The 72089-nt window shown below is 33.8% G+C and overlaps 1 protein-coding gene and 1 pseudogene across 1 annotated transcript; both read left to right on the forward strand.

Moving 5' to 3' along the window:
* The first annotated feature begins 6395 nt into the window (after positions 1–6395).
* On the forward strand, positions 6396–7263 carry LOC126946884 (transcription factor Spi-C-like; annotated as a pseudogene).
* A 27941-nt stretch (positions 7264–35204) lies between these two features.
* Positions 35205–35962, forward strand: LOC126946885 (60S ribosomal protein L7-like). Its single transcript, XM_050777601.1, has one exon. It carries the CDS (start codon positions 35336–35338, stop codon positions 35960–35962), a length of 627 nt encoding a protein of 208 aa, XP_050633558.1. The 5' UTR covers positions 35205–35335.
* The last annotated feature ends 36127 nt before the right edge of the window (positions 35963–72089 follow it).

A 72089-nucleotide genomic window follows, 5' to 3' on the forward strand; every position in this document is an offset into this window, starting at 1 on the left:
CTTGGTCTCGCACTGATAGGATTAGCAACACGGACACACTGTGGAGTGGTTTTAAGGCGTGAAAAGTTTAATAGGTAAGAACAAAGGAAGAAAGAAGAGAACAGCTCTCCTGTACAGAGACAAGGGAGGGGAGTTTGGATCAAAGAGAAAACCTCCTGTATGGTGGAAAAGTGGTCAGTTATATGAGAGGCTGGAGGAGGTGATGTTTGATTTGCCGAGGGCCCAGGGGATTGGTTTGACCAGGTGTGTCACTTACATAGCCCGTGAAAAACCTGGCCCTCCCAATTTAGTCCTTTAATATGCAAATACAGGCCACCTTGATGTTTTGAACACATTAGGTTATTTGGAGGTGGCCATCACACTTGGCACAGGTGGTGACAAGGAGAAGATGATGGTAATCACCATATTGAGTGAACCTAGTTTCTAATGGCCGGCATTTGCATATCAAAGCTTGCCGGCTGGTCCTTTAAGCCACCTTTTCTATTAGAGAAGAGATGGTTCTGGGATTGTTTCTTATTGCAGGAAAATTTCCACCAAGAACCTTTACCCTTACTATCTGCCTAAAATAATTTCTTAATAACTCCTGTTTTAATACGTTTCCATGAATTTGTCAATTTCTTCCAGGTTTTCTAGGTTCTGTGCATAGAGGTATTCATAATAGTCTCTGAGGGTTTGTTTGTATTTCTGTGGGGTCACTGGTAATGTCTCCTTTGCCATTTCTGATTTTATTTGGATGCTGTCTCATCTTTTCTTTATTAGTCTAGCTAGTGGTCTATCAATCTTATTTATCCTTTTGAAGAACCAACTTTTGATTTCATTGATCTTTTGTATTTTTTTATATCTTAATTTCATTCACTTCAGCTCTGATTTTATTTCTTTTCTCCTGCTAATTTTGAGGTTGCTTTGCTCTTATTTTTTAGTTACTCTAGGTGTGACGTTACATTATTAATTTGGGATCTTTCCAACTTTTTGATATAAGCATTTAGCGTTATAAACTTTCCTCTTAACATTGTTTTAGCTGTGTCCCAGAGATTTTGGTATGTTGTATCTTTGTTTTCATTAGTTTTAAAGAATGTTTTTATTTCTACGTTAGTTTCATTCATTACCCAAAAGTCATTCAGGAGTAGGTTGTTTAATTTCTATACCATTGCATAGTTTTGAGGGATGTTCTTGGTATTGATTTTTATTTTTATTACATTGTAGTCCAAGAATGTGTTTGGTGTTATTTCAGATTTTTTGAATTTTTTGATAATTGCTTTATGGTCTATTGTCTAGTCAATTTCAGAGTATGTGCCATGTGGAGATGAGAAGAATGTATATTCTGTTTTGTTATATGCAGTATTCTGTACATGCATGTTATGTGTCAAGTTTAGGTCCCAAATATCTTTGTTAGTTTTCTGTTTCAATGATCTGTCTAATATAGTCAGTGGGGTGTTGAAGTCTCCAACTCTTATTGTGTGGTAATCTTAAGTTTCTTCATAGGGCTCTAAGAACTTGTTTTATAAATCTCAGTACTCTAGTGTTGAGTGTATATATATTTAGAATAGTTAAGTCTTCTTGTTTAACTGAACACTTTATCTCAATTTAATGCCCTTTTTTGTCTTTTTTGATTGTTGTTAGTTTAAAATCTGTTTTGTGCGAAATAAGAATAGCAAACCTTGCTTTTTTTGTTTTCCCATTGCTTAGTATTTTTCTCCATCTCTTTACTTTGGGCCAGTGGGTGTCATTGCATGTGAGATGAGTCTTTTGAAGACAACATACAGTTGGGTCTTGCTTCTTTATCCACTTGCAACTGTGCCTTTTAAATGGGGAAATTTAGCCCATTTACATTCAATGTCAATATTGATAATATTGATATGTGCATATTTAATCTTGTTATGTTGTTAGATGGTTGTTATGCAGACTTGATTTTGTCATTTCTTTATAGTGTCAATGTTCTGTGTACTTAAGTATGTTTGTGTGGTGGTCAGTAATGGTCTTTCATTTCCATGTTTAGTACTCCTTTAAGGACCTCTTATAGAGCAGTTCTGGTGGTAACACATTTTCTTAGCATTTCCTGTGTGAAAACAGTCTTATTTCTCCTTCATTTATTAAGCTTAATTTGGCTATATATAAAATTCTTGGTTTGAATTTCTTTTCCTTGAAAATGCTGAATATAAGCCCCCAATCTTTTCTACTTTGTAAGGTTTCTACTAAAAGGTCTGCCTTAGTCTGATAGAGTTCCCTATGTGGGTGTCTTGCCTCTTCTCTCTATCTGCCTTAAGTATTTTTTTCTCTCACATTGATATTAGAGAATCTGATGATTATGTGTCTTGTGGGTATCCCACAGGAAACTATAAAAATGACCTCTGAAATTTCCAAATTTGCATGTTGACCTCTCTCATGAGGTTGGAAAAATTTTTGTGGACAATATCCTTAAATATGTTTTCCAAGTTGCTTGCTTTCTCTCCCTCTGTTTCAGGGATTCCAATGAGTTGTGGGTTCAGTCTGTTTACATAATCCTGTATTTCTTGGAGGTTTTGTTCATTTTTTTTTTTTTTTTTTTTTTTTTTTTTTTTTGTCTGACTATGTTGATTCCAAGGAGCAGTCTTCATGCCCTGAGAATCTTTCCCCAGCTTCATCTATTCTGCTCTTTATACGTCTGATTGTATTATTAAATACTTGTTGTAAGCTTTTCAGATCTATCAGATCACTTTGGTTCTTCCTTTAAATGGCTATTTTGTCTTTCAGCTTTTGTATAATTATATTGGATTTCTTAGATTCATTGAATTGGATTTCAACTTTCTCCTGAATCTTGATGATCTTCATTCCTGTCCGGGTTCTGAATTCTATGTGTGTTATTTTAGCTATTTCAACCTTGTTAAAAATTACTACTAAAGAGCTATTGCAGTCATTTGGAGGTAAGAAGCCACTCTGGCTTTTTGAATTGTCAGAATTCTTGAGCTTGTTCTTTCTCATCTGTGTCAGTTGATGTTCCTTTAATCTCTGAAGTTGCTGTCCTTTGGATAGGGTTTTTTGCTTTTATAGTCTTTGATACTCTTGAGGGTTTGACTCTGGTGTAAGTGGGATATAGTCAACTGGCTTTGTTTTGAATTAGATCTAAAAATGCCAATTTTACTTTCTGAAGAATCCACACAGAAGAGAAAATATAATGTTGAATAATGTCTATAAATTAGTTTGTTGTCACATCCTCCTGTTAATAATCCTCCTTCTAGGAAATTGCAAACATTTTCATCTCTCTTAGATACCAAATGGAAAGTCTCCATAATGATTTGCATTTGTATATCTCCAATTATTCTTAAATGGAAATAGATAATCACAAAGGCTTCATTCTCATCTTTATGTTAAGTAGGCTGAAGATACAGAGCTGGAATACTTTTCTTAATTCCCTTTTCAGATTGTTCATTGTCAGTATACAGAATACAACTGCTTTTGTGTTAATTTTGTATTCTGCAACTTTGCTGAATTCATTTATCAGTTGTAAATTTTTGTGGAATCTCTAGGATTTTCTACGGATATAATTTTGTCTGCATACAGAGGAAATTTAACTTCTTCCTCTACTATTTCAATGTCTTATTTTTTTTTTTTCTTTTCTAATTGCCCTGGCTATGACTTAACAGTAGCGCATTGAGTAGAGGTGGCAAAAGTGCTATCCTTTTCTTGTTCCTAATCTTAGAGAAATGGCTTAGTCTTTCACCATTGAGTGAGTTAGTTTTGGTCTTCTCATATGTAGCATTATATTGAGATAGTTTTTATCTATTCCTAGTTTATTGAGTGTTTTTATTATTAAAGGATATTGAATTTTGCCTAATGCTTCTTTCTCCATCAATTGAGATGATCATGTAGATTTTTTTATTATGTTAATGTGGCATATTACATTGATTGATTTTCATATGGTAAACCAACCTTGCACTTGCATTCCAGAAATAAATCCCATTTGGTCATGGTGTATAATCCTTTTAATAAATGGTAGAATTTGCTTTGCTAGTAGTATGTTGATAATTTTTGCATTAAAATTCATGAGAGATAATTATCTTTATTTTTCTTTTCTTGTAGTGTGTTTGTCTTTTGTATAAAGGTAATGCTGGTCTTATGGAATGAGTTTGGAAACGTTCACACTTTTTCAAGTTTTTGGAAGAGTTTTACAAAGATTGGTGTTAATTCTTCTTGAAATGCTTGGTAGAATTCTCTAGTGAAACCATTTGGTCCTGTGTGCCTTTCTTTATTGGAAGGTCTTGATTTATTATTTTTATTTATTTTTTAATTTTAATTTTATTTTTTAGAAGCAGTGTCTTACTCTCTTGCCCATGCTGGAGTGCAATATTATGATCATATCTCACCATAACTCAATTGCCTAGGCTCAAGTGATCCTTAATTCTGGGATTACAGGCATAAGCCACTGTGCCCAGGCTTTTGGAAAGTTTTGTTTACTCATTCAATCTCTTTACTCATCATAGGCATGTTTAGATATTTTATTTCTTGATGATTTGGTCTTGATATTTTGTGTGTTTCCAGGAATTTGCCCATTTCATCCAGTATATCCAGTTTGTTAACATACAATCATTCATAGTACTTTGTTATAATCTTTTTTATTTTTTTAAAAAATGAGTCATAATTACCCATATTTTATTTCCAATTTTAATTATTTGAGTCTCCTCTCTTTTTTATTAGTAAATCTGGTAAAAGTTTTGTGAATTTTGTTAATGTGTGTGAAAAACAAAATCTTAAGTTTTGTTGATTTTCTCTATTGCTTTTCTCTTTATTTTGTTTTTCTCTACTTTAATATTTAGTATTTCTTTTCTTCTGATAGCTTTGGGTTTAATTTGTTGTTTTTCTAGTTCTTTAAGATGTAAAGTTGGGTTAGAAACAAAGCAAGGATATCTGCTCTCACCACATCTATTCAACATCATGCATGTATTCCTAGCTGATGCAAAATATGAGTAAAGAAAATGAAAGATGTACTAATTGGAAAGAAAAAAAATGAAACTGTCTTTTCATGGGTGACATTATATTTACATTTAAAAAATGTCAAAACAACAACAACAACAACAGCAACAAAACCCTTTTAGCTAATAAGTGATTTAACAAGGTTGCAGGATACATGGTTATTATACAAAAGTCCATTGCTTTTTTAAATATCAATAATGAACAATTGGAATTTGAAGTTAAAAATATATTATTTATTTTAGCATCAAAAATTGAAATAATTACAAATCTAATAAAATATTTATAGAGTTGATATAAGGAAAACTCTAAATCTCTAATGACAGAAATCCAAGAAGATCTAAGTCAATGGAGAAGTATTTTATCTTCATGTATCGGAAGACTCAATATTCTGAAGATGTCAGTTCTTTTCAAATTGCTCTATAGATTCAACTCAATCCCAATAAAAATCTGGTAAATTATTTTGTGGATTATCAAGAAACTGATTTTGACATTTATAAGGATAGACAAAGGACAGAGAATAGCCACTACAATATTGGAGAAGAACAAAGTTGGAGGTTCCACACTACCCAACTTCAAGATTTACAACAAAGCTATAATAATTAAGATATAATTGCATGGTATTGGTAAGATAATAGACAACTCTATCAGTGGAGTAGAATATAGAACCTATAAATAAATACATGCACATATAGTCAACTGATCTTTGATAAAGGAGTAAGGGCAATTAGTAAAGGAAAATGATAGTCTTTTAAACAAATGGTGCTAGAAAATCTGAATATCCATGTGCAAAATGGCAATGCAACTAGACATAAATCATATAGCTTTCACAAAAGTTAACTTATACCTACTATAAACCTAAATATAAAACACAAAACGGTGAAATTCCTGGAATGTAACATAGGAGAAAATATAGGTAACCTTCAGTTCGGTAATGACCTCTTAAATACAACAGCAAAAGCACAGCCTATGAAAACAAACAAGTGATAAATTGGTATTCCTTAAAATTAAAAACTTCTGCCCTGAAAAAGGCATGGTTAAGAGACTGAAAAGACAAACTACAGACTGTAAGAAAATATTTTTTAAACACAAATATATTAAAGGACTGATATCCAAAATATGCTAAGAACTCTTAAATTTTAACAATAAGAAAAACAATTAAAAAATGGGAAAACTTTTTTTTTTTTTTTTTTGGCTGATGGGATGCAAACTACTATGTGCCTCTTCAAAATAATAGCCCCTGGTGTCTACTGGTCATATAATGAAATAGAAATTGTGAAGGCACTGTATCTTTTAAAAAAATTCCCCTTTTGAAAAACTTCCTTTAAAAACAGCTATTTAATGCAACTCTGCCAGTGTGTTCTTGATGGTTGTGTGTTAACAATTCTAATTTTTAAAAAATTATTACTATTTTTTCATCAGAGCCATTGCACTGGAAAATACTTTTTTATTTTCATGAGAGTCTACCATTGAATTTACCATTCTGATATTAATGAAACATCTCTATAAAGGGTTGAAGTGTCTTCTGGCAACAATTGCTAAGGAACAGAATTGTCAATTTATTAATGAAATATGACATGTGTTGAATAAGATAAGCTGGGTCAAGCATTTGAGGATGCTTTTGAGGTTCTGAGGCAACATTCAACTGGAGATCTTCAGTACTAGCCAGATTACAAAAATTACCTGGCTTTAATCAACCATTGTCCTCATGTCAAAGGAAATTCCAGTTGCTATGGAGTGTTGCCTACAGAGGAGACTGTCTATAATTGGAGAACGGTAATTAACAGTGCTGCGGACTTCTGTTTTGAAGGAAATATTCATCAATCTCTGCAGAACATAACTGAAAACCAGCTGGTACAACCCACTATTCTCCAGCAAAAGGGGGGAAAAGGCAGGAAGAAGCTCCGACTGTTTGAATACCTTCACGGATCCCCGTGTAATCCTGAGATGGCATCTTGTATTCAGTGGGTAGATAAAACCAAAGGCATCTTTCGGTTTGTATCAAAAAACAAAGAAAAACTTGCCGAGCTTTGGGGGAAAAGAAAAGGCAACAGGAAGACCACGACTTACCAGAAAATGGCCAGGGCACTGAGAAATTACGGAAGAAGACAGGAAATTACCAAAATCCAGAGGAAGCTGACTTACCAGTTCAGTGAGGCCATTCTCCGAAGACTCTCTCCATCCTATTTCCTGGGGAAAGAGATCTTCTACTCACAATGTGTTCAACCTGATCAAGAATGTCTCAGTTTAAATAACTGGAATGCAAATTATAGTTATACATATGCCAATTACCATGAGCTAAATCACCATGATTGCTAAATATACTCTCATATTTCATGGTTTACTGGCATCGGAAATCCCTACAAGTTTTAAAGGTTTCTCCCTCTCCCTCTTTTATACCTCCTCTGAAGAAATTCAGGATTTTTCACTTAAAGCAAATACTAAAGAAAAAAAATTAAATTTATTGTTGCTTTTATCAAGGAGCATGTAATCTATACTAACTTGTTGGGAAATTCTGCAAATGAACAACATTTTTATAATACTCTGTGAAGATTCAATGAACAACTTTATTGTTTCAAATGATCAAGTCCATTTGAAAGTATAGACTAAATGTCCTTGCTCTGTTCTTACTATTCTCTCTCTTTTAAAAATTTTATTTTATTTTATTATTTTTTAAAGAGGTCTCAGCCAAGATAATTTTTTATTTTTATGGATTTAGGAGTACAAGTGCAGTTTTGTTGCTTTGATATATTGCATAGTGGTGAAGTATATTGCGTAGCATCCTCATCACCAGAATAGTGAACATTGTACCCAATAGGTAGGATTTCATCCCTCATACCCCTGCCATCCTCCCACCTTTTGGAGACTCCAGTGTCTATCACTCCGTTCTATATGTCCATTGCTAAGCTCCCAAATATATCCACTTTATTTTATTTAAAAATTGTTTTCTTTTTTGCATACTTCAATGGATGCAAAGTCTTTTTCTTTTATCTTTTCATAGACGATGACTTCGTTTGTTTGTTTGTTTGTTTTTGACTCCTAACTCCCAAGCACAACACTGACAGTGACCTATATTTTTAATTTTTTTAAGAGGCAAAGCCTACCTCTGAAGCTCTTTTTTTTTCTTTTCCCACTTCAATAAGCTGGTCTAAATTCTTGCTATTCTCGATGCAACCACCTTCTTCTAGATTAACAGTGCCAGTACAGATGATTTGATTTATATATTGATTTCCGCATTTTCTTGTCATGTACTCAGGTGAGAAAATTCACATTTTTATACGATGGCTTTACAAACAAATTTTGTAAATGACTGCATATGCTAAAGCCTTTGTGCCAAAATGAGTTCATGGCTTTAAAAACATCACTGGAAATGTCTATTCAGGTTCCTGACACATGTTTTTCTTTCCTTCTCTTTTGATCTTACCCATTTTTACAACTTAAAGCTTTTTTTTTTTTTTTTTTTTTTGAGACAGGGTCTCACTCTGTCACCCATTCTCAAGTGCAGTGACACACATGGCTGAAGCCCAGTTAATGTTTTGGGTTTTTTTTTTTAAACTGTTTTGCCATGTTGCCCAGGCTGGTCTCTAACTCCTGGGTTCAGGCGACCTGCCCACCTTGACCTTCAAAAGTGCTGGGATTACAGGTGTGAGCCGCCGAACTGGCCCCAAAACTTTTTTAATGTTTATATTTTACCACTATACTAAGGAGGAGTTACCCATTTTTTTAATTGCCTTTTTTCTTCCTTCTTATTAGGGAGGGGTAAGGAAAAAGACTTGGTCAGCAGAAAGCAGGTCTTAATTGCTTTTTCGTTTGTTTGTTTTATGGCTATTGAGTTGTTTGAGTTTCTTATATGTATTGGATATTAACCCCTTGTCAGATGTCTGGCTTGCAAATATTTTCTCCCATTCCGTAGGTTGTCTCTTTACTCTGGTGATTGTTTCCTTTGCTGTGCAGAAGCTTTTTAGTTTGTTTGTTTTAGCTACACATCATGAACTAAGAAGCTTTTCAGTTTGATGTAATAGCATTTGTCTATATTTAATTTTGTTGTCTGTGTTTTTGGGATCAAATCCAAAATATCATTACCCACACACAATGTCTTGTATGTTTCCCCTATGTTTTCTTTCTTTTATTTCTTTCTCTCTTTCTCTCTTTCTCTTTCTTTCTTTCTTTCTCTCTTTCTCTCTCTCTCTCTCTCTTTCTTTCTTTCTTTTACTTGTTGACAATTTTCCTGAGCACACTAATGCAGGAATGTTTAAGTTTTTAATCCATTTTGAATTGACTTTGGTATATAGTGTTGAAATAAGGCTCCAGTTTTATTTTTCTGTTTGCCAAAATTCAGTTGTGATCTGAAGAGATATAGCAACAAGGATGATAAACGAATATCAAATAAGCATATGAAAAGATGTTCAAGATCACATGTCATAGAGAATTGCAAATTAAAACAACAATAAGATACCAGTACATACCTCTTAGAATGGTTAAAGTTTAAAGTGCTGACAACAGGAAATCATGGTGAGAATGTGGAGCAAGAAGACCTCTCATTCATTGCTGGTGGAAATGCAAAATAATACAGCTGCTTTTGAAGACAGTTTGAACACAATTTGTCTATAAATGTTTATAAAAGCTTAATTCATAATTGCCCAAACTTGGAAGTAGCCAAGATGCCACACGGTGCCTATACATTTGGCCAAACATTATCCCTGGTATGTCTGTGAGGGTACTTCTGAATGAGATTAACATATGAATAGGTAAACTGAGTAAAAGAGATAAGCCTCCCTGATGTGAGTGGGCTTTATTCAATCAACTGAAAACCTGACTATAATAAAAAGCTGAGTAAGAGGAAACTCCTCCTTGCTGACTGGCTAAGCTGGGAGTGTTGGTCTTTTCAAACTAAAACATTGGCTCTTTTGGGGTATTGAGCCTCTGTGCTTTTGGGCTGAAGATTATGCCTTTGGCTTTCCTGGTTCTCAGGCCTTTGGACTCAGACTAGATATACACACAGGCTCTACTGGATCTCCAACTTTCTTACAAGATCTTGGGACTTCTCACCCTTCATAACATAATCATCGTGTGAGCCACTTTCTTATAATATCTCCTTCTCTTTCTGCCTCCATCCCTCCCTCTCTGTCTTTAAACACACACACACACACACACACACACACACACACACAAATATATGCATCCTATTTTTTCTGTTTCTCTGGAGAAGCCTGATTAATATACCACAGAATAACCTACACATGAATATTTATAGTAGCTTTATTCATAATTTCCAAAACTTGGAATTAACTATGACATTTTTCAATAGGTGAATATATAAACAGTGGTACATGCAGACAATAAATATTATTCAGTGATAAAAAAAGAAATGAGCTATGAAGCCATGAAATTTTATGGAGGAGACTTAAATGTATATCGCTATGTGAAAGAGTCAATTTGAAAAGGCCACATACTGTATAACTAAATGAGATGATGTAAAAGACAAAACTATGGAAACAGTAAAAAGATCAGTAGTTGCAGGGGTTCACAAGGTTGGAGAGAGGGATGAATAGGTCCAGGGATTTTTAGTGCAGTGACATTATTATATATAAAACTGTAGTGGTAGATGTATGTTATTATACATTTGTCAAAAACCTCACAATATACAACATAGAGTGAGACCCAGTGTAAATTATAGATTTTCATCAATAATATATCAATATTGGTTCATTAATTATATAAATATTTCATACTAATGCAGTATGTTAATAATAGGAGAAACTAGGGGAGGTGGGAAGGAGGAACATGGGAACTCCTTGTGCTTTCCACACAAGATTTTCATAAAACTGGCTACACAGGCACAAGTATGTGTAGAATTCAAGAGATGAATATTAATACACAAATACAATTAAAAAGATGGAAAAGGACATATCATACAAACAATAATCATAAGGGAATTACAGTGGCTATATTTGTATTAGACAAAGTAGACTTCGAAACATAGAATATTACCAGAGATGAAGATGGGTGTTTCAAAGTGCTTAGAGGATTAAATAATCAAGAAAGCATGATAATCCTAAATGTGTATACAACCAATTAAAGAGCTAAAAATATATAAACAAGACTTAAACAATATTATTAATAATTTTTAATTGACATTTTAGGGCACACCAAAATGGACATATTACATTTTTAATTTCTACACTGGTATAGATTTAATTTTTCTAGGCATAACCTACAAGAATAAGCCTTGGGTTTTTTTTTAAATGAATTTCACTTTATCAATTCATGCTTAGCTTCATTTACCACTTTGTGTGTAGGGAGATATATAACATATAACCATCCTTAAGAACATAGAAAAACATTCTCTAATAACAACAGTAACAGGCCAATAAACAATAGCAGCAACACTGATCTGTGCAATAAAAACATATTTATGTACAAGTTTACCAACATTTCCATTTGGCTTCTTTTTGATTATTATCTTGAACAATTTTAACTATGAAAATGGGTGCAATGTCTACTTACCCAATTTTTTTCTTTTTAAGCTACAGTCTTTACAACTATAAAGCAGAATATAAGAACATGATAATTTAGACAATATAATTTTAATCTTCTCGATTTTTGGCAAAAACTTACTTTATATCTATAAATGTTCTTTCTGTTGCCTGGATATATTTAACTTTGGTAGATCAAAATATATTCAAATCCCTTATTTAAAGGTTAAATAAGATGAAAGTATGACTAAAAATTATTTTCTTATATGTAACTATTTTTGTTTAATAGTAAGATTATTTTGAGGCACTTTAGAAATTTGGAACATGTATCTCTTCCTCCTTCCACCTCTCTTTTTCTTCCTTACTCCCCCTCCTTCTCTCATTTTTTTCTCCTTCCTCCTTCCCTCCTTTCTTTCCCCTCTTCCTTTCTTTCTTCCTTCCTTTTATGCTGGCTTCAACTAAAATAGTTAAGCCTCCCTCTTTTCAAATTTCAGGCTCTTTTTTTTCCAGTACCCTCACTTTTGGAGTGAAGATATTTTTATTCCAATAACCCATAGTATATAATTTTCTAATATTGTTTTCTAGTGGCATTTTAAGCTGGAGGCAGTAGCAAAGTAAATAAAATATGTAAGATATATTTAAGTGCTTAATACATACATGGGACATTAACAGAAACTTCTAGAAACCTAAAATAAAAACAATATGTCCACATCTAAAAAAATTAACCAAGTGAGGATTTCATCACAATGCTTGCTCAGAATGACATTATGTGATACAGAGAAGTTACTGCAGTACTTCTTATTTAAGGATAATTGGGTAGTAGGTCAGTGGTAATCCTTTATTTCATAACTTATTAATCTATTCAGGAAAATTCTTTTACTACAATGTTGTCTGGAGATCATAGGATGAGCCTAGCTACACGACAGTTGCTGACAGGATACTTGCAGAAGATATATTTCAGCTTTCTCATTAAAGACCCAAATTATTAATTTCATGGTATAGGCAAATAATACATTCCAAGAGTAGTTACATAATAGAAATGCAAAATGATGAAGGTACTTTTTATTAAATTGTTGACCAGAAGTTGATGTAAGTGCTTTCATTAACTCATATTTAGTATTAAAATTTTGACTTTTGTATGATTGATTTGTTTTAAGGTTAACTATTCCATACAGAGCAGGTATTCAATAAATAATGTTGACTGACAGGTAGTTAAATGCTAGCATGTGCTTCATCTTTACAGGCAAATAGACACCTGATGATTGATTATAGTCAAACATCCTTTAAAATATACTTTGCACATGTTTCAGACTAATTAGTTGCTAAATTTAATTCTGAATTTAAAATGCTTTATAACTATCATTAATTAATCTGATTTAGTTTTTATTATGGCGTTGCTGAAACCAAACTGGTTAAAATGTTTTAGTGCTACACTATTTGCAGTTTAAAATTCTATTTTTAAGGCTTGTAAAGATATACAAGGTAGTTTTCCTTCTGCTATTGCTGTAGTAAATTCCAGGAGAGTAACTCTAAAATATTGCTACTTAATTATTAATGAAAAAATCAATGGATTCTATCTTCATTTCTTTTAACTCATGAAGCTGAGATGTTATATGAAGTCAGATTTTCTCAAAAGGTAAGTTAAGTTAGTGTTTGATAACTCTAATCTTTATTTTTCCCAACATGGCAATAACTCTTTCAGTCCCCTGCTCTTTAAAACACTAGGAACCTATTAACTCCATATCGTGAAGATAATTCACATGCATGTAAATGTCCTCATTTAAATGTTTCACTTCATTTCTTTCAGTATGTAGGATTCAGAGAAATTAGGTTATTTGGAAATAAACCTATGCCAGTGCCTCAGTTATGGTTATCCAAATTAAAAAATAGATTGGATACAAAGGTTAAAATGAGTGATTTCAACCCCTCCAAAACACATTTAAGCATTATTTTTTGTTGTCTTTTAAGAGACAGGGTCTTGCTCTGTTGCCTGGGCTAGAGTGCAGTGGTACAGTCATGGCTCACTGCAACCTTGAACTCCTGGGTTCAAGTGATCCTGCTACCTCAGCATTCCAAGTATCTGGGATTACAGGTGTGTGCCACCATGTCAGGCTAAATTTTTTAGAATTTTTGTACAGATAGGGTCTCACTGTATTGCCCAGGCTAGTATTGAACTCCTGGCCTTTGGATCCTCCTGCCTTGGCCTCTCAAAGTGCTAGGATTATAGGCTTAAATCACTGTGCCCAGCAGCATTCTTTTTTTTTTTTTAAATAACACTCAATGGCATCTTTTATTCAGACATTTTAATGATTCACAACTAGGTGATTAGAGGTTAAAAAGTACCTTGAAATAATAATTTATTTTAATTCATGAATTTAATAATATTTTGTTTAAATAAAAACATCTCCCAAATGAATGGTCAGTTCAGATCAGCTTCCAAGCTGATGTTAGAATAATAATATTACAACAAAACATGGACTATTTAGTAAAACAATTAAAAGGCTATACATTTAATGCTTATATGGTAGGGTTTTGAATATAATTGAATTAATATTTGTTAAGGTAATATGTGACACATTCTGATACATTGTTTTCATTTTCCATAAACTAGTGACACTATTTTTGCAGAGGTAAATAAAACTTTACCTGAAATTCCCTTTTGTGACACCAGATGGTGCTTCCATGTATGAATTGGTTCTAAAGAAAGAATTTTTTGAAAATGCCATGGAATAAGAGCAATAAAATAAAGTTTTAGATGATCTAACTAGTACCTTCCTCTCTACCTCTACATTTAACAAATTAAGAGGTTCTAAAAAATTTAATGACAAGTGATGTTCCCAAAATTCCTCAATTTTTTCATGACAGATCTGGGCAGGAACCCAAGGATCCTGGCACTGAATTCTTTGAATTAGTTTTCATTATTTTGTACTAAAATTCTGTGACTACTCATAGTTCAAGAGAAGTATTTATGCAATATGCAATACTGAGCTGCTCTATGTAGGGCAGTGTATGTGTGATTACAAAAAACCTCTTAAGTCAGTTCCTTCCGTTGTAATATCGACCTCATGTTAACAAATTCAATAATATTTAAATATTTTAAAAACTCTTATATCGTCTCAAAGGACTTTTTTTAACCAAAGTTTGGCACATGAACAGATACATTTTCAGGTAACACTATTTGGTAGAATTCTATTTACTAAAATAACTTGGTTGGAATATATTTACTTCTGAAAATATTTCCAGTAAGAACTTAGAAATTGCCATGCAAGATTTGAATTATTCTTTATACTGTCAAAACTCTCCGATAGAGATCTTGGAGGAAATATTACGAGAGGAGATTATCATTCTTTCACTGATATCATTTTTAAAAGTAAGAGATGTAGCCTTAAACACAATAGTTCATCATTCTCTCATAATGTGACTTTCTTAAATTTATCCATGTAATGCTTTTTTTGGTATTTTTTTGTCTGCGTTATCTCTCATAATCACAATTGTAGTGCATCTGAAAAATATGAAAAATTGATAAAGCCAGGTAGGACGGTCTCATTATTAGAGAATGTTGAGAAACAGATTCAAAGAAATTCCTGCCAAAATCCCAACAACCTTTTTTTCTATTTTTTCAGAAATAGAAAAATAAATTCAGAAATTCATGTGAAATCTGAAGGGACCCTAAAAAGGCAAAATAATCTTTTATAAAAAGAACAATGCTGTTTTTTTAAGAAGACGATAGATCAGTTTGTTTTCTTCAGTCACAAGCATTAGAAGATGTCTAGTTAGCATAAACAAAAATTAGAAAGGGTATGAAGAATGTGATAAAGGTAAAGGAACTACTGAAAAGTCAGCATGGAAGGGGCAGAAACTACGTGTGCTCTAGAGATCAAGATAGCGGGAAGTACTTCATTATCTCATCTTGAATACCACAGCTGGAATGAAACAGCTCCAAATTTCGTTGGCATTATCTTTGCCTCACTTATTTTTTTGAGATTCAGAATACCAGGAAACAGATCCTAATTGATCTGGTTGAGGTCATGAGTCTCTTTATGGCTAAAAGGGAGTAGATAATTATAGTTGTAATAAGACCACATTAGATTTGGCCTCAAAAACCTTGGGGCACAATAACTAGAAAATAAAACAGCAAAAATCAAGAGATGGACATCTTCAAAGATATAACCAGGATGCTTTATTGCTAATGCTTTACATTTGTTTACATATCAATTAATTATTGATACAGCAGAAAATATTTCTGTGTATTTCAGAGATACTTCTCATGCAGACTATTGACTAGAGATTTGCATGTTGAAAAACAATTATTGTTGCTAAATCAACATATACTTTTAATATTCGTGCCATTCATAATATTTATGGATGGCCTATTCTATGGCTTGCACTATATGAAATTTAAGTATACAATGATTAAATACACAGCTTTTGACACTGCTGACCACATCTCTCTTGAATGCCTTTTATTGGCTTCCTTAGTATCACACTTTCCTGATTTCCTTCTACATTTCTGTTTTATTCTTCTCAAATTTTTTCTTTTTTTTTTTTTTTTTTTTTTTTTTGAGACGGAGTCTCGCTCTGTCGCCCAGGCTGGAGTGCAGTGGCGCGATCTCGGCTCACTGCAAGCTCCGCCTCCTGGGTTTACGCCATTCTCCTGCCTCAGCCTCCTGAGTAGCTGGGACTACAGGCGCCCGCCACCACGCCCGGCTAATTTTTTGTATTTTTAGTAGAGACGGGGTTTCACCGTGGTCTCGATCTCCTGACCTTGTGATCCGCCCGCCTCGGCCTCCCAAAGTGCTGGGATTACAGGCGTGAGCCACCGCGCCCGGCCCTCTTCTCAAATTTTTTCCTTCCTCCCATCCTCCTCCTCCTCTTCTTCTCCTCCTCATCCCCCTCTTCCTCCTCCTCCTCCTCTCTCTTTCTCTCTCATATATTTAATAACACCAATTTTTTTTAAAAAGGTTTAATAGATGCCTGATATTTCCCAGGCACTAGGACCTATGATGAATAAACAAATTTAAAAATTGACAAATTTTTTGCTCCCATGGAGTTTACATGTTAGTGGTAGGGTCAAATCATATAAACAAACAAGTAATATAAGTTCAAATAATGATAAATACTATGTAGGAAATATATATATCATAAGAATGTAGATGACATCTAGAGAGAAAGAGCATTTTAAGAGCTCATTTGCAGCTTGACCTCAACTGCTAGAGTTACTCTAAGCTCTCTGCTGTAACTTGATTATATTTTCACATTCTCCTGGCCAATCTCATTCACTCATGGGTCTTTAGTTTTTATCATTAGGCTGACAACACCATCTTATTTCTCTAGTCCACATCTTTCTTGCCTTATAGATGCACTTACTTACTTCAGGCAACCCCATTTCCTTGTTTTACTGACCCATGAAAATTGTCATGTTCAAAAGTGAGATCATCATATTTACTCCCATACCTTGCCTCCCAACCCTATGTTTCTAGCTTAGTGAATGGCATCCCCATCTAATTAATTGCTAAAGGCAGATCTTTGAAAAGCATATTTGATTTCTATCTTGATTCATTTTCTACATTTAATAAATTACCAAGTCCTATATTTCAAGTTTTATATGAATCTTTTTGCTTATCTCCATCTTCACTGTCAACTCTAAAGTTGAGGCCATGGTTAATGCTCATTTGAATTAATTATTGCTACAGCTTTTTAACTAATCTTTATCCATCTGGTACATTTTCCACCATTTGCCACAATTCAGGTTAAGAGAGCTTTTATATATGCAATTTGAATAATGCCATTGGCCTGCTCAAAATGTTTTAATGACTAACTTTTTCCATAATAAATCTCTAAACCTTTAGGTTTATTGCATCATTCTCTGTCTATTGCTTACCCTTCCCAATACCATTTTTGCCAATCCCTCCAATTACAATGTATATTACAAGTCCTCAAATATGTTATTTCCCCTCAAGTCTTTGATACATGCTGCTCCCATTTCCATGAAAAAATATCTCACTCTATCCCATTTCTTTATTACCATCATCCCAACCTCCAGCTCAGCACTTAGACCTAATCTCTTCTCAACTATTGGATCTTATTTTAGATTTCACTTCCTCTGAGAAGCTTTTTTTTTTTTTTTAAACTTTTGGTGCCACGAGAATGTGCTCTTGCCTTCTGTTCCCATCACATTTTGTAGTTATCCCTTCATAGCAACTTAGTTGATTTCCTCTAGGTTTGTTGAGGGCAAGAAATGTGTCTATTTCTTTTTTCTTGTTGTATATTAACTCATCCCAGTACCTTGCTTAGAGTAAGTATTCAAAAAAAATGACAGTACATTGGAAGGTCTTTGTTGCAGGATGAGTAATTATCTAGGGTAAACTGTAAGTGGTTTTAAAAAAGAAACTTTACGTGTTCAATAGCTCAGAGAAGTGTACTGCTCTCTGACATAACTGTGTGAGCATTCTAGGCTAGTGGAAAACTGATTCAAATATCCAGATTCTTTCAGTCTTGTTTCTCTACTATACTCTACGGAAGTGGTTCGTAGACTTTTTGGTCTCAGGAAACTTCTCTCTTATGAATTATTGAGAACACTAAAGAGCTTTTGATTATGTCAATTATATTTAATATTGGTCATATAGAAATTAAAGGTGATAAAATTTAAATATGTTACTTAATTTATTTAAAATAACAATAAACCCATTACATGTTAACAAAAATAACAGAGTCTTAAATTAAGGAAAAAAGATCTAACTGTCACACCCAAGAAGAGATTAAGGCGACATGACAATTAAATGTGATGCGGTATCCTAAATGGGAACCTTGAAGTTTATTTTTAAAATACATTAATTGGAAGAGTGGTATTGTCTTACTCATTTTTTGGTAAATGTCTTTAACATCTAATGTAATATAAGATAAATGGATATAAAAGACAACTCAGACTCCCTGAGAAGATAGGAGGGAAAAGGTCCAAGGCACATGTGGAGGGGTCAGCCTTATATGAACCAAAACACTGTTTGCCTTGTAACAGATAGAGAATTGGCAGATGTGAATTTGACAGACATGCAGTGGTGTGGAATTAATAATGGAATTATGGCATTCTTAGCTGATTGCAACATTTTCTCAACGTTTTTTGGTGACATCATCAGTAAAGAACAATGTCAGTAGGAGAAGTGTTGCACATGTGCTGAGAGAAGAAAAGGTATAAGTGATTTTTCCCAAGATGTGTTGGGGCTTAATTGGCATTTTGCTAGAGAAAGAGGCAGAAGAGAATTGAGACTATTTATAAAGCAGTACTTGTTTTATCGAACCAAGGATTCTGTGCTTTGTAAGAATGGAATTAATGGTATTTAAGGGTGATAGGTAAAATTGGGTACGTACAGTGGGTCACAAGTTTTGATCTGATCTTCAAATGTTGTGCAGCAGTATAGAGTAGGTAAAGACTAGGAGTCAGAATCAGAGAGTATTCAAAGAATAGGATATTTAGATGTATTCAAGGAATAGGATATTTAGATGTAGTATAATTATTGACCATAACCAAATTTGGAGTATCACTGTGGAAGTAAGTGGCTGAGGTAGAATGGAAAGCAAGATCATTAGAGCTAAGAAGGCCAAGGAACTGAGAGGTGAGCACATTGCACACTTAAGTGGTGTTGAAGATGCCGAGCATGGAAGCACACTTGTGATAAGAAAGGAAAGAGCGAATTAGATGATGAGGTGCTATGACTCTCAGCAACAACTGTAATGAGTAATAAATTCTAATGAAAGACATTTGATAAAACAGGAGGAATGAGAATAGATCATTTAGAAATAGCAATGGAAAACAAGCCATATGCAATATACCTACTGGACCTTAGAGGGAAAGCTCATCACTTGAAGGGAAGGCATAACTTTTGGAGGGAAGTAGTGACTTTTGAGTTAGAGCAAAAAGTGAAGGGAAGTTTTAGGGAAGTAGGTGAAGATTTTTAGAAGGTTTGTTAATTACAGACCATCAGTTTTCAAGGGCACATAGATGGTTTGGGAGCATGAACAGATGTAGGGAATGAGGGCATGTTAAGAGGCATGAAGAGCAGGATGGGGATTAGTGTCACAGGAGGATGGATGACGTGAAAGACTTGGACTTCTGCTGGTAACTGACTGTAAATGGGATTTGAAGCATGACATCCCTTGAAATCAGAACTATGTAAATTGAAGATTTATAAATGGTTGAATTTGTCTCTGGCTGAAAGTGTTATGGTAGCCAGGAGGAAGAGGCTACTTAATCCCTCAGGGAGGCTGAATCAGCAAAGCAGGCATTCTCCACACCCACAGATACACATGAACAGAGAAATATTACAGAAAGCAAGAATTTGATATCTAGTTTCATTTAGTACTGTTCAAATAGCAGATGATATAATCCACTGAGGTGAATATCTAATTTCCTATCAAAAGTTTCATTGTCATATCTTCGAATCACACACCTACTTGTATTATCTGTAAATATACAAATGTAATGGATTCAGAAGAGGCTGGAAAAACAGGAATTCATCCCTGAGAGACTAATCAAATTTGGGGGAATGCATGCAAAAATTTAGCTTCCAGACGGCCGTACATGGCTGAGAACTGACTTTGTGCATGATGGATTTGTCTAACTGTCATCTGCTCTTTCCTCCCCTTCAAGGCCCAATTAAGCAGCATATAGAAAGATAAGCAAGATGGGTATAACATGTCAAAAAAAAAAAAAAAATCAGGCCAGGTGCAGTGGCTCACTCCTGTAATACCAGCAATTTGGGGGGCCAAGGTGGGCAGATGGCTTGAGGTCAGGAATTTGAGACCAACCTGGCCAACATGGCGAAACCCCATCTCTACTAAAAATACAAAAATTGGCCAGGCGTGGTGGCAGGCACCTGTAATCCCAGCTACTCGGGAGGCTCAGGCAGGAGAATCACTTGATCCCGGGAGGCAGAGGTTTCAGTGAGCCAAGATTGCACCGCTGCACTCCAGCCTGGGCAACAGAGCAAGACTATGTCAAAACAAACTAACAAACAAACAAACAAAAAAATCAGTTTACTAATTCTCAGATCTATACAGGAATATGATATCTTCAGTATCTTGAGTTATCTTGAGTGGCCTTAAGTTCTATAATAATATCTACTGGTTAACTAGAGTTGTGTAATACCTAAGGATTATCAAAAGCTTTTTTTTTTAAAACCAATCATAATCTAAATATTTTGCATGTGTTGTCTCATTTAGTTCTCATGCTATTTTTACCTACATATCCCCATTTTCTCTCTCCTGTCACAAATAGCAAATATGTATGATGATCAATTCAAAAGATCTAATGCACAACATGAAGACAGTATTTAATAATAGTGTATTGTACTTAGACTTTTTGCAAAATGATCAGGTCACAGCTGCTCTTGCCACGGAGGGTATAACAAGTAACTACGAGATGATGAATATATTAATTTATTTTACTATAGTAACTATTTTACTACATACTATATCTTACAATATCATGTTGTTTACCTTAAATATACACAATACAATTTATTTTTAGAATTCTCACAATATTTAACAGATGAGGAAACTGCAACTTTTTTTAAAAAATGATGACAAGAGTTATACTCTGGGCAGAGTGATTTTCTGGAATTGTGAAGCTTGAGGAAAATTATTAATTTCCCTCTATTTCAGTTATTTAATGTCATTTCATAGGATTATTAACAGTACATAGCACCAAGGAAACACTCAATGACTGTTATCTGTTACAAGTTTCCTGTGATCTTTAAAATAATTATGTTGTAAATTTAAGCTGTAAATTTTTATGTGTTCTAATTTTAAAAAATTATTTTAGCAAACAGTTTATACTTGAGATTTTGTCTGTGAAACCTTAGAAAATGCAAAAATTATATCTTTGACTTTGACAATCCAGCTAAGCAGTTCCCTTATTTTCAACAAAATGTTGCATTCTTGGAGATCACTATGTTAACTGGAATAAGCTAGGCACAGAAAGACAAATATCGCATGTTGTCACTCAAATATGGAAGCTAAAAAATTTGACTGCTTGGAGTTAGAGAGTAGAATGATAGGTACAGGAGGCTTGGGAGGGTGTGGAGGAGGGGAATGAAGAGAGATTTATTAATGGGTACAAACACGCAGTTAGATAGAAGTAATACGTTCTAGCATTCAATAGCAGAGTAGGATGACTGCAGTTAACAACAATGTGTTGTATAACTCAAAATAACTAGAAGAGAATATCTGGAATGTTTACACAAAGAAATGACAAATATTTGAGGTGGCAGATATCCCAGTTACCCTGATTTGATCATTACACGTTGTATGCATGTATCGAAATATCACATGTACCCCATAAATATGCACAACTCTTACGTAGCCATAAAAGGTCACATTCCTCATTTTAAAAATTATGTTTTAATTTTTTTTTCTTTTTTTTAATTATACTTTAACTTCTAGGGTACATGTGCACAACGTACAAGTTTGTTACATATGTATACATGTGCCTTGTTGGTTTGCTGCACCCATTAACTCATCATTTACATTAGGTATTTCTCCTAATGCTATCCCTCCCCCATTCCCCCACCCACAACAGGCCCCAGTGTGTGATGTTCCCTGCCCTGTGTCCAAGTGTTCTCATTGTTCAGTTCCCACCTATGAGTGAGAACATGCGGTGTTTGGTTTTCTGTCCTTGCAATAGTTTGCTCAGAATGATGGTTTCCAGCTTCATCCATGTCACTACAGAGGACATGAACTCATCCTTTTTTATGGCTGCATAGTATTCCATGGTGTGTATGTGTCACATTTTCGTAATCCATTCTATCATTGATGGACATTTGGGTTGGTTCCAAGTCTTTGCTATTGTGAATAGTGCCACAATAAACACACGTGTGCATGTGTCTTTATAGTAGCATGATTTATAATCCTTTGGGTATATACCCAGTAGTGGGATCACTGGGTCAAATGGTATTTCTAGTTCTAGATCCTTGAGGAATTGCCACACTGTCTTCCACAATGGTCGAACTAGTTTACACTCCCACCAACAGTGTGAAAGTGTTCCTATTTCTCCACATCCTCTCCAGCACCTGTTGTTTCCTGACTTTTTAATGATCGTCATTCTAACTGGTGTGAGATGGTATCTCATTGTGGTTTTGGTTTGCATTTCTCTGATGGCCAGTGATGATGAGCATTTTTTCATGTGTCTGTTGGCTGCATAAATGTCTCCTTTTGAAAAGTGTCTGTTCGTATACTTTGCCCACTTTTTGATGGAGTTGTTTGATTTTTTATTGTAAATTTGTTGAAGTTCTTTGTAGATTCTGGATATTAGCCCTTTGTCAGATGGGTAGATTGCAAAAATTTTCTCCCATTCTGTAGGTTGCCTATTCACTCTGATGGTAGTTTCTTTTGCTGTGCAGAAGCTCTTTAGTTTAATTAGATCCCATTTGTCTATTTTGGCTTTTGTTGCCATTGCTTTTGGTGTTTTAGTCATGAAGTCCTCGCCCATGCCTATGTCCTGAATGGTATTGCCTGGGTTTTCTTCTGTGGTTTTTATGGTTTTAGGTCTAATATTTAAGTCTTTAATCCATCTTGAATTAATTTTTGTATAAGGTGTAAGGAAGGGATCCAGTTTCAGCTTTCTACATAAAAAATATTCATAAAGGTTTCACATTTTCAAACTATTAGCAGTTAAGTCATTTCAAGTTATATGTAAGCTGCTGCTTATTTATGCCTAGTAATATTCTTTTTGTTTAAGATTTTTACAATATTTGCCTTTGTTAGTTAGAATTTACTTATTCTTACTTTTATTATTTATAACTTAATGATTTCTACTTTCATAATTGTGACTTTGTTATGGAAACATAGATTTATAGTTATTTGAGAAAATATGAAAATAACTTTTAAGAAATAGAGACAATAATTCTCATAATAAATATGGTAATTTTAGGACAAATTTATAAATCCATCTCTAACTAAGGCATATATACACCTTGCAAACAATTGCCTAGAGTTACCCCTTCACAGCTGTTTTTACCAACATAGGCAATCCAGGAGGTACACTGAAAATGAAAATATAAAAATTAATTTTAACTCTTAAATCTGTGCTTTCACAACTCCTGCTTGGGTTAAATTCTGTTCTGACATTTATGAGTGTCATTTTGCCTCTGTACCAATGAGTTGGGATTTCTTTAGATTGAGGGATGAGAGAAAAAAATAGTGAGACCTTACTTAAAGTTCTTTGGAAAGGGTTAGGAAAATTTTCATGAAGAACACAGTGCCACTAGGAGAACAGGGTGGTCAGATATAAAGTTTTTGAAAATTGTCATGATAAACCAGGAAAACCCAGATAATGAGCCAGTGGTGGAGAGGGTAACAAGATCAATGAATAAAGCCACATGCCATTATAAAGTACAAGCAGGCAGGCCCTCTCCAAGGATGGTGGTTACAAGAAAATGCGGGATATGGAGGCTGCCCAAAACAGTACGTTTTTTTTTTTTTTTTTTTTTTTTTTTTTTATACTTTAAGTTCTAGGGTACATGTGCATAACGTGCAGGTTTGTTACATATGTATACTTGTGCCATGTTGGTGTGCTGCACCCATCAACTCGTCAGCACCCGTCAACTCGTCATTTACATCAGGCAAAACTCAGAATGCAATCCCTCCCCCCTCCCCCCCTCCCCATAATAGGCCCCGGTGTGTGATGTTCCCCTTCCTGAGTCCAAGTGATCTCATTGTTCAGTTCCCACCTATGACTGAGAACATGCGGTGTTTGGTTTTCTGTTCTTGTGATAGTTTGCTGACAAACAGTACGTTTCTTAACCTAACCATATGTTTGTAGGCTGGCACCTTGGCATATAAGAGCATAAGTGAAATGAATTAAATGAGGAAACATTGACAAGTATCTTCAATCAGAATCATGATGTTCATTGTGGACTGTTTATCTTGGCATGATCAGCTCTCTGTAGTTATTTGATGATTTTATGCAATGTATCAGATATTGTATCTTTTTACTCATTCTATGATTGGGTCCTTAAAATGTATCACATGACAATAACGTAAGAAAAATGGTACACATGCATTGACATCTTTGTAAGAACAGGACATACATGTACTACTACAATTCTTATGGATCACCTATAAACATGAGGTTAAGTTGAGAAACTCCTTTTCAAGATAACTCAGTATCCACATTAATAGTTTGATTATAAAAAGGATGATGTCCAAATAATTTTTAGAAAAGGGCACTCTTATGTCATTAGGGAAGTGCTCTTTTTTAGGTGTCAGACCATTTTAGTTAGCAACTCTCACTAAGGAGGTAACCATCTGTCATTATTTAGTGTCACAAGGAACGTTCATTGGCATTGCTGAAGTGAACTCTGCTGGCATGTTTCTCTCTTGTTTAGTTATGTCTGCAATTGGCCATATTTGCATAAAAGCCTACTGGCAAAGTCTAACAGAATTTTAAAATTAACTTGTTTTCAAGCACCATATATATTTATTTTAATAAAAAAGGAAGCAAGAGCCACAATGAGTAATTTTTTTCTCATCAGGAATATTGCCTAGTTTATGACCATGAATATCATCAGATGAAAAGTCAATAAGTTTTATGATTTTCAGCTTCTAAAATCCATTGCTAAATCTGAGAAAAATCTGTTTTTCTTAAGTAACAGCAAGAAATATTCTATTCTTGGAATAGTATTAACATGTAGAGGAACATGGAGGGATATCATGTGATGTAAATACAACCTTATCTTTAATATAGACAGTGCATTATTTCTTTTTAATTGTAGAATCCAGTATAATTCCTTTCGTTACCTTGAGTGCTTTCATCTTATTTCATCTGGAAGTCATTTGCCTTTCATTCTATTCATCTTTTCTCAATTTTATACCCTTAAGATAAATTTTAAACATATAACAAATTGCCCATTAAATAGTTGGCCTTGTCAAACTGATAGGCAGGAAGGGAAAAAATTGCTCACTTCTAAAGGTCCATTTACTTATTAATTACAGCATAGGTTACTATATTTTCTTTGTACGCATTACTTCATCCAAGGTAGAGAGCCGGGAGAAGTGTCATAAAAGCTCAGCTTTTGATTTAGATTCTATTTTTACAGAAGTGCTTTTGGAATATATAACATCTGCTTTACAAAGTGCTTGGGGGGACAAAACAGTATATCTAGTAAGGTTACTTCCTGTGGTTATACATGGAACACTGCTGGAAAGCCCATTCCGTTTTATTACCTGTGAGACTTTGAGTAAGACACTTTATCTTGCTGAACCTTAGTTTTCTCATCTTATAAATAGGGTTAAAAATGACTACTCAACAGTGTTATTTTGAGAGTAAGCTATGTAAAGTAGTTTGAGTAGCTAGCACAGTTGACATTAAAGAAGTGATAGTCAATGTTGTTATTATCATCAATAATTACATATATATATGGAAATGTTTGTAAATTAAAGTTACCCAAAGGACAATATTATATATTGCCAAGAGTTCCTAGTATAGCTTCGTTCCATTCATTATGAAGCATACAATTATACAAATTACAAAAAAGTTTATATGTTTGTTTTCATGCCTTGTAACTGATTTTACATTTTCATGACTATTTTTGCTAATTGATCTGTTGTCAAATATTTAGGGAATACTCATTGTGTTTCTACCAATGCCCTCTTTGAGTACAGGGCACATAACAAACCAGCAATCACCAGTATGTTTTCCTGTTCAGTACATCAACTTGATAAATATTTTGTGAACAAAATATCCAGGTGAAAAAAAATCAGCTAGATTATAAATAGTCTCTAAGAATTCACTATGAATCCTGACCAATTACTATTTTCCAATGCAGAGAGTATCTGATTTTCTCCCCTATCTGCTAAAATTCCTTCAGTAATTCTCACTGATTTTAGGAACAAGACCAAAACTTTGATGGCCTACACTCACCTGGTCTTCTCATAGGCCATACACCAGCCACATTTTCTTTCCATTCTTCAAAACCTTCATGCTGCTTCCTGTTACAGGGACTCTCACATTCTGAAACATTATTCTAAGTTTCCCTTTGTCTAGCTAAGTCACATTCAACTTCTAATAATGACTTACACATTATTTCCCCTGGGAAGCCAAAGCAGATAGTTTACCACATTTAGTTCCACAACCTTTGACTCTCATAGTACCAAGATCCTTTCCTTCAGCTGTAACAATTCATTTCCATTAAATAAGATATGTGGGTGTATATATATTTTATAATATATGGTTTATATAATATGTCATAATGTATTACTTATATGTGAAGAGACTTCAAAAAGTTTGTGGAAAATGAAATTAAAAGACAAAAATAAAAAATAAAAACTTATTTCTAACATAAGCTTCATCAAATTCAAGACACTTTTGTAAGCAATGATACCAGCTATTTAATCCACCCTTAAAGAACAGAGGGTCTGGGAATTTAACCACGTCAACGCATTCTTTTAAAAAATATTTTAACTGAAGAAAACTGGATGCCGTTTAAGGACTTTTTAAGATTAGAAAACAAAAAGAAGTCAGAAAGTGCTAAATCAGGACTATAAGGTGAATGCCTAATGATTTCCGATTGAAAGTCTCACAAAATTGCCATTGTTTGATGAGAGGAATGACCAGGAGCATTGTCATGATGGAGAAGGACTCTGGTGAAGTTTTCTGGGTGTTTTTCTGCTCAAGCTCTGGCTAATCTTCTGAAAACGCTCTCATAATAAACAGATGCCATCATTGTTTGGCCTTCCAGAAAGTCAACAAGGAGAATGCCTTGAACATCCCCTGTGTTGCCCTGGCCTTTGCTCTTGACCATTCTGCTTTTGCTTTAACTGGATCACTTCCACTTCTTGGTAGCCATTGCTGTGATTGTGCTTTGTCTTCAGGATTATACTGGTAAAGCCATGTTTCATCTCCTCCTGTTCTTTGAAGAAATGCTTCAGTATGTTGAATCTCACTTGTTTAAAATTCCCATAGAAAGCTCTGCTCCTGTCTTAGCTGGTCTGGGCACAATGATTTTGGCACCCATTGAATGGCAAGTCTGCTCAACTTTAATTTTGCAGTCTGAATTGTGTGAGCTGAACTAATTGAGATGTCTATGGTGTTGGCTATTGTTTATTCTGTTAATCACTGGTCCTCTTCAATTGAGGAACAAAAAGATAAATTCTTTCCTCCCAAATGGATGTGGATGGTCTGCTTCTGCAGACTTCATCTAAGCATTGTCATATTCCTTCTTAAAATGAGTTATCCATTTGCAAACTGCTGATTTATTTGGGGCTTTGTCGTCATAAACTTTTCATAAAGTATTAATTGTTTCACCGTTTTTTCACTCAAGCTTCATCATAAATGTAACGTCTGTTCTTACTTCAATTGTAGTAGAATTCATGTTGTTCTGGTAGGGGCTGTTTTCAAACTGATGTCTTATCCTTCTTGGTGCCTCAAACTAGATCCTATTCAGAAAAGTTATAACATGTTAGTATAAGTTTATTTGGGTTTAAACAAAATTTGAAACCCATGCATAGTTTTTTAATAATATGCATTTCCATAAACATTTTGAAGTTCTCTCATATACAGTATATCATGTTTTATATATTATCTAGTATAATATATAGAAATTTCTAGCTACATCTTTAGATAGGAGCTCTGTATCTGGGACAGTATGTCAAGATGGATTTGGTTTATTTCAACATCTTTCCTGCTGTAGAAAACAAAATCTATCTTTAAGAATACCAATGGCTCCATGCCACTGAGCAATTTTATTCCTAGATATCTATTCAAGATAAATTAAAGCATATATCTACATAAAGATTTGTACAATAATATTCACAGCAGGTTCATTCATATTAGCCCCATACTGGGAACAACCTAAATATTCAATGGAGACAAAATGTGGCATATCCATAAGATAGACTACTATTCAGCAGTAAATGAAAATGAAGTACTGAAATGTGCAGCATTATGGCTGAACCTCAAAAACATGTTATGTGAAAAAAGCCAAACACAAGAGACCACATATTGTAAGATTTCACTTGTATAAAATGCCTAGGACAAAAACAAATTTACAGAGACAAACAGATTAATGATTACCTGGGACTGGGGTTAATATCGGGGATTAACTTTAAATTGGCATGAGGGAACCTATTGAGGGAACTAGAATGTTCTAGAATTGATTTACGGTGGTAACTGCATCATGGTTAAGTTACTAAAAATCATGGTGTAGTTATAAAAATGTAAGAAACCAAGTTAGAGAAAACTGATCGGAATGATGGTGTACATGCAAAACACTGCACAACATCAGGCCAGAGCTGAAAAGTCAATGTGATGACTAACACTGAGTATCAACTTGATTGAATTGAAGGATATAAAATATTGGACCTGGGTGTATCTGTGAGGGTGTTGCCAGAGGAGACTAACATTTGAGTCAGTGGGCTGAGAAAGGCAGACCCACCCTTAATGTGGGCGGGCACAATCTAATCAGCTGCCAGCATGGCTAGAATCTAAGCAGGTAGAAAAATGTGTTAAAAAAGACTGGCCTAGCCTCCCAGCCCACATCTTTCTCCCATGCTGGATACTTCCTGCCCTCGAACATCGGACTCCAAGTTATTCAGTTTTGGAATTCGGACTGGCTCTCCTTGCTCCTCAGCCCACAGATGGCCTTTTGTGGAACCCTGTGATTGGGTGAGTTAATACTTAATAAACTCGCTTTGTGTGTGTGTGTGTGTGTGTGTGTGGGTGTGTATATATATATATTTATTTATTCAATTAGTTCTGTTCTTCTTGAGATCCCTGACTAATATAGTCAATAAGCCTGAAGTAACACTATGTTTTAAAAATAATCCCACTTGATATATGCTTACCAGCTTTTCCCCAAATGTTAATATGTGATGAAAATAAATGTTACCACTTAAAAGCTGACTCTCTGCTTAATTCCTCAGCTCAGATGTATATTCCATGTAACAAACTGCACACGTACCTCCTATATCTAAAATAAAAGTTAAAATTTTAAAAAATGTATTTCTGATATAAAATAGCTTTGGAAGATAGAAAGAATTAGCCATTATGATTTTCTTGAAGGAGAAAAGGTAAAACATGTACTAATTTCACCACAATACAAAACAGTATATGATTGGGACCAGGAGAGTGGTTGTGCTTTTAAATTGTTTTTTTTTAAAAATTCTTAAATGCACCAGCTAAGACTAAATTAGAGCAACACTGTATTTGAACTCAATCTTAAATACATGCATGCATGCATATATACATGCATATATTCAATTGTTCATTCATACATAAACAACTCTGTTTACTCATTTACCGTATGCATGACACTCTCAATAAAACCTCTCGTAACTATTGGCAACTTCGATGTCAATGTAGTTATCTGTTTACCCTAGGTACTCTGTTTCTAGGCCTCCTTTTCATCCATGAGCTTCTCCTCAGCCAATCATTCTATAATCACATGCTAATTTAGTCATTACCTGTATATGCTTATTCATCCTCAAAAAAAGTTTCCTTACCATATACAAAAATAAACTTAAGATAGATTAAGAACTTAAATGTAAGACCTAAAACTATAAAAATTCTAGAAGAAAACCTACGAAATAACCTTCTGGGCATTAGCCTAAAAACTACTTTATGATTAAGACCTCAAAAGCAAATGCAACAAAACCAAAAATAGACAAATGGATCTCAATTAAAGTAAAGAGCTTCTTTCTGCACAGCAACAGAAATAACTGACAGAGTAAACACAACCTACGGAATGGGAGAAAAATGTTTGCAAACTATGCATGTGTATTAGTATGTTCTCACACTGCTATAAAAATTACCTGAGACTGGATAATCTATGAAGAAAAGAGGTTTAATTGGCTCATGGTTCTGCAGGCTGTACAGGAGGCATGGCTTGGGGAGGCCTCAGGAAACTTACAATCAGGGCAGAAGGTGAAGGGGAAGCTAGCATGACCTACATGACTGGAGCAAGAGGAAGAGAGCAAAAGGGGAAGTGCCACACTTTTAAACAACCTGATCTTGTGAGAACTCACTCACTCTCACGAGAACAGCAAGGGGGAAATCCACCCCCTTGATCCAATCACCTCCCACTATGTCCCTCCCTCAACATTGGGAATTACAATTGGACATGAGATTTGTGTGGGGACACGGAGCCAAACCATATCAGCATCTGTCAAAGGACTAATACCCAGAATCTATCAGGAACTCAAACAAATAAAGAGAAAAAATAAAAACCAAAATACCCCATTAAAAAAGTGGGGAAAGTACTGAACAGTCATTTCTCAAAAGAAAATATACTTCTTTTGAGGCCAACAAACATAGGAAAAATGCTCAATACCACTAATCATCAGATAAAATTAAGACCACAACGGGATACCATCTCACACCAGTCAGAATGGCTCTTACTAAAAGTCAAAGGCCAGGCACAGTGCCTCAAGCCTGTAATCCCAGGACTTTGGGAGGATAACATGGGCATATCTCTTAAGTCCATGAGGTCGAGACCAGCCTAGGCAACATGGCAAAACCCTGTCTCTACAAAAAATACAAAAATTAGCTGGGCGTGGTGGGAAGCACCTGTCGTCCCTGCTACTCAAAAGGCTGAGGTGGGAGGATCACCTGAGCCTGGGGAGGTCAAAGCAGCAGTGAGCCATGATCATGCCACTGCACTCCAGCCTGGGCAATAGAGTGATACCCTGTCTCAAAAAATAAAAAGTCAAAAAATAACTTTTTTGACGTCAGGGAGAATGTGTATAAAAGGGAATAATTATATACTGTTGGTGGGAATGTACACTAGTACACAACCTCTATGGAAAACAGTATGAGGACTTCTCAAGGAACTAAAAATAGAACTACCATTCAACCCAGCAATTCCACTACTAGGTATCTACCCAAAGTAAAAGAAATTGTTATATCAAAAAGATGCCGGCACTTGTATGTTTATTGCAGCACTATACATAATAGTAAAGTCATGGACTCAACCTAAGTCTTCATCAATGATTGATTGGACAAAGAAACTGTGGTACTCTCTGAAGACTACTTCTTCCAGTACCCTGACTTCAACAATTCTTTGACCTTAGAAGGACCAACAATCTACCAGGTTTGTATGTTTTCTGCCACTTCTCTCAACCCACTACAATATCCTTACTTTTCATTTTACTTAGATTAGATTCTCCTATACAGCATTATAATAACTCCCTTACACATACTCTCTATTTAATCCTTTCTCATTTTTCTCATTGAACTTTCCTGAAATCTTGAGTTGTAACAGTTTGAGGTAGGACCTGAAATAGGATAATGTTGGTGGACATTTAAAATGGACTGGAACTAGTCACTAAACAAGGGGAGGAATTATAACAGTACCAGAAAGATATCTGACTCAACTGCCACGCTGATTGAGAAATGGTATATGATAGGGGTGAAAAAAGCAAACAGTTGAAGATCCAAATTTCTAAACTATTTTTGAATTTTACATCCAGATCAGTGTAAAAATTGTAATAACCTAGTATTTTGACAAATTAGAGCCAAAATAATAAGTTTGTCTTTGTTTTAATTCTTGCTTCATAAATTGAGAAATGCAGACTCATTCTAAAGGGTCACCAAATCAAGGATAGAAATCTAACATTTAGTCTCACATGTACACTGTTAAAGAACATAGTATTCTCATCCTGGCCAACATGGTGAAACCCCGTCTCTACTAAAAATACAAAATTAGCTGGGCATGATGGTGTGTGCCTGTAATCCCAGCTACTCAGGAGGCTGAGGCAGGAGAATTGCTTAAACCAGGGAGTTGGAGATTGCAGGAGCCAAGATCGTGCCACTGCACTCCAGCCTGGTGACAGAGCGAGACTCTATCTCAAACAAACAAACAAACAACAACAACAACAAAAATATCATAGTATTTTAACATGATCATCTTGATTTCTACTCTGATTTCTACTTGCTTCCCCTAGAGGTTAAAACAAAAAATACTGGTTTCTAGCTTCAATGTGTATTATCTAAAAGCCTGTCAGTAGAATTACCATATAAGTATTTTCCTAAAACTTGAGAAGTTAGCTAAATATATTTGTTTCTTGACATCTACTATACAGCCAACATTGAGTTACTTGCATCTGTTTTAGGCTTATGCCACATAATGAATGTCATTCATTGACAGCTTAATTCTGTTGTGCTGATTATCTCAAACCTGAATTTTATGGCAATGCAGACTCACTCTCTAGCTTACCTTTATATGCCTGATAGAATGTATAATTACAGTTGGGATTAGCCTAATCCATTCTCTACTTAATGAGCTGAATGAATATTAAACCCCAAATGGAAAGGAATTCAGCATATTTTAACTCTTCTTCACTCTGGCATGATTTTATTTTTACAACTTCACTTAGCTTGATACATTACTACTCCCCCATTCATTCCAGCACACACTCTAAATCAACTCATTTCATAATCTTGTGAGTTGAAATCAGTGGCATTTGACCTGGAAATAAAAATGTTATGATTATTAAACCACAAGAAGGCAACTGGTAATTTGAATTTCAGTATTTGCATTTTAATGCACATGTGGAGAGAACATTTTGATAATAATGATTTATCTTTGGATAAAATCCATTCTCTAAATGAGATTAAATCAAGAAGTCTGAATCGGTTGAAACAGATGACCTTTAATACTGATATCAAGACTGATAACCTATTACTCTATTAATTCCTCAGCAATATTCATATCACAAAGAATAAAAAGATCATGTATGTATTTTGAGATGGACCTATTTTTTTTCCTCTGGCACACTCATTTCTTATGAAATGTGATCCTGATAGTTAAAAAGAATATCAGAAATTGTTTACATAGAAAACATTTAAGTTCTGGAAGTAAACCCAAAGAATGTCTATTTAATGAACATATATAATGTGCAACTTAGTGATTGGGGCATGGCATGAATGACACTAATATACATAGTACTTGTCTACTCAAATAAGTTTTGAGATAGTTTTTCAGATAAAATGAAAAACTTACACAAAATTTAGGATAATATAATGGAAGATGCAGGGAACTCAGACCAAATAACACAAAACATTATATAATAAATTAATAAACAGTATATTAAGTTAGTTTAAAAAATAATTAACTATAGAGAAATAAACCAGTAACTCTAGTTTCCCTTCCAGTAATGGTCGAATAGCTTCTTTCAGAATAACTTTCTTGCAGAAAAAGTATTATAAATTCTGGTGCAAAGACGACTTGAAGGCACTATAGAACGGCCAAAATTGAATAAAAACTGGAGGAAAGTGAAGGACTTTGGGTAAAATTCCTGGGTAATTTCTTCTTGCTTGAAGGCAAACCCCTATTTTGGTGAGGCTTCTGGAACTAAAGAATACTTATGTTGGTTACTGGCTTCAGGAGTGAGAAGACAGAGTTTGGGTTCCAAAATAGCTGAAATATGATGGAGGAAATTCTGAAAGGAGTGAGCCACATAAGGACGAGTCCCCAGATATATATACAAATTTTGCCTACATTCCTCAACAGCCCCTGAATTTGGCAAGAGTTGGGGAAAATAAAACATCTGTAAGGCTGAAAGAATTGAATAGTTTCAGCTGCCATCTGTCATGGAGGTGGGAGTTGAGGGACTTAGTATGGGCAGGTATCAAGTTGGGATTTAATTCGTTCAAATTAGCTTGCAGCTATGACAAAAAGTAAGAGAGAGAGAGAGATCAGAATCCAGAATCTACATCTCATTTACAATGTGCACACGATAACAAAATTTTGCTAATTATGTGTGGAAACAGAGAAATGTGACTCATACTCAAGAGCAAAAGCCCTACATGTACCAAAAAGCTACAGCTTACATTATATGTAATGAGGAAATATTGGATGCTTTTCCCCTGTGGTTGAGAAGAAGGCAGAGTCAGCTCTCTATTCAGTTTGCACCAAAGTTACTAAGTAGTGGAGAACAAAAAATGAAGGCATAAAAACTAGAAGAGAATGAAACTGTATTTATTCACAGATTACCTGAATATTTTTGTAGAAAACTGTAAGGAATACATTTTAAAAGTGTTACCAAAAAAAGTGATTTCAGCAAGAACACAGGATACAGGATTGATATGAAAATATGACTTATACTTTTATACAGTCGTAATGAAAACCTGAAAAAAATCCATTTACAACATAGAAATACTTTAAATGCTGATAATTTTATAGAAGATATTTAAAACTCTTCCATTAAAACAACAAAACATGAGAAAAATTAATGAAGACTTGAATAGATGAAGATAGATGTCATGTCTATGGGACTGGAAAATTCAATAGTGTCAAATTGTCAATTCTCTCCAGTTGATATATAGATTAATTTCAATCTATATAATAATCACAGCAGGGTATATTTTGTAGAAATTAACATTTTGAAATATAAAATATATATAGGGTTGTAAGAGGACTTAGAATTACTTAAAAAAATGGAAAATATAATTTCATTGGGGGATTTTATACTACTTGACTTTAAGACCATATAAAGTTATGGTAATCATGGCATAATGATAGACAATAGTTCAATGGAATAGAATAAGTAATGCATATATATATACACCCTCACTTAGACAGATAATTGATTTTTTGACCTAGTCATGCACATGGGCATTTGTGCACATGCACACACACATACACACATCAGTAGGAAAGTATAATCAACAGATGATGCTGGAATAACTAGGACATGGAAAATCCATAAACCCTTACTGTTACCTCACAATCTCCACAAAAATTGACATAATGGGAGTTATATACCTGAATATAAAAAAGCCAGACATGTCTCTTTTTCTCGCTGGAACCATGGAGGGTGTAGAATAGAAGAAGAAGGTTCCTGCTGTGCCAGAAACCCTTAAGAAAAAGCGAAGACATTTCACAGAGCTGAAGATCAAGCGCCTGAGAAAGAAGTTTGCCCAAAAGATGCTTCGAAAGGCAAGGAGGAAGCTTATCTATGAAAAAGTGAAGCACTATCACAAGGAATATAGGCAGATGTACAGAACTGAAATTCAAATGACAAGGATGGCAAGAAAAGCTGGCAACTTCTATGTACCTGCTGAACCCAAATTGGCGTTTGTCATCAGGATCAGAGGTATCAATGGTGTGAGCCCAAAGGTCCGAAAGGTGTTGCAGCTTCTTCGCCTTAGTCAAATCTTCAATGGAACCTTTGTGAAGCTCAACAAGGTTTCAGTTAACATGCTGAGGATTGTAGAGCCATATATTGCATGGGGGTACCCAAATCTGATGTCAGTAAATGAGTTAATCTACAAGCGTGGTTATGGTAAAATCAGTAAGAAGCGAATTGCTTTGACAGATAACGTTTTGATTGCTCGATCTCTTGGTAAATATGGCATCATCTGCATGGATGATCTGATTAACGAGATCTATACTGTTGGAAAATGCTTCAAAGAAGCAAATAACTTCCTGTGGTCCTTCAAATTATCTTCTCCACGAGGCAGAATGAAGAAAAAGACCACCCATTTTGTAGAAGATGGCGATGCTGGCAACAGGGAGGATGAGATCAACAGGCTTATTAAAAGAATGAACTAAGGTGTCTACCATGATTATTTTTCTAAGCTGGCCGGTTAATAAACAGTACCTGCTCTCAAAATGAAAAAGAATAAAGCCAGACATATAAAACTTCGTGAAGAAAACGTATAATATCTTTACTAACTTGAAGTAGGCAAAGATTTCTTAGCACGACATGAAACAATTACCATCACAGACAAAAAATTATACCTTAGATGTTATCAAAATGGAAACATTTTCACATCAAGAGATACAATTAAGAAAATTAATTCATAAACCACAGGCCTGGAGACATTATGTGCAAATTATGTATGTGACAAAGCATTGGTATGCAGAATATACAAATTCACTAACTCAGCAAAGTAATTATATACAATAGGCAAAAGTATTGAACAGGGACATTACAATGTAGCCATACATGAATAATGGTTACAGTGAAAAAGACTGACATCACCAAATATTGAAGAGGATAGAGAGCAACTGAAAGAAATCAAATGCAATGATTTTCTTTTGTTTTGTTTTTAAAATGGCACAACCATTTTTAAAACTGTGTGAAAGTTTCTAATGAAGTTAAACATATGCATATCCTATGATGAAGTAATTCAATTTCTAGGTATTTATCCAAAAGAAAAATCTTTTAATTCCCATTAAAACATTTGTACAGGAATGTTAATCGCAGTTTTATTCACAATAGCAAAAACTGGATGTAATTCAAGTATCTGTTAAGAGAATGAATAAACAGGTTATGGTGTATTATATAAAGGTACACTACTCAACAAGAAAAAGGACTAAACTACAGATACATTTAACATCATAAACATTACAATCACCAAAAGAATCTGGACACAAAATAGTATATAGTATATGATTTTTTATATGAAGTTCTAGAGCAGAAAACATTAACTTATTAGGAAACAAATTAGTAAAGTGGTTATTAGGGTTCTGAGGAGTTGACAGGAAAGGAGGAGGAGGAAAATCTGTGGGGAGATGGAAATATTGTACATGTTGATGGAGGTGTGGGTTTCACCAGTGTATGCATGTGTATGCATTTGTCAAAACTCATCAAATCTCACAGTTAAGATCTTTATATTTTAGGGCATGTAAATTTCAACACACACACAGAATTATAAAAAATAATACACTCAATTTGGGAATCTTACTTTTCACAGTCGTATGGGTTAGCAAATCTGAAACTATTTTACGTGTTTCTAGGCTTGAGAAAATAGATTAGTATATTGAGGATAATAGAAGCATATGCATTTTTCCACAGAGGTTGTATTAATGTACACTCACACCAATAGCATATAACAGTTATTGTTGTTCAACATCCTCATCAAAACCAGATACTTTATGCCTTTTTATTCTAGAAGCAAGCTGAATTTTAGTCCTCACTGCACATTTGGTCAGGAGTCTTTGTGTAAGACACTGTTTGCAGAGAATAGCTCTTAGAACAGCTGACTAGAATGTTCCAGCATATAAGGGATAAGTAAAAGAAAAATCAATATGTTTGAATGAGAAAGAGCTACCAATAGAGCAGAAAGACAAATAGGAAGAGCAGTATCATGGAGGCAAATGGAAAAGAACTAAAGGAAAGACTGATGAACAGTATTGAAGTTAGAAGTCTCACAAAAATAAAAACAATAAAGTGTTCATTTGATTTGGTGTTTAGGAAGTAACTGGTGTCATTAGTGAGACAACAGTGACTGATTTAGAGTGTGTGGGGAGATGGATAAGGGTTTGGTGTAAGCTGGTTGCTATGAATTGAAGAAATAATGAAATATGTGAATATAAGCTTAAATACAAAGGACAGTTAGACCATAATTGAGAGAGGGATTTTATACCAAAATATTTTTTAAATGGATGTGTTCACTTGTTCATATAAAGATAAAGAGCCAAAAAAAGGAGTAGGGATTTTGAAAGAGTTAAATAGAATAAAAAAATTTCTGTGGATGATTGGAATATATAGGGTCTAGATAACAGTTTGGAGATAAGAGTAAGAGGGCCCAAGGCAAACTTAGGATCACTACCATTTATTTGGTGCTTATTTAATGTTTCGGGCACTATTCTATCTCATTTGTAAGCCTGAAAACGGTGTTATGAAAGAGTACTGTTTCATCATCACATAGCTAAGAAAACCAAAACACAGAGTCATAAAGTAACCTGTATGAATTGTACAATTAGGAAATTACAGAACCAGGGTTCGAAACCACATAATATAGCACCAAAAGCCAAGCTCTTAATCACTACTGTCCATTGCCCTAGAATAGAAACTAAAGAGTAAAATGTATGATGGCACAGCTTGGTCCTTATTTGATACAGATAAACCTAGATTCAGGCTGAACAATCAATTCTTACCCAAAATTTCTTTCCAAGATTTGGCCTTTGCATTTGTTGTATTATAATTTTTTGATAGCATGAGTCCATAAAGTGTATATATCACAGAAAGATCCCTTGCCTTTAATACCAGGAAATTCCCTCAAATGTTAATAAAAACAGTATTCATTAACAAGTAAGTGCCTTTTTAATGTTGTTGCTAAGGTAAGTCTCATATTTGTTTATTAAAATATCTTCTGTTTTTCACACTACTGATTCCACATGAAGTCCGTTTATTAAAGAAAAGAGTGCTTAAGATAGTGTAGAAATAAGAACATTAAAGAATAAACAGAAGTAAAATGTACTGCTAAAATTATTAAATAACCAAAAAAAAAAGAATCATTGTTTCCTCATTTGTGTTTATAAATATCTCTCTTTATAAGTTATTAACAATGAGAGACAGACCCAATACTTATGAAGCAATTGTTACAGAATCATGTCTTGTAACTTTGTATTGTGGTCGCTTTTGTATGATGCACCTTTGTTAATAGAATATATAAAATGGTATTTATTCCAAACAACCTTTTAAAATCTACTGTTGAAAACACAAGGAAAAATATGCTTAAGATCTTGTGTGTAAGAACTTCCCCAAAGTTCTGTTTTCAACTTCTTTAGCTTTCTGTCTGCATAGTATTATTTGATAAGCTCATATCCTCAGGGTGCTCAAGTCAAATCTCTGCCATGATTTCCAAATCTGGCAGTCTCCAAACTCACTGCTAAGAATGCTGAATCAAACTGACATCAACTTGACAGGTCTATCAAATTTTTTATTTCAGAGAGATTTATAAATCAGACCCTTCCATATTCATTCCATTGCAATGGCATTAGATTAATATATTTTCTTTTCAGCATCCATATTTATTCATTCTAAATGTCCACATTTTCCTGTATGCCTTCTGTGTACCATGTAGGATGTACTGTGTACAATCTGATCAGGTCCAGATTGTTTCATTTGATACTCTTCCCACAACTTCTCATTTTCTTCATATATTAATTCATTAAACAAATATTTATTGAATGCCTACTATGTTCTTAGGACATGTCTTCATGGGGTTTGCATTCTAGCTGAAGGGCAGTAAATGTACTAAATGATATAATAGTGTTGTCCAATAGAACTTTCTGCTATTATGGAAATGTCCTGTAATATCTGCATTGTTCAATATGGTAGACAGGAGTCATATGTACCTGTTAAGCACTTGGAACATGGTTAATGCATCTAAAGAAATACTTTATTTTATTTAAATTTAGTTAATTAGTATCTATATTTAAATATCCACAGGTAGTTAGTGGAGCCACACTCAACCACGTAGATATTAAATTTAGCACATTTTATAGTGAAAAAAATTTTTAAAAAGAGCAGGGTAAGAGGACTGCAACAGGACTGTCCAAAGAGAGATCAGAATTGTAAATGGGGTAATTAGAGTATGTTTCCTTGAGAAGGTGACAATTGATGTGACAAAGACCTGAAAGAGGGAAACAGTTAACCATGATGTCACTTTGAGGAAGAACATTTCACACACAGAGAATAACCTGTGCAAAAATTCCTTTGGTGACATTGTGCCTGGCATATTGAAGTGAAATCTACTTTCCTTTATCTTCAACCCACTGATTCTAGATCTTTTTCAAAACAAATGCTTTCTTTCCTACTTTCTTCTCAAAATGACAACCCTTTCAAATATTCGAAGACTACTTATGGCTACATTTTTGCTTACTCCATAGTAAATTTCCTAATGGTATAGTTGTTCACCTATTTATTTATTACATTATATCAAAATATTTTTATTTTTCCAGCTTTATTAAGGTATAATTTACAATTAAAATTGTATATATTTATGGTGTACAATGTGATGTTTTGATGTATGTATACATTGTGAGATGATTAAATTAATATAATTAACATATCCATCACCTCACATCGTTATTTTTTGTGGTAAGAACATTTAAAATCTACTCTCAGCAATCTTCAAGTACAGAATACATTTTTATTAGCTGTAGTCACCATGCTGTATAATAGTTCTCCAAAGATTATTCCTCTTGTCTGACTGAAACTTTGTACCCTTTGACTAGTATCTCCCCATTTCTATCCCCTACATCCAGGCCCTGGTAACCACCATTCGACTCTCATTTTATCAGTTCAACTTTTTCAGACTCCTCATAAAAGTGAGATCATGCAGTGTTTGTCTTTCTGTGCCTAGCTTATCTCACTTAACATAATGTCCTCCAGATTCATCAATGTCGTTGTGAATGACAGGATTGTTTCCTTTCTTAAAGCTGACTAGTATTCCAGTGTATGCATCTATGTGTGTGTATATGTCACATTTTCTTAATCTGTTCATCTGTCAAGGGACACTTATGTTGATTTTACATGTTGGCTATTGCAAATAACGCAATGAACATGAGAGTACAGATATTTCTTCAACACACAAATTACATTTTCTTTGGATATATACCCAGAAGAAGGATTGCTGTATCATCTGATAGCCCTATTTTTAATTTTTTGAGAAACTTCTATGCAGTTTTCCATCATGGATTTACTAATTTACATTCCCACCAACCATGTACAAGGGTTCACTTTCCTCCACATCCTCAGCAAGACTGGTTGTCTTTTTCTTTTTAGTAATAGTCATTGTGACAGATGTGAATTAAGATCTCACTGTGGTTTTAATTTGCATTTCCTGTTGATTAGTGATATTGAACATTTAAAAATATGTATCAGCCACTTATACGTCTTATTTTGAGAAATATTTATTCTGATTTTATGTTCATTTTTTAAATCACGCTATTTGTTTTCTTTCTATTGAGCTATTTGAGTTCCTTATATATTTTAGATATTAGCTCCGTATTAGATATATGGTCTCCAAATATTTTCTTTCATTTCATAGCTTGTCTATCCACCCTGCTGATTATTTTATTTGCTGTGAAAAAGCTTTTTAGTTTGACACAATCCCATTTGTCTATTTTTGCTTCTGTTGCTTGTGATTTTGGAGTCATATCAAAAAAAGAAATCTTTGCCAAAACTATTGTCAAGAAACGTTTTCCCTATGTTTTCTTCTAAGAGTTTCATAGTTTCATGTCTTACGTTTAAGTGTTTAATCCATTTTGAGTTTATTTCTGTATATAGGGTGAGATAAAAGTCTAATTTTATTCTTCTGCATGTGGATATTCAGTTTTCTCAACACCATTTATTAAAGAGACTATCTTTTCTCCACTGTGTGTTCTTGGCAACTTTGTGAAATATTAGTTGACTGTAAATGCAAGGATTTATTTCTGAAGTCTCTATTCTGTTCCATTGGTCCATGTGCCTGTTTTTATGCCAGTAATCTGCTGTTTCAATAACTGTAACTTTGTAGTATATTTTGAGATCAAGAAGTGTAATGCTTCCAGATTTATTATTTTTTGCTCAAGACAGCTTTGGCTATTTGGGGTGTTATGTGGTTCTACATGAATAATATGATTATTTTTCTATTTCTGTGAAAAATGTCATTGGAATTTTGATAGGAATTACTTTGAATCTGTAGATCACTTGGGTACTATGGAAATTTTAACAATATTAATCCTGTAATACATGAAAATGTCTATTTATTGGTGACTTCTTCAGTTTCTTTCATCAATATTTTATAGTTTTCAGTGTATAGATTTTTCACCTCCCTACTTAAATGTATTCCTAAGTATTTTTATGCTATTATAAATGGGATTGTTTTCCTTTCTTTTTAAATTTTTATTTTTAATTGTAAATTGACATATTACAGGGCTGTATGTATTTAGAGTACAAATTGATATTATAACTTATTAAAACAATGTGGAATAATTTAATCAAGCTAATTAACATAACTGTCACCTAAAATACTTATTTTTTTGTGGTGAAGGCATTTGAAATTTATTCTCTTAGTGATTTTGATCTTAGCTGGTGGTCACAGCAGATTGCCTTCTTGATTTCTTTTTCAGATAGTTCATTGTTAGTGTACAGAAATGCTACTGATTATTGGCTATTGGCAAGGGAAGCAGAAGCAATGAGGGAGGCAGGAGGCCAAGACAAGGTGACTTAGACATATTATTGAATTGTGTACAACAAGGTGTGTCTGGCATATGCATGCAAGACAGATGTTAAGGCATCAAATTTACAGAAGCTAGAAGTGTGGCTGATACAAGGGTACATAGCCAACTCTGCTACATAGAGTCATTCTGAGAACCAGGCTGACAAAATCCTGCTGCCTTCAATGTGTGGCTTCCTTGGTCAACAGGGACATCAGTATCTACTAGCAGAAGGGAGAAGAGCAGTGAGGATCTTTTGTGGAAGGATTTGTGACCCAGACCTAGAAACACATTCTTCCCACATTCTTCTATCAATACTATTCACACTCACCCAACTATAACTTTATCCCAAGACACACCTAACTGTGAGGAAGGATAGGAAAGACAGTCTTACTGGATGCCCAAGGAGGGAGAATGTGGTGACAGTATGTGGCCTACATCCTGTCACACAGTGGCCACATGTCACTTTGGGTACACAGGTTTCACTGGGCAGGGCTTTCCCAATCTCTATTGTTTCCTGTCTAACCTCATCTTATATAAAGTTTCTGGTGATGCAGAAATTAGATTCTCAAACATCAATAATTTTGTGAACTACTGGAAGAAGAAAACATCCTTGTCAGGAGATAGAATTCAGAGTGACGTGTTTAATCCCAGAAGAAGCTCAGGGATGGAGGCAGCACTAAGGACAGACACTCACTCAGGAAGATAATGTCCCCCAAAATATGTTCACGTCCTAATTTGTGGGACCACTGAGTGTTACATTACACAGCATAAGGGATTTTTTTTTTGCATGTGATTAAGTTGAGGATCTTGAGATATCCTGGATCATCTAGGTGGTCCCAGTGTAATCACAGGAGTTCTTATAAGAGGGAGGCAGAAAGGTCAGGGATGGAAAAAAGCAGATATACCAACAGAAATAGGAGTCCTACTCATACTTAGTGGATGCTACACTGCTCCTTGAATGTGGAGGAAGGGGCCATGAGGCAAAGAATGCCTACAGCCTCTAGAAGTTGGAAAAGGCAGAGAAATAGATTCTCCCCTAGAATGCATCCCTGATGACACTTTAATTTTAGTCCAGTAAAGCTGATTTCAGACTTTTGATATCTAGAACTGTAAGATAATAAGTTGTGTCATTTGAAACCAGTTATTTTTATATACACATATATATATACTTTCTAAAAATAATTATTTATATCTTCTATTTTTATCACATATTATTGTAAATACGAGTACTGCCAATTTAATGAAGAACAACAGATGAGTTAACAGCCATGCTTGCCATATTTGTGGCTTAAACAAAAATGCATCTTATATTTCATCATGATTCATGATACTTGCTACAATTTTCTAGTTGTTATCTCTCATGAAGTTGTGGGACAGAGGAGTGCATGAGTGTTGGGTGCTTAAAAGAACACACTGTTTCTTTTACTTTCTTTCCAGCGGTCATTCTTTCCTTCTTTTTGATAAAAACTCTCTTTTATTTTGTTTTGTTTTGTTGTCTGTCTGTTTTTAAAGGAACCGACCACTATATTTTTAATGAAATGGGACTGGCTTCAACCAACTTTTTAGTTTTATTTTTTACATGTTATTTATATAATTTGATTTATTTTCAAGGCAAACAAAAATTTATAAACAATGTGAAAAATAATATCCTTGAACAAAAAATTTTAATGTGGTGAAAAATATATCAACACCTGTAGAAAATATGTCAAAAGTGATAAAATTACAATTCCTCAAGGAATAAAATATATATGCTTAGTAAATAAACTTAATTAAAATTTATCATATTCTTAAGACTATATAATTTAATGCATTACATTTTTATTTTTGTTTATTTTTTGTATTATTTTCTATACTTTTTTTTTTACTCCAAAGGCATATATTACATTTTTAAAACTGGAGATTACAAAATTGTAAGAAAGAATAATAATGTGGTCTGGTGTGGCTAGAACCCACAGAGAGAATTATTCCTCTTTATTGTCAGTGGCTGTGGAACTACTGAGAATCTACCTTAAAACTATCATTAATGTAGCAAGGGCTTTAATTAACTACCCTTGGATACCACTGTTTGTCTTCTTAAATGGCATTTATTATTAAATAAGTAGTACGAGTTGTAGGGCTATATAGAACACACTTTATAACTATATAACACTATATAAACATGAACACACTTATTAATACATGCATTTCAATAGGAAAACAGTTAACTGTGGATAGATTGATATGACAATATAAATTACACTTTACAATACTAACAATATGTATAATATTTCTCATTTCCTTCACATATGAGGTCTTTGACTTTGACTGTTATTTCACCTCTTGCTCTCAGTTTCTTCATATGTAAATAAAAATATTAATAATGCATACCTCACAGATTTTTTGTACAGATTGCGTGTCACACAATAGGCCCCTTAAAAGTGCTATGTAGTATTTATTCTTATACACTAAATTAACACAAGTACTTGGGTGGGGGGCAGTTACTAATTGCTTAATCTTTGTGCTAGAAAATCACCTTCATTCTTAGAACTTTTGATGCTAAAGAAAACTGTGTTGGTATACCAGCAAACATAAGTAATCTAAATAATCAATAATATAGACCGGTCCTCCTTGACCTTTAATGAGCATAATGAATCATCTGGTGATTTTGTTAAACTGCACATTTTGATTCACTAGCACTGGTTTTGAACCTGCAACTCTGCATTTCTAATCAACTCCTGGGTAGTAATGATTAGGATGGTATATAGAACTCACTTTGAGTAGTAAGAGTACAGACCAGTGCTCAACAAACAAAAGCCCCCAAGCCAAATCCAGCCTGCCATCTATTTTTGTAAATACAATTTTATTGGGACACATCCATACTCATTTATTTTCATATTGTTTATACATGCTTTCATGAGATACAAACACAGAGCTGAGTAGTTGCAACTGAGACCACATGGATTGCAAAACCTAAAATATTTACTGTCTGGCCCTTAAGATAAAGTTTGCAGATCCCTGGTATAAACATGCTTTTTTCATCTAATAGAATAATAAAATTTTCTTTTGAAACATTTTAAATATACAGAAGTCAGGATTAATGAATATTAAACATAAAACACTAACTGAAATTTGGGACTTTTCATTCCATCTCAATATAGTCATTCATCTAGTCTTATCAGTTCAATTATCTATACAAATAATCCATAGGTTAAGTGGAAGAAAATACATAGTTTCTACAGAGTCCACAAAGTCCATATTGAGGGAGGTTGGAGTTAGGGGAGGTTCATAAAGTAAGATTTTTAAGGGATGCAACTTCTTGATAATAGATCTCTCAAAATACTAATTAGGTGTGTAGGTCAGTTGTGTAGTCAATCAAATTAATATGAGATTAATAGCTCTAAAAGTGCTTCCTTGTGACAATCAACATTCTATCATAGAACAATATCCAGAAAGACTGTGGCAGACCCATCTCTATATCAGGTATTTACACCTCTAGAGGATATTACCGACTCAGATGGCTACATAGACTAAGTAACAGTCCTGATTTTGTATCCGTCTTCTAAAAAATGCATGGCTTTTCAGGAGAGATGTTAGCTTGAAGACAAGCTTCAAGTTTGTGATTACGTATATTAAGAGAGAAAAGAATGAGTTATTATGTGGGAGTTTCTCAATGATCTTCTACATTTTAAAAAATTTATTCAAACGTTCATGTACCATATTTCTCATACTTCTTTTCATTTTCCATTCTGTACTCATTATGTTTTAAAGATCCATACATCTTTCTGTGTGTTCTTGTTACTTCAAACTGCTGCATATCCAGGGTGGGCTATCATTAGATTTCCTACCCATTTACTCCACCACAGATACTAGATTGTTTTTAGTTCTCTGTCTCCACAGATAATACCATAATGAAAATCTTCATGCATCTATTCTTACAGACCTTTGAACGTAGTAGATGTTCGATAAACAACAATTGAACTCTGCATATTTGAAGAGCATTTAATTATTTTCATGAGAAATTACTTAATAGGTACAATGTATGTTATTCTGGTGATGAATACACTAAAAACCCTGACTTCACTGGTATGCAATATATCCATTTAACAAAATTACACTTGTACCCCATAAATTTATACAAATAAAAAATTTAAATTAAAATTAGAAAAGTAAAAATGAAAAATGATACATTATTAAGTGATAAATATGCTCACCATAACAGTATGTAAAGTATAATATATAAACATATGAGTATACATATATATGTATACATTGCATGTATTTTGCAATAATAGAATTAAATGGGTGAACGTATTGTTGTTTCTTTCTTCTTTTTATTGCCTATGTATCTTAACAGTTCTACAGTGGATGTGCTATTTGTATAATAAAATGAATGATCAGAGCATTAAAGAAAAATGGTGGGTTTTATGTGCTTGTGATTGCTGGTAAATGCAAGAATAATATTTTAAGAATATTTACACACAGCTCAAAACTGGAATTAGTAAGTTATTCAATATATTTATGTATTCATTTATTTACTTATGTATCAATAGAAATGTATTAGTACATGTGCATGTGAGTGCATGTATACATGCATATACATGCATGCACGCAGATACACACATATATGCACATCATATATATGTGTATTTATTTCAAGGACTGAAAATATGCTTACTGTCACAGTTAAGGATAATTCAGCCAAGTATAGAAGCCTAGGTTAAAAAAAAAATCACTCTGAATTTTGAAGGGATTTGTTTCACAGAATAGCTAATGGTCAGTCTAGTTGTTCCCTTATATAACTTGCATGCTGCCCACCATCACTGAGAATATTTTATTCTCTACATTTTTGTCATTGTGACTAAAATGCTGGACATTATGTAGGAATATTAATTCACCATCACACTGATCTTTTTTGGATCCTTTCCTAGAAAAATTGATGATCTTCGTTCTGAAAAAAATATTATTGGTGCACTCCCTCTACTCTGTTTTCACTTTTCTCTATTGCTAAAACACCTCTTATTCATTTGCTAGTTCTATCAAAAGAAATGTTCTTGGGGCGGGGCGCAGTGGCTCACACCTGTTATCCCAGCACTTTGGGAGGCCGAGGCGAGTGGATCACCTGAGGACAGGAGTTTGAGACCAGCCTGACCAATATTGTAAAACCCCATCTCTACTAAAAATACAAAAATTAGCCGGGTGTGGTGGCATGCACCTGTAGTCCCAGCTACTCGGGAGACTGAGACAGGAGAATTGGTTGAACTTGGGAGGCAGAGATTGCAGTGAGCCAGGACTGCACCACTGCACTCTAGCCTGGGCAACAGAGCAAGATTCCATCTCAAAAAAAAAAAAAAAAAAAAAAAAGGAATGTTCTATCTTCAGTTCTTTCATCTGCTAATTCCCATCTCTTTTCTTTTTGCTAAAACTTGGGGAAATGATCTCAACTTTGTTTTTTACTTCTGCTATTTATTTTTAATGCCAGTTAACCTACATTCAATGCCCAAGAGTGAGCTGCTTCTTATTCTATGATGACTTGATTAAAATATTTTATTTTTGTTTCATTTACACTACACTGAAACTACTAATTATTTAAAAATTGAACTTATTTTCTGCTCTCTGTATATTTCTGTTTTTACAAATTTTACTTGTTAATGTTTTCATTTTGGTGCCTGTGTTTCACTTTAGAGGCTTTTCTCAAATGTCTAATCATCATTGGCTGAGTGTATGACTGTATGTGTATGAGGAGACTTATTTACCGATAGCACTCACTACAGTGTAGTTGGGTGATGACTTTTTAATTGGGAGAGTCTTCAAATGTTCAGAAGTGGGAATTCTTATCTTTAGGGTTATTGAGTGTCCCAAAATATAATTTTTCAGAATTTTGCCTGGAGTTTCAGGCAAAAAATTTAACTACATTCTTAAACTACATTTTAACTGCATTCCTTATAGTTAAAAATGTTTTACAATCTAGCTGGACAGGGAGACAGTGGTGAAGATCTTAGCATTCACCGTGTGAATCGTCACTGACTGCCTCCATGTCCAGCCTCATATCTCTCTCCATTCCATTCTGCCAGACATTGAATGCTTCTGTCTCTGATCGAGAGACTCTTCCCATCAATTGTTCCAGAAAATAACCTTTGGGTTTCCTAAGTAGGAGAATGGCATCCATACACAGAGGGTCAGAAGGAAAGAATTAATGCAAGTTAGTTCAGTCAGGAGAAAAATTTAAATTATATAACTTGTTTTAAATGACAGGAGATTTCCATTGTAAACCTTTAGCTTTGCGGGACATGATACTTTAAATTTATTTTATTTTATTTTATTTTATTTTATTGACACAGAGTGTGTTTTTTTTGTTTTGTTTTGTTTTGGTTTTGGTTTTTGTTTGTTTGTTTGTTTGTTGAGATGGAGTCTCGCTCTGCCGCCCAGGCTGGAGTGCAGTGGCCGGATCTCAGCTCACTGCAAGCTCCGCCTCCCGGGTTCACGCCATTCTCCTGCCTCAGCCTCCCGAGTAGCTGGGACTACAGGCGCCCGCCACCTCGCCCGGCTAGTTTTTTTGTATTTTTTAGTAGAGGCGGGGTTTCACCGTGTTAGCCAGGATGGTCTAGATCTCCTGACCTCGTGATCCGCCCATCTCGGCCTCCCAAAGTGCTGGGATTACAGCGTGAGCCACCACGCCCTGCCAGACAAGAGTTTTTTTCTTGTCGCCCAGGCTGGAGTACAATGGCGCGATCTCGGCTCACTGCAACCTCTAACTCCCGGGTGCAAGTGATTCTCCTGCCTCAACCTCCCAAGTGGCTGGGATTACAGGTGCGTGCCACCACGCCCGGCTAATATTTGTATTTTTAGTAGAGACGGGGTTTCGTCGTGTTGGCCAGGCTGGTCTCGAACTCCTGACCTCAAGTGGTCCGCCCACCTCGGCCTCCCAAAGTGCTGGGATTACAGGCGGGAGCCACGGCGACCAGCCTAAATTAATTTTTTTATTTGTGGCAGTTAACACTTAACATGAGATTTACCATCTTAAAGAATTTTAAGGAGAGTATATAGTATTGTTTACTATAGGCACAATGTTTTACAGCAGATCTTTAGAACTTATTTGTCTTGCGTAGCTGAAACTTCATACCAACTGATTAGCAACTCCCCATTTCTGCCTCCCACAAGTTCCTGGCAACCACAATTCCATTATTTGCTTCCTTAAGTTTGAAAATTTTCGAAACCTTATACAAGTAGAATGATACAGTATTTGTTGTTCTATGACTGACTTAATTTCATTTAGTGTAATCTCCTCAAGGCATTCATGTTTTCACATTCAACATAATTTTTTTTTATTTTTTAAGGCTGCATAGTATTCTGCTGTATGTATATACCACATTTTCTATATTCATTCATTTATCAATAGACATTTACATTGTTTCCACATCTTGACTATTGTGAATAAGGCTGGAATGAACATAGGAGTGCAGATCTCTCTCCTGGATTGTAATTTCAATTCCTTTTGATATACACCTAGAAGAGGGATTGCTGGATCATATGGTAGTTTTAGTTTTAATTTTTTTGTGGCACCTCCATACCATTTCCCATAGTGGCTTCATGCTTTTACATTTCTAACAACAATGGACAAAGGTTCCAATTTCTCCACAAACTCACCAACTTACCCCATTTTTGGATGATAGTCATTCTAACAGGTGTAAAGTGTTATCTCGTTGTGGTTTTGATTTGCATTTTCCTGATAACAATGTTGAGCACTTTTTCATATACCTGTTGGCCATTTGTATGTCTGTTTTGGAAAAAATATCTATTCAAGTCCTTTTCCTATTTTTAAATATTGAGTTATTTATTAATTGCTATTGAGTTGTAGGATTTCCTTATACATTTTGGATATTAGCCTTCTGTGCAATATATGGCTTGCAAATATTTTCTCCCATTCTGTAGGTTACCTTTGCACTTTGCTGATTGCTTCCTTTGCTGCGTAGAAGCTTTTTATTTTGATGTAGTCTCACTGACTATTTTGTTTTTGTTGCCCATGCTTTTGATGTCGTATCCAAGAAAACATTGCCAAGACCAATATCAAGAAGGCTTTCTCCTATGTTTTCCTACAGGAGTTTTACAGTTTCAGGTTTTATGGTTAAGTCTTTTGAGTTTATTTTTTGTGTTTGAAGTGAGATGAGTGCAATTTTATACTTTTGAATGTGGCTATCCAATTTTCTCAACACCATTTGTTGAAGAAACTATTCTTTCTCCTGTGTGTATTATATGCACCCTTGTCAAAGATCAGTTCACCTTATTTGTGTGTGTTTATTTCTGGGCTCTCTATTTTGTTCCATTGGTCTATATGTCTGTTCTATGCGAGTACTATACTGTTTTTAATCACTGTATTTTTAAAATATATTTTGAAATCAGGAAGTGCTGCAGGCTCTCAATTCTGTTCCATTGATCTATATGTCTGTTTTATAACAGTACTATACTGTTTTTAATTACTGTATTTTTAAAAAATATTTTGAAATCAGGAAGTGTTGCATTTCTATATACTAACAAGGAACTGTCCCAAAAGGAAATTAAGAAACAATTTTATATATTATTGTATCAAAAAGAATAAAATGCTTAGATATACACTTAACCAAGAAGATGAAAGTCTCATACATTGAAAACTATACTTATTGATGAAAGAAATTAAAGAAGACATAAATAAATAGACATCTGATATTCATTGATTGGAAGATTCAATATTGTTAAAATGTCCATAGTACCCATAGCAATCTAAAGATTCAGTGTAATCCCTACCAAAATTCCAGTGGCATTTTTTACAGAATTTTTTTTTAAACGAAACTAAAATTTATATGGAACCATGAAAAACCCTGAATATTTTAAATTCCTTTTGAACTTATTTTTAAAATTGAATTAATTTTTTAAAATTTTTTTGTCATTATTACAATTACTTTCTGTATATATTTCTGATTATGCAGAGCATGCTTATGAAATTATCATGGAACAAATTACAACATCATCTCTTATTATTTGATCCTTAAGAAATTATTTGGAATTCTCAGAAAGACTCTATTATATTCTGTTTTTTTTTTTTTTTTTTTTTTGACTATTAAATCAATGGAGTTCATGGTCACTTTTGGATTCAGGTACAGATACGTTGAGCTATGGCTGCCACATTCTTTTGAAGTTATTATAAAGTAACTGAAACCAGATGGCTTTTAAAAATCAAATCCAATATTCTATCACCTCCAACCCTGCTATGTTAAGTCACCAAGGATTCGGTATTCTGAATCTTAAATAAAGTTTTCAATAATATCCACATCCCAAAGTATGATACCAAATTAAATAACATTCATAAAAGATAAAAAGTGATAGTATGATCCTGTCATAAAGAACACCATAAATATTCGAACAATGTTTTGAAAGAGTTGATAAGGCAGTAAAAGGAAGGAAGACATTTCAGAAACTGCAGTTTTCCTTAGATTAGAGGTGAGCAGAGAGTGCAACAGGACATCATAATCTCTGCTTAGAGAATGCTGTAGAGAAATGAGTAGGAAATATAGGCAGACTAAAAGTAGAGGAAAAGTAATTTCCATACCAATGTTGAGCAAAACTTAACAGACTTAGGACTGGGCTTTGTGCGGCCTGTTCCAGTTAGTGGCAATCCTTTAAGATCTTATCCTTCTTACAATGTCTTTCTTGTCCTTTATTTCTGGTTTCCCTTCTGAGCTGCTTCAGAACTCACTTCACTGTCTAAAAATCTCTTTATGAATATTTAATATTTAAAATTCTGCAGATAATTCTATCCTCAAATGGGAAAAATTAAATAACTTGAAGTTTGGTGTAACAAGTAAAATGGAAAAAAAAAAAAAAGAGCAAAAACAAATTGCACTGAATTCAACAGTGGTTTGACATGGAGTGGCCCACTGTCTCCGTTGGCCCAGAACTGTGTTGGTTTTAAAACTGAAAGTCCCATGTCCCAGGGAACCCCTCAGTCCTGGGAAAACCAGGATGTTTGATCACCCTAATTTGCAATATAATTTGACCATTAAACAATTAATTTTATAACAAAGCCTGTGGAAAGGCTGATCAATATTACATAGATAACAAGTATTATAGAAATCATCAGGTTAGAATTAAAATGTTAATAACTTACATTGATGTAGCACTTTACCCTATTTTCTACTTTCATCCCCAAGAAACTTGAAAAATAATCCATTTGGCTTGTTTTGTAGAAGAAACTAAATGCCTAACATCACATAGTAGGCCATTATCAGAGTTACTGGCTGTGTAGCTCAGATGTTGCCATTATTATTTCTTTACTTATGTATCCAGTGGTTCCCAAACATTGGTGCATATTGGAATCACCTGTGGATGATATAAAAATACTAATTATTGGCTCCTACCCCAGGACTTTTCAACTGAATTAATATTGGTTATGACCTGGGTATCAGAATTCTTATTTTATTTTTAGAGACAGAGTTTTGCTCTGTAGCCCAGGCTGGAGTGCAGTGATGCAATCATAGCTCACTGCAGCTTCAGTGTCCTGGGCTCAAGTGATCCTCCCACCTAAGCCTCCTGAGTAGCTGGGACTACAGGCATATGCCACCATGCCCAGCTATTTTTCTTTGACAATTTTTTGTAGAGACAGAGTTTCACTGTGTTGTCCAGGATTGTCAGGGTATCAGAATTTTTAAAAGCTCCTCAGATGATTCTAATATGAGCTAAGTTTGGAAACCATTGCTCTAGCATAATGGTATATAACTAACTGCACATTAGAAGCACCCAGCAAGATTTAAAACCTAACCATACCCAGATCCTGCCCCTGATCAATTATATCAGAGGCTGTGAGATTGGTGTCTAGGCATCCATATTTTTAAAGAGCTCCCTTGATAATTCTAATGTGTACCAAGGATTAAAAACCACTGCACTCAGTTTGTGGATGATTTACATCTCTCAAAACAAAATATAGCCTTTTCTTCGTCCTGCTCACAGCATCCCAGTTCCACAGAGTGAGTGGTTTTATGCCACAGCAGGGCTCCGATTCTCAAAAACTCATCTTTCAGTAACCTATTCAAATCTACCCAATAACGATTGTTAACTCTCAGTGATCCCTGCCTTTGAGTATTCAGCCTGGTCAAAAAGCTTCATAGCTTTCAAAAGCAGAGTCAGGGCTTCCAGATTCAGTTTAGCCATTTTATGAAGAGATACAGTTAGATTAAACTCTTCACAGCTCATAAAGTTTGCTTTCCAAATGCTTTCATTACTTACCTTGGAATAAATAGGCTGGAAGTATCACTAAATGCAATACATATATAAAATCTTCACATGGACTTTGGAACTGTGTGTCTGTATGAACTACAAATTATCAAATTTTATACCCTTATTCAGTAATAAAGGACAAAATAATTGATAGAAAATAACTGTCTCAATTATAGGAGTTATTGCTCTGAGTTGCGTGCGTGTGTGTGTGTGTGTGTGTGTGCATGCGTGTGTTTCTGTCTGCCTGCCTGTATGTCTGTGTCTCTGTGTCTGAGTGTCTCTACCATGCAACTTCTAGGCAAGAATTCTCTGTAGCTTAGTTTATAAAAGTCTCAATGTACACCCAAATGAAGGAAAAGATGTTTACTCACCATGTTTCTTCTTTTTTCTTTTCCACATTTAGATACCTGTATTATTGTTAGTTCTATAATCAGTTATTATTATTATTTTCTTTTCCTTGCATATTCCTCCAGAGAAAGTTTACATATATAGACAAATACATCTTTAACTTTTTACAAAAATATAGTAATAAATCTTCTGAATCCTGTTATTTTTTAATTTAACAATGAATTGTGGAGATCATTACATATGCATAAAGAGCCTTCTCTACTTTTTTATGCTATTTAGTTATACAGATGGACAGACATCCCACTGTTTATTAGCCTTACTGATGCACATTTAGGTTGTTTCCAATTTTTGGCTATTATAAGAAATGTAGCATAAATATTTCTCTCTCACTCTTCTACTTCTTGAGTCCAGACTAGATACTGAAACACTTATATCACAGCCTTCATTCACAGTTCATGCTGTTGCTGAGATTTCATACCTCAGAGTAGACTTCTCATGATGTTTTTCAGTTCTTTCTGAGATTTGCAGCTAAAGTGTTTCTCACTTTTACTTATGCCTGAATTCCACTGCATTTGTTATACCTTCCATTTATTTTATAAATTAGGGTTTAACTGTCTCATAGATCAAATAATGAAAAATGAAAATTCAATTTGCATCTTCATTTCTAATTCCCCTTGTTGCTCTTAGATGGTTATGAAAGATAAAAAGAAAGAATACTGCTATTACTCCACCACCTTCAAATCACAATTTCAATTTATTACAATTTGCAATAATATACTAAAATCTCATTTGCTTGTTACATGGATTTTAGAAAATAACTATTGATACTCCATTACATAAGAAGAGGTGATAACTATCCTTACAGAATCTCTACCTCTCCCATCCCCACTTCTACCTTTCATTAAGAATACTTAGTTACAGAGCAATATAAATATGAAAATTGATATATGCCCTGATATTCAAAAATAATTGAATATATGAGAAAATATTGATGATGGAGGTAGAGGATGGGAGAGGTAGGGTGTTTTATTTTTTCTCTGAGTATGTGAGTGGAGGGAGGGAGGCACAAAGCAAGGAAGGAAAGATGGAAGGAAGAAAGGAAGTGATGGAGGAAGTAGGGAAGTAAGGAAAGGAGGAAATAAGGAAAGGAGGGAGGGAGGGAGAAAAGAAAGAAGAAACTTTTATGTATCACTGTAATAGGTAATCTTGTTTCTGTGGCCGATTTCTGCCACAGACCTTCAGTGACACCCAAGGGAGCTGTGGGAATTGAACACAAGTGCCTCTTGTAGAGAACTATCTAAGCAGAGGCTGCCACCACATCCTGTCATTGCTTTGGCAGTGCTCCGCCACCTCATTTCAGGCCTCTGGCTATCAGCTCTTATTTTTTACAACCCTGGGAGGTAGTGGCAAGTTCATGTGGGCTACAGTTGTACCAAAATGACCCCTGCAAGACTGATACATCTAGCACCAACTGCCATGTTTCTGATCAATTCTCAGTTATGACTTTCCAATTGTAGGTCTTAAAAGATACATAAAAAGTCCTTTAATGATACCCAATTCTTTACTTTATATTTGAGCATCTATCACATACAAGGAACCTAATTAGATGTTCAAAAAGATAAAAATAACATAAGAGCAGGCACATGTCCTGCCTTCAAGAAGGCTAGTTTCATATTATCTAACAGGCCGACATGAGTCTAGTCAAAGGTTTTAAAAACAACTATGATTGGAATTTTACTGTAAGTGCCTAATTAGGCAAATTGGTACATGAAGATACTTGCCACTTGTTCCCTACAAAAAAATCTTCATATCATTGAGCCTATGATTATTATTACAGTAAGAACATAGAAAATAACCAATAAATCACTTCTTTATACCCACATTCTGGGCTGCATTTAAATATAATATTGCTCACAAATTATCCACTAGAAATGTCAACAATATCACTTAAACGTGATGAGTAGTACATATCATTCAGTATGCAACTTGAAAATTCATGCAGATCTCTGCACATCTATCGGATAGAACAGGGAACATATCTAGCATACTAAGTTTGCATTGGTTTACACTTTTTTTGTTTTTTAGAAATAAAATAGTTAAATCTCACAATCAACGAATTGTATTTTTTGCAAAAATGTGATTATTTTCTTGATGAGGTTTGCAAACACAACATACTAGATCTTTCAGAATAGCAAAATACTGTGGCAGAGTACAATTTTATCTCATATTTTTATTTCATTCATTCATAATTTATCCATTCATAATTTCATCAACCAATAGTCAAGAATAAACACTCTCATTTTTGGTACTTCCTGAATACTAAACATCCTGCAGAATACTTGTATTCATTATGTCATTTTGAAATTTCAATAATGATATGATGCTAATTTCACTATCATTCTCATCTTACAACTGAGAAAGATGAGATTCAGAGAGAATAAAGTAACATATCCTCGGCCTACAGCTATTGAGATTCTGTAATAGGCCTTTTTTCATATAACTATACCTACCATGTTTTTATGGTTTTGTTAGTTAATTGGAATTCGTAATAAAAACATAAGTCAATACTAGTTCTTGGATTTCTGGGATGTTACTATAAATTTATGTTTTTCAGTTTAAGATTAGAGAAAAGGATTGTAAAAGTACATATACACATGCATATTTACATAGCAATATTTATTCCTTTCAAGAAACAGAAGTTAATTTTAAGCAGAGTTTGCTTTCATTCTTGATAAAAGTAAATAAAGCATTAGAAAAATAATGAGGGCCGGGAATGGTGGCTCACACCTGTAATTCCAACACTTTAGGAGCTCGAGGAGGAAGGATCGCTTGAGCCTAGGAGTTTGAGACCAGCCTGGGCAGCATGGCAAATCCTCATCTCTACAAAAAAAAAAAAAAAAAAAAAAAAATCGTTTTTGAAATTAACCAGGCTTGGTAATGCATGTTTGTAGTCCCAGCTACTTGGGAGACTGAAATGGGAGGATCACTTGAGCCCAGGAGTTTGAGGCTGCAATGAGCCGTGATCATGCCATTGCACTCCAGCCTGGGCAATGGAGTGAGACCTTGTCTCAAAGGAAAGGGAAAAGAAATGTAAGATTAAGACGATAAGAAAACTTTCTTATTTTAAATAGAAAACTGGCAGAATTCAGGAAAGGGTATGAAACCCAGGTTGAAATGTGTAATAAGCACTTTAGTAAAGGTAATAAGTAATAAACATACTCTGGATAACTTATGAAGACTTAAAGATAAAATCTTCAATTGTCCAGTCAGGGAAAATTATACAAAAGGAGATTAAAATTTGATCCAATGAATAACTTACCTATCTGTTGGCTACTAACTTCTCTACAAGTTACATAAAAGTCAATGGAGCAGGTAATGGAATTCTACACAAGAATTCAATACTCCATCAAATTAGTGTCATAATGAATGCAATAGCTTGGCATTTTCAGATATACACTAACTCAGGAGGTACATAATGGGAAATACATTTTTAAAGATCAAAAATCAATGTTAATTTATTTTCTAACATCAAAGTGACTTAAACATAACTTTATATTAAAATTGGAGTTATAAAAATACTTAAATACCTGAAATAAAATAACAAAATTCTTGGAAAAAATATATATAATATTTTTAAATTGTGATGAAACCAATAGAACACAAATTTTAGATTCTACCATAAAATATGGGAGGTAGAATAAAAAGATGTGAGAATAAACAAAATATTGTCTTCAATAATCTTAAAGTTAGGATAATACACTTAATAATGAAAAATGTAAGCGCAATAATTTTTTTCAAGACTAAAAGAAAACACCTTAAGAGTTGCATTAGAAAACTAAAATGAGGTCCAATGAAAGTTTTATTTCTAAATAACATAGTATTATTATATAGAAAGGAAAAACTCTTGGAAAAGGAAAAAGATAAGAAAAAAAACCGCAATAATATTGGCAGGTATTAACTTAATAAAACAAAGCTAAAACATTCTAAAATAATGTATAATTTGTAATGCATTTGAGAAATATGTTTTACTTTCATAGTTTCAATACCATCTATTACATGGTGACATGATTTAATATGCCTTCTTTTAAAACATTTGATAGTAAAACATTTATTAAAATCACCTATATTTTATGCCACAAGATAAAACTGAAGAAATATAAGACAAGTCTTCGAATTAGAAATTATACTGGCCATGTTTTCCGACTGCCATGCAATAATAAACTAGCAGTGCATAACAAATACATAAAGAAAGAAAATTCTGTAGAGTTTAAAAATGTATAAATTCACTAGCCTCAAACATGGATACAAAATTACATTTATAATATGTGGAATATATAATATATTTAGAAAATAAAGTATTCCATATATATAAAATTAGAAATGAGAACATAAAGACACACACCTTTGAATTGTCTTATTGCTAAATCAGGGGAATAGTCAAAGTAAGAGAAATAAATATTAAACTCAAGAGACTGATAAATCAATATAAAAAGTATGAAGAAGGTACCTATTAATATGGAAGTCATTAATTAGAATGAGAAAAATAGTGGCAATGACATACTTGTGCAAATGTTATTTCTTGGAATAAAATGACTATCCAAAATGAATAAATAAAAATACAATAAATAGGTAAACATTTGACAAATCAAATGGAAAAAAAAAAGTAGAGAAAATACAAATACATGACATTTTAAATAAAAGATACATGTAGGATTGTGGAGCTGCATAGCAAGGACAGAAAATTTAAGCAGACTCACAAAATCTCCTTCCCTCATGTCTAAAATAATTGGAGAAAGAAAAGCAAGGAAGAGTCACTTGCGACAGCCAGAAAGTAAGGAAGTCACAAACCTCAAAAAAATGTCAAGTGAAGAAAGAAACAGCAAATTCTACCATGAAGCATCAAGGCATAGCTGAGCTACTTAGTTACATGTATAGCAGTTAAAAGCAATGACTGTGAGTCAGGAAACTTAAAGATTTTTATTAATGCTACCTAACTGGTAGGAAACAAAAGTCAAATTTGCTTTATTACCTTTTTTTTTCATTGTCTGGTGTGAGAAAAGAAAAAAAGCCCAATAGATTTCTACCCATAAAGAGCCAACAGGCAAGTTCCGTGGTCTGAAGGAATACTGGGAATAAAGGAAAGAACAGACCACCATAAAACTCATGAACATACATAATAGATATATACACATATATGTGAAAAATGCAATTCAGCCAAATAAGAGATTAAACAAAGAATTATCTGATAGAGAAACAATAGTAAATGGTAGGGTATCAATTTAAACATGAAACAAACATTAAGCAGCTATAGAAGTTATACCTACAGAGTCATAATAATGTCTAAAAGCATGAGAGTATAGAATAATGGTACAATTTTTTTTTTTTTTTTTTTTTTTTTTGAGACCAATTCTCAGGCTGGAGGGCAGTCGCACAATCTCGGCTCACTGCAACCTCCGCCTCCTGGGTTCAAGCGATTCTCCTGCCTCAGCCTCCCAAGTAGCTGGGACTACAGGCATCAGCCACCACGCCTGGCTATTTTTTTGTATTTTTAGTAGAGACGGGGTTTTACCACATTAGCCAGGATGGTCTCCATCTCTTGACCTCATGATCCGCCCGCCTTGGCCTCCCAAAATGCTGGGATTACAGGCGTGAGCCACCACGCCCGGCCAATGGTACAATTTTTTAAAAAATGAGCAGGAAAGGAAGTTGAAGAGTATTAATATCTTCACGTTCCACAGAGTATAATTAATACTATCAGAAATTAAAAGGTTATGAAATTATTTTGGGAATTTTATCTCCTAAATTTGGATTTCTTTTATTTTAGTTTATTAATTCTATAGAGATATTACTATAACTAACCCTGTTATCAAAATATTGCGTGGTACTATTTGTCTTATTTCTTTTCTCTTTCCCTTTCTCTCACTCCAGTTCACCAGACTATTCACCTATTCATCCACCATTTATGCATTTACCTGACATATTCTGCGTGTGTGTGTGTGTGTGTGTGTGTGGTGTGTGTTTGCGTGAGTGTATGTCTAGAATAATGTAAGGATAATAGTAATAGTGGTTGCTTTGGTGTTAAAATTTGAGCTTCTTTCTTTTTAAATATCATTTTGTATCTTTTTCTTTTTTGCTTGTACTTATAATGGGCATGCATTCATTTGTAAAATGCAAAAACTGTGATATTGCTTTTAAAAACATGGATAATTTTATATATATATATATTTATATATATATATGCTTAAGAAGATGTGAAAAATTTGAAAACCCTAAGAACCAGGGATAAATATAATCCTTTTAGAGAGGATTTGAAGATGCATGTTGCATAAGCAAAGCTTTAATAATCTATTTATATAAACTCTTTCCGGAAATTAAAAAGTAGTTGAACCCCTCCCGCTTTGTTATACAAACCATGTAGAATCTTTACAACAAATCCTATAAAAGATGATTCAGAATAGAAAAGTGGGAAACAATATCAATAAGAAATATTGATGCAAAAACTCTCGAAGTACTAATACATGATGAGCAATAGTATATTTTAAAAGTCATTATCATCAAGTATGGATCATTTCATAAATTACAGGTAATTTTCAGCATCTTTTGTGAGAATCATATTTCTCTTCCCACATAAAAATGTAATAAATTGTATAGCTATGATTAAATATTTTAGTTAATGAAAATATTTGATTATATAATTTATGTAATTCAAATCTTATAACTCTACTAAAGAAATTTGTTATACCATTACATTAGAAAAGAAAATGTTCTTCTCTCAAAAGATGCTGAAAAAGTATTTGTTAAAATCCAACACACATACCTCAAACTTACTTTTTTCTTATTAGGTTAAAAATTAGCCATTGCTATGCTAATACACAAATTTTAATTAGTATGAATATGGTATAGTAATTCTCATTATATAGAAAGAAAAAAGTGATTTTCACTCTTATTAATGAACGCTTTGTTTCTCAGAAGTTAAAGTAAATCCAATTATATTTAACACAGAGAACAGTTTTGTTCATTGGGAATGTGGGTGTCTAACAGAATATTTTCATATGATGAGATAATGTCACGGGAGAATCACCTAATGGTGAATGATCAGGTCATTCAATAATGTGTATCTTGATGAAATAAATATACAAAATTAATGTTTTTTCTATATATCAGCAATATGGGTGATATAAACACTGTCATGATTTCACTAAGTTATTGAATTATAAAATATGAATACGCAGACATTGCCACAGTTGTATAATATAACTATGAAGAAAATAACGACACTCTGTTGAACATAATTTTTTAAAATAAATTGTATCAAGATAGGAAAGGTAGGAAAAAATCAACATTTTAATGCCAATTTTTATAATAATCTCTACTAGTCATGTAATTCAAAAAATAGTTCCCAAAGGATTTTTTAAACTTTATAAATTTTATGCAAAATTATCAATTAATGAATTAAGAATAAAATTATTAATATAATAAGAGGGGACCAGCACTGTACATATGCTAAAATATTCTATAAAGATATAGCATCTAAATCAAGTATTAGAGAGGTCAATACATACAGATAAGAGAAGAATAGTGAAATAGTGAAAGTTTTATTAAAAAGTGTGTATATTAAAAAGTGGGAATCACACTAGATTGCCCATCTACTTACTCTGTATCTATACTCTCAACTTCCCTTCCTGTTGGAATAGATAAATTACAAATATTCCTGCATAAAGGCAGGAATTGCCTTCAGCCATAAAATGAAATGAAGTACTGACATATGCTGCAACACGAATGAGCCTTGAAAACATTATGCTAAGTGACACAAACCACTCGCAAAAGACCACATGTTCTATAATTCAATTTTTAAAAAATATCCAGAATAGGAAAATCTATAGAGGGTTGTGATCACTAGAGTGGAGGGGTTCACCTTTTGAGGTGATGAAAATATTTTTAAAATTGACTGTGGTGACTGCTGTACAGACCTGTGAATATACTAGAAAACATTGACTTACACATTTTAAATGGGTGAATTGTGTGCTATGTGGATTATCAATAAAGCTGTTGTAAAAAGAAAAAAAAACTGTGATGCAAAATAATGGTGATAAAGATTACAGTTGCCTCTGGGAGTGGGGGTGGGCTTGTACTGACTGCAAATGATCATGAAATATCTTTCTATGGTGGTTTATACCGATGTTTACATTTGTTAAATCTCATATACAAAAAGTCTATTTGAACAAAGGCAAATGATATGAATTACAAAATCACTAAAAATAAGTAGAAATATCATGTATTTGAAGAAATATGTATCTCACTATTATTCAAATATAAACCAATTTAAATGTCACATTCTGCCAATCAAATTGAATATAATATATACATTCATTATTTCTGGGAACAAAGGCTTATAAAATCTACTATTTCTGTAATGTAACTATTTGAAACATTCCTTAAAATATATAACAAAACCTTAAAAATGTGCTTTTATTTTAACTTGGAAATTCCAAATTCAGTTGTTTATCCTAAGGCATTCTTAGCTAAAATGTGAAAAGATCCAAGTAGAGTATTGTTTTGTTGCATATTTCTAAAAGTAATGGAAGTGGATACCACCAATCAACCTAAGAATTGATTAGTAAATTAGGAAAATATGATGGCTACATTATTTCTATGTTCTAAAATAATATTTGGTATCATTGACCCACATTCACAATAAAATCTTAGCAAAAAACATTTATACTGCAAATTACTATATAATGAACTCATTATATTTAAATATATGTAGATATTAATGAGAATTCATAAAGACTGAAATATATATACTGTAATGTTTGTTGTCTGTTGGCTTCTTTGCTGTTTTATAATGAATATGTAAAATATGAATTGCAAAAAATATGAAGTAGGGTGTGCACAATAGCATCAAATGCAACAAACAGTTTCACAATCATAAATATTTTTTAAATGTCACAGGATTCAGAAATGAGGATGTTGTGAGTGACAGTTTAAGAGTAACAAGGGACAGAAGTCCTATGCTGATGAGCTACAGAATTAAATTGAGAATAAGTTGAACTGGAAAAGGTAGACAAGTCTGTCAGGAAGTCTGTATGAGAAGAGAAAGGAAGACATTATTTGGCAGCAAGATGGGATCAAAGTTCAAGAAATGTATTTGTCTAGGTTGGTAGAAATCTCAGCATGTTTGGTGAGTGCAATGAAGAACGAATAAAGACAGTGAAAAGACCAGAGAATGGTGACCATTGACAAAATAAGATTTCAAAGGAGGGTGTCAAAGCTACAGATGAAATAAATGACCTTGATCAGATTTAGAGGTACCTCATCCTCGGAGACTTGATATGATATAGTAAAGAGAAGGTGGATGCCAGTAAATTTTCATGTTTGGGATCAAAATGTTAAGTGTAAGCAGTTTTCTCAATGGGATAAGTGTAAACTGGGTTATCTCCTGAGAATTAGATGCTCAACAGGTGGCTACAAGAGACCAAGAGATGGGTGATAATCATTGAGAAGACAGATGATGGGATCAGGAGCTGAGTGCAGACAAACACACAGATTCCTGGGGAAGTTATGAGGGCAAAGATGAAGTTGAAAGCTCTGAATTTGTCATGGTCCTAATCAACATATATATGTGATTTTTATTAAAGCCGTTTAGCCACTCGCATGAAGTGAAGGAAAAGGCAATTGTGTTTGGTCCAGAGTATGAAAGGACTCAGGGACAATAATGAGTTATTGTATATCTATTCAGGTGGGAGTTCTGGGTGAGTACCGTTGTGGCCCTCAGTAGATTATGACAATGGTGGCAAGTCCCCAGTCCTAAAACTAAGATATTAGATGTATTGTCTCCACAGGCACTTAACTTACATCTTGCCAGAAAGTTAATTTTGGAGAGGGAATCTACCAGACAGATCTCAGGTCATCTGGCAAGTAAATAATGAAGCAATGAGAAAATCAGCCTATAGGGGATTTGAATTTGTATACAAGAGTTCAAAAAATGTTTCAAAAACTGTTTGGAAATCCACACTTCCACTGTTCTCAGAAGATTGGGATAAATGAACGATGGCATAGGAAAATACAATTAGGGAATAAATTATTTTATCATGCTGAAACATTTAAAATGAGTAAATAAGTGTACCTGCAGACACACAGACACACACACAAATACAAATGTACAAACACACATCATAGTATAAGGAAATTGTTTTTACTAAGTATTATGAATATACGTTAGTATAAAATAGTTTAAGCTTAATTAGATATATTGATTTTAAATGTAGATGTCTTACCACTACTGAATCATGCATTTTATATATTTTAAGTTATTTTTCACACCCAAAAATTTGAATTTTGAATTATCAGCCTATATATTTCATTTGCGATGAAAAATATCTTTGTCACTACTACCTAATAATTGCTCAAATGTATTTTTAATATCTGTATTATTCATTTTCTATTTCTCAAGATAAAATAAATTCTACTTTGATTATGTGTGATAATGCTGTTTAACTTTATATTTTAAGGTCAATGCCAAACTATTTTTGGTAGCTATTTCCTTTTTAAATGTTATTTGATTAAGTCAATACTCTGGAATAATTTGGTCATCTGAAATAATTATACTGAAACTAATACCAATTTTTCTGTTTCCTAAGAGCAGAAAAATGTTTCATCTATTCATAATTTATATGAGAAAGTTTAATCCATAATCTGCATTTCCCTACCACAAACAAAAATAATTTCAAAAGATTATAAAGTATGCATTTTGGTGAATGACACTGCAATGTATTTATGTATTGCATTTGCTGTAGTAAATTTTCTTTGGCTTTTTAATTATGCACAGAAATGAGCCTCACTGTTTAAGGATGCAACACACTGGAAATAGTTTTAGGGAACAAATAATTAGCCTTTTGGACGTGTGTGTTCATTTCACACAGCAATCTGTTCCTTCATCTCCTCCTCCTTCCTGTTTTGAAGGCAATCGTGTGTGTTACGTGCACCATCTGCAGCCTCACTGACAGGTGCAGGGTCAGTATTATCCTTCCAAGCATGGAGTTTAGCACAAGCTGGAAATTTCACTAGGCAATTGCAGAGATTTTGAAATCCACCAAAACCCGACAATCCATTTTACCAGTAGATATGAGCATTTGTTGGAAATGCTTGTTATACTTTCAAGACCACATACACAGAGATTTACCTGGTTTGGAACATTATCCAACAACAGGACTATATTATATAGTGCATCATTTTACTACATGTAGATTAAAAATAATATAAAAGAAACTCAGCAGTGTCATAGATTTAGCAACCAATTATTAATTTAGATTTATTTAAACAACATTTTGGAGTTTCTCTATTAACTTAGTCATCACTCCACTGGGATCCTGTATCCTGACACCTTAGGACAGGAACAGTCCCTGTGAGCCTAGTTAGAGGTGTCAATCAATGAGGCAATATATTTATGAGTCTTAAATGGGAAACCTGCCATTTTCCTTTGGTGTCATGTCATACAGACATTAGCTTCAATACCTCAGCTATATCATAAATGAAATTAACATTTGTAATCTAGTCTAGATGACTAAATATCATTTTTAACATCAATTCAGTTAATCCTAGTAAGATATAGAGATGTCATATATTTTCCTGAACTGCAGGCTCAGTTCCACTCTAGTGTCTAGAATTCATTCTGCACTTCCAGAGTGGCATTGACTTCCTAAATTTATCCTAATTCAGAATTTATTTTCCTTCAATTTTGAAAAACCATAAGCATTTAGTAATCATACTAAAATAGATCCATCTTATAGGGGATGTCTCACATTAACAATTTTTTCAGATAAGATGTTGAAACATGAAAGACAGTTGATTATTTTAAAATTAAAAACACTCTCCATAACAAAACCTAAAATAACTTGATACCCAACAGTTGGGAGCAGATCTGATAAATTATGTTAGAGTCATATTATACTAGTCATTAATTTTTAAATAATCTCTGACATATGAGGATATAGAAAATGTCTGGAAATATACACAAAAAATTAACAGTGATTACTACTAGCAAGATGATCAGGGATAAAGTAGAACTGCCGTGGTATAACTGTATTCCCATGACCAGCAATGTGTTTCTATATAGACAAAGTTATGCTTAATACCATCTGTTTTCAAAAGGTTGCTCAGTCTGCAGAGATGAAAGAAAAAAATGATTTCAAAATAAATTTCCCATGCTTAATTTCATTATATTAAACAATGATAAAATAAAATTAGGAGGAAAAGCTTTACCTTGAGATTCTACCACTCAATATGTGCTGGTAAAGACTTCTTCCTTGCATAGTGCTTTCATGAGTTCTATCAATAATTCTGGTGTTATTTCAGCTTTCTTGTGCATTTATTGTAAAATTCCTTTTCATCAACACATTCTTTGTTTGTATCTGTAATAAATTTTAATAATCAGAGGCCATTTACCTGCAACACTGCAATAAATTTCTGTTCAATTTGGGATATTTATTCAATTTTAAGTTCTACATATTTTCTATCATTATTACAGTGATATTCTATTACTATAATTATTAATATACATTAATGTACTTTTCTTCACTTTCTTATCAAGGGGATTTTAGACTTATCTTGAATACCAATCCTCTCTTAAATGACATTAAAGCCACTTTGCTTTCCAAGTGTTTTCAAGCTAATTAGTATTTGTTACCCTAGTTCCTCTACTAATTTAAGTTCACTTTTCCATATAGTACAGTGTGACTTTACTAACCTTTACAATTTCATATGAAGTCAGAGTTTGTCAAATAATCTAGGGTAAACTTGAGCTCAGTGGTGTATGCTAGCTGGTAGTCCATTAATTCTCTATAACAAATAAATCATATATATATATATACACACACACACACACACACATACATATACACCTATATAAACATTAAATTTTTCATGAAAAATTGAATTAAAAGATACAAATAAATATAAACTTTAGTTATCAATATAAGCTTCATCAAATTCAAGACACTTTTTGAAGCAATGTTACCAGCCATTAAGTCCATCCTAAGGAACTGAGGGTCCTGACAATTTAACCATGTTAATGATGTTAATGCAGTCTTTTTTATGCTACTAACTGAAGAAAACTGGGTCATCTTTACAGATTTTTTAAGCCTAGGAAACAAATAGAAGCCAGAAGGAGCCACATCAGGACTGTTAAGGTGAATGCCTAATGATTTTCCATTGAAACTCTTGCAAAATTGCTTGTGTTTCATGTGCGGAACGACCAGGAGCTTGTTTTGGTGGAGAAAGACTCTGTGGTGAAGCTTTCCTGGGTATTTTTCTGCTGAAGCTTTTGCTAACTTTGTCAAACCCCTCTCCTAATAGGCAGATGTTATCGTTCTTTGGCTCTCCAGAAAGTCAACAAGCAAAATGCCTTAAGCATCCTGGAAAACTGGTGCCATGACCTCTGCTCTTGACCAGTCTGCTTTTGCTCTGACTGGACCACTTCCACCTCTTTGGTGCCAGTGCTTTGATTGTGCTTTGTCTTCAGGATTGTAACGGCAAAGCCATGTTTCATCTCCTGCTACAATTCTTTGAATCAATCCTTCAAGTTCTTGATCCCACTTGTTTCAAATTTCTAATGAAAGCTCTGATCTTCTTTGCAGCTGATCTGGGCACAATTTCGGCGTTCATCGAGTGGCAAGTTTGCTGAAGTTTAATTTTTTCGGTCAGAATTGCATAAGCTGAACCAATTAAGATGTTTACCCCAAAGTCATTCAGAAGCAACTTTTAATTTCCATGTAGTTTTGTGGTTTTGAGAGACCTTCTTGGTTTTGATTTCTATTTTCATTGCACTATGGTTTGAGGAGTGTGCTTAGTATGATTTCCTTTTTTAAAAATTTATTGAGATTTGCTTTATGGCAGAGCACATGGTTGATCTTAGAGTATGTTCTATGTGTGGATGAGAAGAATGTATATTCTGTGATTGTTTCATGGAGCCCTCTGTAGATGTCTATTAGATCCAGTTTGTTAATGGTGTTGGCTGTTGTTTCTGCTGTTAATCATTGGTCCTCTTCAATTAGAGCATGAAAAAGATGCATTTTTTTCTCACAATAGATGTGGATGTTCTGCTGCTGAAGGCTTCATCTTTAACATTATCTCATCCCTTCTTAAAAATAGTTACCAATTTGTAAACTGCTGATTTGGAGGGAGGGCATTTTCCCCATAAACTTTTCATAAAGCATCATTAATTTTACCATTCTTCTACCATAATTTCCATTCTTCACCATAATTTGATACGTGTTCTTGCTTCAATTATAATAGAATTCATGTTGCTATAATTGGGGCTCCTTTCAAACTGGTGTCTTATCTTTCTTCATACCTTAGACTAGATCCTGTTTAGACATGCTATAACAAGTGAGTATGAGTTTATTTTTATGCAAAACATTTGAAATCCATGCATCATTTTTAATAACATGTTTTTTCCATGGACTTTTTGAAGACCTGAAGTTTAATTTTTTCAGTCAGAATAGTGTAAGCTGAACTAATTGAGATGTTTACCCCAAAGTCATTCAGAAGCATGATATAGTAATTTTAAGAATTTATATCCTTTAAGAAAGTCTAATTTTGGCTCTAGGGTGAATGGGTTGTAAGGCCTAGAGAAGAAAGCAATCTTCATTCCTATTCCTTTACTCTTTTTTCAGTGTTCCATGGGGCAATCATTTTCCTCCAGTTTCCCTGTAGGTATACAAATATTATAAAATCAAGTCAAATATTTACAGATGACTTCAAATAACTCCTGCCAGGCAACTTGGTTTTTGGAAGTAATTTGTTAAACAGCCTACCAAACTATGAGATTTTAGTCAACACGTTTCATCAGAATTCTTATGAATTTTTCTCATACAAATTTATATCTGTACATGAAATAGTATTCTCTTCCTCCACCATTTACCATAAAATGAAAATGCATACTTATCTTAAAGTATACCTCAAAATACTAAGAAGGCATTTTAAGACTCTTTTCCCTCAAATTTGTGTTTCTGTTTTTCTCATAAATAAACCAGCATTTTAGATTCGTATGAGCTATTTTTTCTTGCCTTTCCTTTTTAATGCTACATCTATTTACCCAAAATTGTCTGAAGTGTAAAAACAGTCAAAAATATGTAGACAGAGTAGATTTAATTAAATATCACTTTTAGCCTGTTTTTATTACATGATTCAGGTACATATCTTATGTATTATGTTAAAATATTTCTTTCTTGTTCTAAATCATGATTCTGTAAACAACAACAGTCATAATAATAGCTAACTTTTCTTGAGCATTACGCAAAGAGTTTTTGCAGTCTTTCTCTTATTTATACCTAATAAAATAATATAGTATTTTTTCTCTATGTTGATGAAAGTAGGGCTGGGATGAGGATAAGTGACAAAATCTGTTTAAAAGATTTTCAGGCTGGGCACGGTGGCTCACGCCTGTAATCCCAGCACTTTGGGAGGCCAAGGTGGGTGGATCACAAGGTCAGGAGTTCGAGACCAACCTGACTAATATGGTGAAACCCTGTCTCTACTAAAAATACAAAAATTAGCTAGGTGTGGTGGTGCGTGCCTGTAGTCCCAGCTGCTTGGAAGGCTGAGGCAGGAGAATCGCTTGAACCCGGGAGGCGCAGGTTCAAGGTGCAGTGAGCCGAGATTGCGCCACTGCACTCCAGCCTGGGTGACAGAGCAAGACTCCATCTCAAAAACAACAACAACAACAACAACAAAATTTTTCAGAAGTTCTTTAATATGGCACTTTTCAATCTATATTGTCTCAGGAGTTCTTTATACACTTAAAAATCATTGAGGACACCAGCAGGGCATGGTGGCTCACGCCTGTAATCCCAGCACTTTGGGAGGCCGAGGCGGGCGGATCACGAGGTCAGGAGATCGAGACCATCCTGGCCAACATAGTGAAACCCTATCTCTACTAAAAATACAAAAATTAGTTGGACATTGTGGCGCATGCCTGTAATCCCAGCTACTCAGGAGGCGGAGGCATGAGAATCCCTTCAACCAGGGAGTTGGAGGTTGCAGTGAGCTGAGATGGCGCCACAGTGATAGAGCCAGACTCCGTCTCAAAAAAAAAAAAAAAAAAAAAATCATTGAGGGCACCAATAAGCTTTTGTTTGTATGGGTTATATCTATTATTATTCACTGTATTAGAAATTAAAATAAAATTTTAAAAATGTATTTATTATTTCATTTAAAATGATACTAATAAGCCCTTTACATATTAACAAAAGATATACTTTATAAAAATATACTTTCTCTAAAAATGTAGTGAAAAAGACATTTTTTATACTTTTGCAAATCTTTTGAATTATTGGCTAACTGGAGAATAGCTGGGCTCTCATATCTGTGTCTGTTTACAATTTGTTACAGTATCTTATTTCACGTAGCCTTTGGAAAACTCCACAGTACACTCATGAGAAAATGAGGGTAAAATGGCAAACATCTTAGTATTAATATGAAATAGTCTTGACCTCACAGACTTCCTGAAAGGATCTCAGTGCCCCCAAGATGTTTCCATACTACACACAGAGAACTGTTGCCTTAATAGATTAGATAATGAATCATTCTCAGATTTATGGCTTGGTTTGTGATTTAATTTATGAATTTTTCCTACTTTAGGTAGCTCTATAATTCTATGAAGATTGATTACAATCTGGAATTGGGAGTGATATAAAAAGTTTGTTAATGAGGATTAGGATTACATTTGTGATTTTATGTATAACATGTGTATACAATTCAAGTTTCTGTATCTTGGCTTGTGCCATTGGTCTTACATCATTGTGTTTACAAAGTTCTTTTTATTGAAAGGTACATTCTGGCATAATTATTATGATGTTTTGTTCACAGGCTAATGTTTAATATATATAAAATGATTGTGTATCATTCTAAAGCATAAATACTATTACAAGTTAACTTAAGATGTGTTAAGTAAATTAATGTTCAGGAAATAAGAGTTTGACTTACCAAAATTCAGATTTATACATAATCACATTCCTGCTCATTAATTCATATCTTTATTTAATTCATTTTTATTGGACACATAATATAGGCAAGTAATGCTACAGGTCCCATACATATGCTAAGTAAATTTTAAAAATAATGTACATATACACACATCAGTCTTTTGCCATATAAATTTAAGACCAAGTTCATATTTCAAAAATATAAATCCTTTAATAAAGCAAGATTATTAAATTTTGCTATTTTTAACCACAAAAATGTATCCATTTTACAGTATGATGTAAGGGGCCTTATAATCTTGAGAAAATTCCTTGATATTAGCCTAAATGCTGTGGAAAACTATTATTGGGTTATAAGCAGAGGATAGAAGTGATCTAATGTAGGCTTTTAAAATGTCAATCAGGCAATTTTGCAGAGAATGTACAGTAGAGGGGCAAGAATGAATACAGGGAGACTAGTTAGGAAGTTATTGTGATTGTTCAGGAAAGAGCTGATGAAGAGTTGAAACTATGATTATTGTAATAAAGCTCATGAGAAATGATCAGATTCAGAGCATATTTTGAAGTATTCCTAGCCAAACATATTGATAGATTTTATATAGTGGGTAAGGAAAAGAGAGAAATTAGAGATAACTTCTAAATTAAAGATTACTTCTGAGTAACTAGGAAGATACATATTGGTAGGGTTGCATAAGAAGATGTTAAAAAGTTTCAATTGCTACACATTAACTTTAAATTGATTATGAGATAATTTCATAGTATAACTGCCCATAGTATCAATTGCATTCTTTGTACTGAATTGATGTTTCTAATTTTTACTAATGTAATATGTACTAAAAACATATAAGTTCAATCTAAGCTGTCCAACCAATTATTTTAGAAATAAATTAACTCTTCATTAACTTTCAAAGTTTCTAAAATATATGAGATACAATTAAGCTATTTTCCATTAATCATTCCCAACAAGAGCTATGAATATTTTCAGTTGATCTGGGGTATGCCAGATATTCATACATACAAATGTTTCTTTCTTCCTTTTTAAAATTTTAGTAAAACTTCTTGAGTTTTTATTCAAATTTTGTCATTTGTCATATATTTAAATTTATAACCAAGGTTTTGGAAATATAGGTTACATACAATAAAATTCACCAATTTTATGTGCTCAATTCAGTAAGTTTTGACATGTATTA

This window comes from Macaca thibetana, chromosome X (genome assembly GCF_024542745.1).
Source record: "Macaca thibetana thibetana isolate TM-01 chromosome X, ASM2454274v1, whole genome shotgun sequence".
Classification (NCBI taxonomy): domain Eukaryota; kingdom Metazoa; phylum Chordata; class Mammalia; order Primates; family Cercopithecidae; genus Macaca; species Macaca thibetana.

Coding starts and splice junctions, on each gene's coding strand:
- LOC126946885 (XM_050777601.1), top strand. CDS start 35,336: ATGCTTCGAAAGGCAAGGAGGAAGCTTATCTATGAAAAAGTGAAGCAC.